This window comes from Leucoraja erinacea, unplaced genomic scaffold, assembly GCF_028641065.1.
Source record: "Leucoraja erinacea ecotype New England unplaced genomic scaffold, Leri_hhj_1 Leri_529S, whole genome shotgun sequence".
NCBI classification, from domain to species: domain Eukaryota; kingdom Metazoa; phylum Chordata; class Chondrichthyes; order Rajiformes; family Rajidae; genus Leucoraja; species Leucoraja erinaceus.
Genome location: NW_026576431.1, coordinates 11,079 through 83,167, shown reverse-complemented (window position 1 = coordinate 83,167; position 72,089 = coordinate 11,079). Strand labels below are relative to the sequence as shown.

At 44.4% G+C, this 72,089-nt stretch overlaps 1 protein-coding gene and 1 long non-coding RNA gene across 2 annotated transcripts; one reads left to right on the top strand and one right to left on the bottom strand.

Annotated features, from left to right (window-relative positions):
• Nucleotides 1–38,940: 38,940 nt before the first annotated feature.
• Nucleotides 38,941–42,075, bottom strand: LOC129694045 (interleukin-8-like). The gene is made up of 4 exons (XM_055630772.1): nucleotides 41,789–42,075; nucleotides 40,947–41,082; nucleotides 40,759–40,842; nucleotides 38,941–39,906 (listed from the first exon to the last, which is right to left on the bottom strand). Exons 1-4 carry the CDS (start codon nucleotides 41,850–41,852, stop codon nucleotides 39,879–39,881), a joined length of 312 nt encoding a protein of 103 aa, XP_055486747.1. The 5' UTR covers nucleotides 41,853–42,075; the 3' UTR covers nucleotides 38,941–39,878.
• A 7,614-nt stretch (nucleotides 42,076–49,689) lies between these two features.
• On the top strand, nucleotides 49,690–59,657 carry LOC129694047 (uncharacterized). Its single transcript, XR_008722946.1, has 3 exons — nucleotides 49,690–51,314; nucleotides 58,526–59,380; nucleotides 59,427–59,657. It is a non-coding gene; the product is annotated as an uncharacterized LOC129694047 (long non-coding RNA).
• Nucleotides 59,658–72,089: the final 12,432 nt, after the last annotated feature.

The window sequence follows — 72,089 nt, the reverse complement described above, 5'->3', positions numbered from 1 at the left end:
GCCTATAACTTCCTGCATTAACTCTACTTTCCTTCTTAAACAAAGAAACAATAGTGACTACTTTCCAGAGATCTAGGACCTATCCTGTGGCTAGAAAAGATAGATAGATAGATCTTCGTCAAGGCCCCTGTAATCTCCTCTTGTAGCAATGTTACAAAATTTTTAGATTTCAAAAATCAAGTCTGTAATTTATCCCATCAGATAAAGCATAAAAATAAGTTTAATTTGACACCTAATTCACTTACATATCTCAAGTATTTAGAAAGTTATTGCCATTTTCATACTCGGAAATTAGCATCTTGTTCCCTATTGATTTTCTATGGACATAACAAAAAAGCTGTGATCATGGACAATCAAAAGGCCATAACCTTCTTAAAAATAAAGAGAACTGAATGAAATTTTCAGTTATTGTAGATTGAACCATTCTGAAACAAACATAAAATAATCTAACTTGGAGGACCTGAAATTAAAGCATATAATTAGTTAGTTACCCAAGTGCAACAAATTTCAAACTTCAATTACTAGATCTAAACATCTATCCATTTCTTAATAAATGATTAACGTTTTTAAATAGCCCGTGTCCAAATAATATTCATAAATAATTCACAATAAAACGTGATTTTAAAATCTCATTTGCATTAATTTATAGGCCAAATGGAAGGAATTTAGTGTTCAATTGCAGTAAATTAAAGTCAATTTTAAATTGGCTTTCTAGTGGGTTCCTGTGAACGCGCTGGTTTAGAACGTTCACATTGCGCTGGATTTGTGCCCTCAAATGCCCAGAAAAATACTGCGGGATATAAAGAGCCCAAAATGAGCTACTCGCTATAGAAAACTTTATATGACAGGGTTCTTAAGAAGCCCTTTTTAATGTAAAAATAAGGTACGTACCTTTAATTGTTTGCTTTATAAAACCCTGGGGCTGCGAGAGGTTGTGGGTTGAGAGAGTGATTTTTAAACTACTATAACTATTATACAAGGCCATAAAAACTAATAATACCTTTTGCGACGGGGTCTTTCAGCGATTTTTCGTTAATAATTTACTAGGCTGAACATTTTCGATTGCAACAGCCTAGTAAAAATCGCGTTTTAAACCCGCCCCCTCTAAACATCGCCACATGGGGTGGGGCAGATTCTCAGACACGATTCAGGTAGGTTTTGTAACATACCTACCTCTTGCATCGCAATAATCTGGGAGAGAGCCATCAGGCACCTTAATGCTCCTCAAGATCCCACAAACTCCTTGATCTATATCTGCTCTAGCATATCAGTATTCCCCACACTGATCTCATCTGAGATCCATGTCCATCTCCTTGGTGAATACAAATGCAAAATACTCATTTAGTACCTCACCTCCTCCAAACATAAATGCCCTCCTTTATTCTTTGGTCACCTTTATCTTTCCTCCTTGGAGGAACACACACGTCCTTAACTCTAATCAGCTTATCTACAAAAAGGATTCCCACACGTCAGATGTGGACTTACTCCATAACAACAGCTTCCAATGTGCTCTCCTGGGCTCCTGCCTCATAACACAACCAATGTGCCTTAGTCCAATTTAGTACCTACCCCACAAGATCCAGATTTATCTTTCTTCATAACTATATTAAAGTTTGTGGAATTATGATCATCGCTCATGAAATGCTCTTCTACTGTAACACCAACCACAATGCAGAAGGTTTGCATTCTGCCCTGTTACCTAGCTCTGCATCTGATGGATGAGAATTTCATAGGAGACAAACTATAGTGATTTCCTTTGTACTTATCCGGCACAGAAATAGAAACTTACCTGCTAATTATCCTGCTAATAATTTTCTGTACCCAGAAGGATTCTGGATCTAGACAGACTCGATTAGTATTTTGAAGAGTGGCACTAAAAGATATGAAGAAATATTCGGAGTTTGCATCTATTGTCTGTATGGGAACAAATGTCGAAGCAATGAAACTATCAACAAACTTATCTAACCTGGTTTTGTGATCTTGACAAGGGTTAGGAGAGATATCTTTGTCTTATGGATGACAGGTATTTCATATCTACGAGTGAGCTTGTGATAAAATGAGGAAACTATGACATGAATGGAAGGGTCCTGCTCACCTCATATTCCATGGCCTGGATGAGCAGAGCACCCCTATATTTGCTTTGGTCCCTGATCAGCTATTTGACAACAGATAAGCATGCACACTGCAAACCACAGGAAAGGCGAATCTAGTTCAACTGCAGAAAGCTGCAAACTGGTGCTCTGTTACCGTGTATGAGATGTCCAACACATTTAAACAACTCTTCAGTCATGTTCCTCCTGCTGCTGCTGTCCTTTTATCGGTGCTCCATTGAGAGCATACTAACATACTGTGTATGCGTGTGGTACACCAGCTGCACAGCGGCTCAGAGGAAAGCGCTCCAGAGGGCCATTGACAATGCCCAGAGGATTGTCGGCTGCCCTCTCCTTACCTTGGAGGACTTGCACAGTTCCCGCTGCATCAAAAAATCCCAGAGTATCATAAAGGACATTTCCCACCCCGGACACTCCCTGTTTGAACTGTTGCCGTGAGGCAGACGGTACAGATCTACAAGGACAAGGACAAACAGACTTAAAAACAGTTTTTACCCCACTGCTATAAAGGCACTAAATGTAGCCGCCAAGGAACGCAGGGGCGATACAGACTAAGGGACTGTGGTACACTGTGAAATCGACAGAAGGATGGAGGGTTGGGTGTTTATGCGTGCTATTTTCATGATATTTATTTTCGTTGTTTATCTTTTAATATTTTATCTTGTATGTATCGTTAGCTTTTAGAAATGTTTGAATGGTGCACTGACTGGCTGACATTTTTAAATTTTGTTGTACATGGTTCATGTTACAATGACAATAAAGAAACTATTCTATTCTATTCTATTCTCCTGATTCCCTAGGCCAGACACTGCAGGATGTGTCTGAATGCAGTGAAATCTATTTTGGTCAGATGAAATCCTTGTACATAAGGTTTATCATGTTTGTTTCTGAAACAATTAAATATCAACCCGCCTGATGAATGCCTTACATACGTGAAACATTCCCCGGTCAAGTAGTGTGTGCCACAATGGTATGAAATATATTTTGGTCAGAAGGTGGAGCAGCGGTAGAGATGCTGCCTTACAGCGCCAGAGAACCAGGTTCGACCCTGACTGATCCATGCTGTGTCTCCAATCTAAACCAAATCTATTTTGTTCAAATGAAAACTTAATAGATAATGTTATTGACGTTTGTTTATTAAAGTTATTAAATGCAGCGGGTATTTTGGATGGAAGTAAAAGATCTAGCTGAAATAAAATATAATTCTAAACTGTTTAAAGGTTTCTACCCTTACTTCAAGAATTAGCTTCTTGAACAATATCTTATTCAATTTCCACACGAAACACGGCTCAAAGATACTTTATCATTAACCCTTACATGATCTCTACATTCCCACAATGAAGACCGTTAGGAATAATTTCGATATTCTCCATGAACTTTGGATAGATTAATGTTGCGGATGTTTTTATACACTGGCAGCGAAGGTTCATTCCTGGTGTCCCAATTGATGCTGCTGTCAAATCAAAAAACTATGTTTTAGACAATAGGCAATAGGTGCAGGAGTAGGCCATTTGGCCCTTCGAGCCAACACCGCCATTCAATGTGATCATGGCTGATCATCCCCAATCAGTACCCCGTTCCTGCCTTCTTCCTGTATCCCCTGACTCCGCTATTTTTAAGAGCCCTATCTAGCTCTTTCTTGAAAGCACCCAGAGAACCGGCCTCCACCGCCCTCTGAGGCAGAGAATTCCACAGACTCACCACTCTCTGTGAGAAAAAGTGTTTCCTCGTCTCCGTTCTAAATGGTTTACTCCTTATTCTTAAACTGTGGCCCCTGGTTCTGGACTCCCCCAACATCGGGAACATATTTCCTGCTTCAAGCGTGTCCAAGCCCTTAACAATCTTATATGTTTCAATGAGATCCCCTCTCATCCTTCTAAACTCCAGAGTGTACAAGCCCAGCTGCTCCATTCTCTCAGCATATGACAGTCCCGCCATCCCGGGAATTAACCTTGTAAACATTCGCTGAACTCCCTCAATAGCAAGAATGTCCTTCCTCAAATTAGGTGACTAAAACTGCACGCAATACTCCAGGTGTGGTCTCACTAGGGCTCTGTACAACTGCAGAAGGACCTCTTTGCTTCTATATTCGATTCCTCTTGTTACAAAGGCCAACTCGCTTTCTTCACTGCCTGCTGTACCTGCATGCTTACTTTCATAGACTGATGTACAAGGACCCCCATATCCCGTTGTACTTCCCCTTTTCCCAACTTGACATTGTACATGGCATCTGTATTTATTGTTTTATTGTTGTGTCATGAATAAAAGATGGTGTAATCCAGGAGTTCTCGTTTCCAGAAAGTTATGGTTAATCACGCAGGATTCATCACTGACCAAGCGGTGAAAGATTCCTCAATTATCACACAAATCAGTTATTATGGGCGTAAAACCACATTCGCCCTTCTAATCCAAGTGTGTCCAAAATTCTCTAAGGTATGTATTGCAAATTTCAGCAACTGTTTAGAGCAAGAAAATAATTCTGTCCAAAATGTTTGAAGAAAATATATTTTATTGAAAGTCCACAATTCCTTTTTTAAATTTCATTTAGTTGCTCAGTAACAAGGGATTAAACTGTTCAAAGTAAATAATGAATTACGGGACAAAAACATGCAAGTCCAGATGGAGTTCAGTCTGCATGCTGATATTGACATCAGTTTAAGATAATTCACTGCTTCATGTGCCACATGGTGAGATCAACTAGAAGGGACAATAATCCTCAAATACAAAGTTGAACATAATGCTGATTGCATTATATAACAGGTATGTAATAACATGGAATCTGTTTACTACAGTCCAATCAAAATGCAATCATAAACTTTTATAAAAAATTTTAAAGAACTAGTATTTAATTATCAAATGTAAACCATTTCTGAAATTCCAACCTTTGTGATCATCTACAATGATCCAATTTGCCCACATTAAGTCTGTATCCTTCTACACGCTATCTATTTGTGTCTGTCTAAAGCTCTCCAAAGGCTAGTGTTTGTCTCTGATTTCCCCAACTTCTCTAGCAACTTGTTCCAGGTATCAACCGCTCTCTGTGTGCATAACTTCCACATAGGAGCCCTTTTAAAACTCCATCCTCCCACCTAAGATCTATGCCCTCTTGTTCTTGATACCCCATCCATGGGAATGCCCTCTTATTCTTGATACCCCAACCATTCGAAGGGCCGAATGACCTACTTCTGCAACTATTGTCTATTGTCTACTAGAAATCTAACTTTTTCCACCCCTATCTATGCCACATCATTTTACATACCTCAATTAGATCTCTATTTCGTATAATCTTATCTACCTCAATGGACCTCACTCCTTTGTTCAAGGGAGAATAAGTTCATAACTACACTCCACCAATCCAAAATAAATCTGGGCAAATTTCCTTGTGCTCCCTCCTTAGAAATCATATCCCTGCTTTTATATCTTCTTCATTCACATTTCAGGCTTGAAACTACTCATAACAGCAGAGACTGGAGGTCAGAATTGAGCGTGCAATGAAATAAGGAAATATTTATGCAATTAAGCAAAATGGGGAAAAGTGAGGCGTGCATGAGCATTTGAATGAGTGAAGGAATGATCGATTGTAATCAGATTGTCTCCTCAAAGTGCAAGATTGACTTTATTCACTCATTGACTGACACCCACCAGCAAGCCACTAGTCAGCGCTATACGACAGCTACAGAATAATTCCAGTTGCTCCAGACCAAACTTGGCAGGAGCCACTAACTTCAGTTCTGCTCTCAACCTGGATTTGCCTTCTCTGCACCAAAACACACGGGTCCATGGGTGAATCATCTTATTGTGATTTCCTGCTTGGTGCAGCCTGTAGCTGTCATTCTCCCACCTCAGAGGTTTATCTCATTGCTGCATTCCTCAAGGGGTTAGATTCACCCGTACAGCTCGTCATGGTCAAATAGCATTTTAAAACATCACAGGAAGTGCAATAACTCTGACACAGGAATATTTTTCAAACTGTCACGCGACATTAACATCAAACTCACCACTTCCGTTTATTCACTCAGAGGAATTTCAGATGAATGTGGCAACACAATATTCCAACAGGGGTCACTGAAAGCACATTCCTTGTTTTGTTAATTGTATATAGGTCAACTAAATGTATATTTCTTATCTAAATGTAGTGAAAGATGCATCTTTTCCAAAATGTTCCTGTTAATGGTTTAATTTACATAATTATAGAATAATCTAACGAGCTTCATAGATGCAATGATATTAATTTGCATTCTTATAGTAACTTTAAAGCAGTAAAACATCAAAAGAAGGTTTGTATGAAGCAAATTTTGACAGATAGTGTCATAAATATATATTAGGACGGTGAACAAGTTGTTGGTCAAAGGAATAGGTTTTAGAAGACTATCTTAAACAAATAGGGAAGTAAAGATTTGGTATTTGCCCAGAAGGTGCTCGTATATTTCTCCAGGATCTTTTACCTGAGTATATGTTATTATTACCTTCAAAGATATAAAAAGGCCCCATAAGAACATGTGAAATAGGAGCAGGTATAGGCAACACATGCCTGTTCTGCTATTCCATAAGATCATGGAGCAGAATTAGGCCATTCGGCCCATCGAGTCTGCTCCCCACTCAATCATGATTCTATGAGATCATGAGGGAACCTTTAGCTCAAACATAATATTCCTGCCCTAACCATATTCCATGATCCCACGAAGGTCCAGAAACCTATCAATCAATGGCCGAGCCTCCACAATCCTCTGAAGTAAAGAATTTCAAAGATTTATTGCCTTCTAAATGAAGAGCATTCTCCTCATTTTAGTCCTAAATGACCAAGCGCTCATTTTGTACTGTGATCTCTAACTATGGATTGTTGACAAGAACTAAACAGCCAGTATTAGTTTTATTATTACTCATAGTGAACCAAGATTCATAACATATGTCTAAAATATAAATCTCTGAAGAGTCTCCACCAGGCCCCTGAGTTAAAGGTCTCCTGTTCTAACATCTGTAGATCCAGATTGGGATTTCTGTAACCAACATTTGTACCCAGAGCAGACAACTAACTCAGGGAAACATGCAAAATTCTTATAGAACTTGACAGGGTAGATGTGAGGAATATGTTTCCCCTGGCAAAGGAATTCAGGTTAAAACTTGTTCGTGCAGCCAAAATGAGAGATGTCCTACGGGGCTTCAAGAGGAAAATGCTGCCAATCCAAAACGTCTTAAATTGAGGTCAGGAAAATTGTTGCGTTCAATGGAACTGCAGATGCTGGTATATACTGAAGATAGACACAAAGTGCAGGGGTAACTCAGCGGGTCAGGCAACATCTCTGGAGAAAAAGAATGGGCGACGTTACAGGTCAGGACCTTAATTCAGACTGAAAGTGAAAAATGTGAAGACTTTCAGTCTGAAGAAGGGTCTCGACCCACAAAGTCACCCGTTCTTTGTCTCCCGCAATGCTGTCTGACCTGCTGAGTTACTCGAGCACTTTGTGTTTGTCTTCAGGAAAATTGCTACTTCGGCACTGTTTTATTTTTTAGTTTTGCAAAACAGGAGAATCAATTCTAATATTAAAGGCAGTCGGACAGTTTTAACTCCCAAATCTGATGATCCAATTGAACTAAGGAATTTTGATGAATGGAGACTGATCATGCTAAGAGATTGTCACAGGCAGTAGTTTAAAAAGCAGTTGCAGGTGGAGTACCATGTGTTTATGCAGCACAGAAGCCAATTAACCTACAAACCTGCATGTCTTTGGAATGTGGGAGGAAATGGGAGCTCCCGGAGAAAATCGGAGCACCTGGAAAAAAACCCATGCGGTCACAGGGAGAACGTACAAACTCCGCACAGACAGCACTCATAGTCAGGATCAAAGCCGGGTCTCTGCCGCTGTGAGGCTGTTCTAATGCTGCGCCACCGTGCACAAGCTCACAGTAAAGTATTGTATTGACCTTGTGATGGATTTGTATTCTAACACAAATACTATGATAGCCAAAAAGGAAGGGAAATCTAAATGCATATCTGTAAAAACTAAAGGGGGAGGTTAAGCAGGGAGACCCACTTTCCCTCATCTTATAGTTCTGGATATTCTACTGAGAACTCTGGAAAAGAAACTCATCTCTTGGTCATTCTCTCTTAGAGTCATAGAGTGATACAGTGTGGAAACAGGCCCTTCAACCCTACTTTCCCACACAGGCCAACATGTCCAGGCTACACTAGTCCCACCTGCCTAAGTTTGGTCCATATACCTTCCAAACCTGTCCTATCCATGTACATGTATAACTGTTTCTTAAACACTGGCATAGTCCCAGCCTCAACTACCTCCTCTGGAAGCTTGTTCTATATACCCACCGCTCTTTGTGTGAAAAATGTACCCCTCAGATTCCTATTAAATCTTTTCTCCTTCACCCTAGACCTATGTCCTCTGGTCCTCGATTCCCCTACTCTGGGCAAGAAACTCTGTGCATCTGCCCGATCTATTCCTCTTATAGTTTTATACACCTCTACAAGATCACCCATCATCCTCCTGTGCTCCAGGGAATAGAGTCCCAGCCTCCTCAACCTCTCCCTGTAGCTCGGACACTCTAGTCCTGGCAATATCCTTGTAAATCTTCTCTATATCCTTTCCAGCTTGACAACATCTTTCCTATAACACGGTGCCCAGAACTGAACACAATATTCTAAATGCGGTTTCACCATCGTCTTATACAACTGCAACAGGACCTCCCAACCTCCATTCTCAACACTCTGGCTGATGAAGGTCAATGTGCCAAAAGCCTTTTTGACCACCTTAAATACATGTGACTCCACCTTCAAGGAACCGTGCACCTGTACTAGATTCCTCTGCTCGACAACACTCCCCAGAGCCCTATCATTCACTGTGTAGGTCCTGCCCATGTTAGACTTCCTTAAATGCAACATCTCACATTTCTCTTTATTAAATTCCATCAACCACCTGGCCAATCGATCCAGATCCTGCTGCAATCGTTCACAACCATCTTCACTATCTGCAAAACCACCCACGTTTGTATCATCAGCAAACTTGCTAATCTTGCCCTGTATGTTCTCATCCAAATCATTGATGTAGATGACAATCACTATCTGGCCCAGCACCGAACCCCGAGGCACACCACTAGTCACAGGCATCCAGTCCGAGAAGCAACCTTCCACCATCACCCTCTGCTTCCTTCCATGAAGCCAATTTTCTATCCATTCAGCTATCTCTCCTTGGATCCCATGCGATCTAACCTTCCAGAGCAGCCTACCATGCGGAACCTTGTCGAATGCTTTGCTGAAGTCCATGTACACAACATCTACAGCTCTGGTCTCATCAATCTCTTTGGTCACGTCTTCAAAAATCTCAATCAGATATGTGAGACACGACCTCCCACGTACAAAACCATGGTGACTGTCCCTAATCAGCCCTTGTCCGTCCAAATGCCTGTATATCCTATCCCTCAGAACACTCTCCAGTAACTTTCCAACTACAGATGTTAAGATCGCTGGCCTATAGTTCTCAGCATTTTCCCTGCAGCCCATCTTGAATAGAGGCCCAACATTTGCCACCCTCCAGTCCTCCAGCACCTCACCTGTACTTAGCGATGACTTGTAAATTTCAACCAGGGCTCCCGCAATTTCCTCTCTAATTTTCCACAATACCCTCGGATATATCTGATCATTGACTCTTTGACGGTAACACAGGCTGCTCTCAAGACAATTCCATTGACTGCCCCAAGTTCCTCCGTCCTCCTGTCATTCTCCTCGATAAATACGTGCGACTCAACCTTCAAGGAACCATGCACCTGTACTCCTGCATCCTTCTGCTCGACAACACACCCCAGAGCCCGACCATTCTCGATAAATACAGAGGGGAAATAAGCATAGAGGACCTTGCCCATCTCCTGTGGCTCCACACAGAGGTGACCGCTTTGATTCCTGTATGGCTCCACTCTCTCTCTAGTTAACCTTTTCCCCCTTATGTATTTATCGGGCATATGATTCAGGAGCTTGAAAGTACCTACCCCCAGATTTTGGAACAGCTTCTTCCCTGCTGTTATAAGACTAACAATTGCACCTCTCATAAGCTAAGGGTGTAGTCCTGATCTTTCAACCTATCATTGTGGTTTTGCATTTCTTTTTCATCTGCATTTTATAACCATATAACCATATAACAGTTACAGCACGGAAACAGGCCATCTCGGCCCTACAAGTCCGTGCCGAACATGGTCGCAGCTTTCTCTATAGTTCAAGATGGCGGCGCTGGTTTAACAGCTGCGGCCCACCTGCAGTCCGTCTGGTTTTTTTTCTTTCGTTTTGTTCCTTGTCATTTAGCTAATTGTCGTTTTAGTTAATTTTGTTTTATTAAGTCATGTATGTGTGTGGGTGGGGTGGGAGAAACATGCTTTGGTCTCTTCCTTTGGGGGATGCGACTTTTTCTTTGGTCGTATTCCCCGTCCCCGTCTCCGTCTGCGCCGAGGCCTAATGGCGGAGCTGGCGGCATCGGAGCTGTAGCAGCAGCAGCGGCAGCGGCGGAGACCTGACTCGGCCGCTGAGCTGTGGCGAGGCAGCGGCCACCTGCGGAGTTTGAACCGTCGCCTCGGCGCAGAGGGAGAACAAAGAGGGAAGAGACAGAGACTTTAAGATTTTGCCTTCCACCACAGTGAGGAGGTGTTTGGTGAACTCACTGTGGTGGATGTTAAATTTGTGTTGATTGTGTGTTTTTGTCATTTTTTTAATTATATGTATGACTGCAGGGAAACAACATTTCGTTCAGACCAAAAGGTCTGAATGACAATAACCTAATCTAATCTATAGTTGCCACATTATATTCCACGTGCTGGCATTTTTGTGTAGCGCTACCTGTTGTTTTGTACAAGGCTTGATTACAGTCTTGTACGGATTTGACTGGATACATAACAGTTCCTCACTCTGTCTTGGCACATGTGGTACTAATAAAGTCAATCCAAAGGCTGTGGTTTTCACACAAAGGAATGTCTTTGGCTGCACCGCCCCGGTCTTAGATAACAATGTCGCTTTTGTGAGCAACTCACGCACGGAGATGAGCAACACTTTAAAAACTGTCCAGCGGTTTTGTGCAAAGATTGCTTTGAGGAATAGACGTGAAGAATATGGCCTGATGTTTTATGACTTCTATGAGTAAGACAGCAAATGAGGGCCTCAGAGTTAATGCCTGTATTAAGCAACTGGATTTTCTGAATGACATTCTGCCACAGATGAATACAGACCTGGTTGTGTGTCATCAAATCAGTAGAGCCTGGCTTAGACAGAGAAGAAATATGCACAATAAGGAGAAGAGGAGATAAATATGATGCCAGTAGAAGGGATCTAGGTGGGAAGGGAAGAGAAAGGGAGGGGGGGGGGGGGGGGGGAGTGGAGGGGAAAGGAGGGCAGGATAGTGGGATAAATGGGTGAGCACCTGAGTGGGGAACGTGGGGGGGGGTGAAAGAATGAGGTCTGTTGCCTACAATTGGTGAATTCATCGTTAAAAGGTAGATTTAGGCAAATATTCTGTCCGTTTTATTGACAGGGTTATTTATTTTCATGTTATTAATATTGCCAGTTGTTTTCATGTGTTTTAAAATACATTTTGCATGTTTTATTTTTCAAGTATATTTCTTGTTTCCATTGGTTTATGATCATTAGATCACGTTTGGAGAATTATTGAATTATTGAAAGACCATGGACAGCAAGCGATGTCAGTGATCATCAGGGCGGCCTGTAGATGGGGCCTAACCTCCTGCCACTCACTACCTGCTTGTCTCTGGTGGTCTAGTGTGTTCGTGGAATGATCGAGACAGCAATCCGGGCAGGATGTTAGAAGCCAGGCTGCTGTCAGAAGATTCAAGAGTCATTTATTGTCACGTGTCCCAGATGGAACAATGAAATTCCTACTTGCAGCAGCTCAACAGATTATGTAAAGAAGGGAGTAATTTCCTGGGAATCTATTCTCCCTGAGCTGACAACAAAGGCCAAACTAATCCAGCCCGACAAGTGTCAGGTCACTGCCATCATGGCCTCCAGGTGGATGTACTTATTTCATTCCTCATCATACACTTTTCCCAGGGGTCCATTGTTGACATCATTCCTAATGGTTACATCCATTGACACAACAGCATTCCTTCCCGAGGTGCCGGGTGGCAGCTTTTCCGATGTGCCGAGTGGTGACAGAGGCTTTCCCGACGTGCCTCAGTCACGGAAGGGGGAGCGTGCTGGATGACACAAAGACTCATTTGGCTGCGGAATGGGTGACTCACCCCGAGGGCTCGGTGGAGCCGCTGGAGACGTCAGACCCGAGGAGCAAGGGCTGTAGGAGGGTGAACCGGGGTAATGCCTCCAGCACCTTCAAGGTCGGTTGCAGGAGGCACATAGATGGCCGAGCGAGGAGAAGGACCCGTCGGTTCGTGGGTCGATGCTGTTGAAGATGACGGAGTAGGCCTTGCAGGAGCCTGGGGTTTTCCTGGATCGGGACCTGCTCTAGAAGTCCGAGAGCAGGGGAGGACCAGACTATTGACCGGAAATGGCACAAATAAATATGCAAAAAGAATGTCAGCGTGCAGTTACACATGTGACAATAAAGCTTCATTGAACCATTGAACTATTGAATATTATCCTTTCTAGTAACTCCATCCAGAATCCATGTTGTTCCATGAGATGTCCGGGTTCTTTGAATACAATCCAAATGTAAGGACCTGTCTGTTTACATAATAATTCTGACTTTAAAAAGTTCAACCAAGGCATTCTGTATCACCTTCCATAGATGGAATGAATAATAATCATCAAAAACTTTAAAAGCCTTCATTTTTGACTGGGTTTGAGTTTTTCCTTAAACACATTCTAGCTCCACATTTCCAATTGCTTTAACCATTTCTCTGTACATCAGCATCACAGCAGTTTCAGGAAGCCACCTTCTCCTCAATACTCCTCAAAAGATCCGAATGCCATCAAATCCAACGGGTTTGATGTTGGAATTAATATTGGTCTATATTGTCCTGTGTACTACGATACAATGAAAAGCCTGCGCTCTGTCCAATCAAATCATATTTGAGTCTGAAGAAGGGCCTCGACCCGAAACGCCACCCATTCCTTCTCTCCAGAGATGCTGCCTGTCCCGCTGAGTTACTCCAACATTTGCGGCTATCTTCGGTTTAAACAGTTCACAATACACAAATCATATTATACACAAGTACAAACCATTACTCAAGTACAACAGGTAGTGTCAGGAGAAAAATACCAGAGTGTAGAATTTAATGTTACAGCATTAGAGCGTTATAGCTATTGAGGAAGTGCAGATAAAACAAGGATCGCAACGAGGTAGATGGGGAGATTAGTGTTACTTATGAGCGGTCTGTTCAACTTGCTTTGTCCCGCTGCCTGTGCTTGGCCCATATCCCTCCAAACCTTTCTTACCCATGTACCTCTTCAAGTGAATTCTTAAAGTCATCATTGTATCCTGCCTCGACCACTACTGCTGCCAGTTGTTCCATATACTGCAGGCACCATCATTGATATGACAGAATTTTCCCTCAGGTCCTTTTAAATCTCCCCTCTCACCTTAAATCTATGCACTCTAGTTTTAGACTCCCCTACAATGGGAATAGATTGTGCTCATTCACCTTATCTATGTTCCTCTCTAACTCATTATAAACGGTCATTGTGTTCCTAGAAGTCACAAACCATCAGGGAATGTTCTTCACATTTATTCCTGTGCAACAAAGAATAAAACCACAGAACAAATTTTAAACCATTGCTCACGCCCTTGTGTGAGTTTCCCACAAATGCCACATCTACTCCTCATATAAAAACCACAACCTTTTGTATTCATACTCAGTGGAATATCCAGAACAATATAATGTGAGATGGGGGAATGTTGGTTCCTGCCCAATCCCTTTTTTAATAGATTTCTGTTTAGATTTTCCTTCCGTGTTGACCATCAAAGTGACACAATGGGAGATGCAATACCTGTCCTTCTCTCTCACATCCACCAGCCCTTCCAGGTGAGACATAGATTTACCTGCATCTATTCGAACATTGTCTATTACCTTTGGGGCAGCACAGTGGCGCAGCGGTAGAGTGGCTGCCTCATAGTGACAGAGACCCAGGTTCAATCCTGACATGGGTGCTGTCTGTACGCAGTTTGTATTTTCTCCCTGTGACCATGTGGGTTTTCTCCAGGTGTTCCGGTTTCCTTACACACTCCAAAGACATACGGGTTTGTAGGTTAATTGGCTTTTGTAAATAGTCCCCAGTGTGTAGGATAGTGCTTGTGTATGGGGCGCTTGCTGGTCGGCACAGACTCGGTGGGCCAAAGGACCTGTTTCCATCCTGTATCTCTAAAGTGTAAAGTCTAAGGTTGGCTCATAAGGTCATAAGGTCATAAGTGATAGGAGCAGAATGAGGCCATTCGGAACATCTAGTCTACTCCACCATTCATTCATGGCTGATCTATCTGTTCCTCCTAACCCCATTCTCCTGCCCTCTCCCCATAACCTCTGACACCTGTACTAATGAAGAATCTATCTCTGCCTTCAACATATCCACTGATTTGGCCTCCACTGCCTTCTGTGGCAAAGAATTCCACAGATTCACCACCTTCTGACTAAAGACATTTCTACTCATCTCCTTCCTAAAAGAACGTCCTTTAATTCTGAGGCTATGACCTCTCGTCCGAGACTCTCCCACTAGTGGAAACATCCTCTCCGAATCCACTCTATCCAAGCCTTTCACTATTCTGTTTGTTTCAATGTCTCCCCTAATCCTTCTAAACTCCAGCGAGTACAGGCCCAGGGCTGACAAAAGCTCATCATAGGTTAACCTACTCATTCCTGGGAACATTCTTGTAAAGATGTGGCCTCCTTGATATCGATGAGACCAAGTGTAGACTAGGCAGCTGTTTTGCTGATGATCACTTGTGCTCTGTCCATTCGACTGCCAGAATTATCACTTACTGGTCATTTTAACTCACCTTCTGATTCCCATACCCACCTCCTCTAACTGCATCTACAGCAACTGGTGTTCCAGAATTGGCCTCCAGTGCATTGGTATAGGTGACATTTCAGGTCAAGATCCTTCTTGAGACACTATCAAGAAGGGTGTCGATCCGAAACGTCACCCCTTCCTTTCCTCCAGAGATGCTGCCTGCCCCGCAGAGTTATTCCAGCAATTTGTGACCATCTTCGGTGTAAAGCAGCATCTGCAGTTCCTACACAGTTTCTTGCGTAGGTTGACCAGCTTGTTGGCTACCATTAATAGATGATCTCAACATTTGTTTCCCCAGAGGACAGCAGGTGCTAAAAAATGTGTGGAAACCTCAGACTTGCAATAGGCACAACGTCCTCTCTTGAACCATGATTGATGACTGATTCATGCAAGAAAATGTATCTATACTTGCCCAATATCACACACAGTGCATTTCCCCACAGCCATCAGGCTATTAAACCCGGCTCGGACAAAACTCTGATTATTATGAACCCATTTTCTGTTATTTGTACTTTATCAGTTTATTTATTCATGTGTGTGTATAGTTATATTAAGGTATATGGACACACTGATCTGTTTTGTAGTAAATGCCTACTATGTTCTGTGTGCTTAAGCAAAGCAAGAATTTCATTGTCCTATACAGTTACACATGACAATAAACTCACTTGAACTTGAACTTGGGGTTGATGCTGGCACATGTAGCTGGGTCCTGAACTTCCTGTCGCAGCGGCAGCAGACAGTCAGGGTGGGCAGTAGGACATCAAAAACCATAGCCGTGAGCACTGGCTCACCCCAAGGCTGTGTCCTAAGCCCCCTTCTGTTTAGTCTGCTGACACACGACTGTACTGCCAGACTCAATAACAACTTCATCAGCAAGTTCGCTGATGACACAACAGTAGTGGGTCTCATCAGTGACAACGATGAATCGGCGTACAGGATGGAGGTGGAGCTGCTCACAGGTTGGTGCAAATCCCACAACCTCATTCTTAACGTGGGAAAAACTAAGGAGATGGTGGTTGACTTCAGGAGGGCGGGGAAACATCACCATGCACCTCTGCACATCGACGGAGCTGATGTGGAAAGGGTCAGCAGCATGAAGTTCTTAGGACTACACCTGTCTGATGACCTGACGTCCACGGCCAACACCACAGCTCTGGTCAAGAGAGCCCAGCAGCGACTTCACCCCCTCCGAAGACTACGGAAAGCAGGCCTCCCCACCACACATCTACGGACTTTTTACAGGGGGACTGTCGAGAGCACACTGACATACGGCATCACTTCCTGGTTCGGGAGCTGCAAGGCGTACGAACGGCACCAACTGGACAGGATAGTGAAGACCGCAAGCAGGATTATTGGTGCTCCACTCCCCTTCCTGCTGGACATATACAAGAAGAGATGCATCAACAGAGCCATCTCCATCATCAAAGACCCTTACCACCCATCGCATGACATTTTCTCCATCCTCCCATCTGGGAAGAGGTACAGGAGCATCAGCTGCAAAACCAGCAGGATGCTCCTCAGCTTCTTCCCACAGGCTATAAGACTGTTAAATGAACTTTCCCCCCTGCCAAGTATCACGCACAAACCCCCACACTGCAGCAGAGCCACTGTTGTGCCGCTGCCGGTCGGAACGGCTGTTGAATGTTATTGAATGTTATTAGAGGGTTAAATTGTTCATGACATGTATTTTAATTTTAATTGCTATTTATTTTGTAACGAAAACTGAATGGACACTGGTTGAGAAACGTTTTTTTGTTTCCTCTGAGTATGCGAATACTCAGGAAATGACAATAAAGATTTACAATTACAATTACAATTACAACTCCTTCAGAAAAGTACCAAAGAATGCCACAAACCACAGAATTGGAATGACAGGATGATTGCTGCAAACAACAAGGTCATTGGGTCTGCTGAGTCAGTGCCATTTTATGTAGGAATCAACAATTTCAACCCCATTCCTTCAGTTGATATCCCTGAGTAATTGCATCTATCTCCATCACCTATACTGGAATCAATTCCAGCCCCTCATCACTAGATGTGCAAGGTCATGTTTTGGTGGGTGGGGGTGGGGTTGCCAATCAACCTTTCCTATGTCACTTGGTGCTTGCCCCCCTTTGTCAGTGGGAACCGTTCCTCCCTCTCTATCCTGAGAATACATTCACGATTTCAAATTCCTCTGCCAGATCGCTTCAAGTTAGTTTAGTTTATTGTCACGTGTACCGAGGTACAGTGGAAAGCTTTTTGTTGCGTGCTATCTGAGAGAGACAATACATGATTACAATCGAGCCATTTACAGTGAAGAGACACATGACCTCCTTCGTAAGCTCCTACGCTTGAAAAAGGACAACGCCTAGTTTCATCAGTCTATCCAGAAAACGAAATATCCTCTTCATAGAGACAAAGGGTGATACAGTGTGGAAAGAGGCCCCATCTACCCAACCTGCCTACACCAACCAACATGTCCCATCCGCACCAGTCACACCTGTCCGTGTTCGATCGATATCACTCAAACCCTGTCCTATCCACGTAGCTGTCTAACTGCTTCTTAAATGTTGGGAACGTCCCAGCCTCAACACCCTCCTCTGGCAGCTTGTTCCATACATCCACAACCCTTTCAGGTACCCCTCAGATTCCTATTGAATCTTTTCCCCTTCACATTAAACCTATGTCCTCTGGTCCTCGATTCACCAACTCTGGGCAAGAGACTCTGTGCAACTACCCGATCTATTCCCCTCATGATTTTATACATCTCAATAAGATCACCCCCTCATCCTCCTGTGCTTCAAGGAATAGGGTTAGATATAGCTCTTCGGGCTAACAGAATCAAGGAATATGGGGAGGAAGCAGGAACGGGGTACTGATTTTGGATGATCAGCCATGATCATATTGAATGGCGGTGCTGGCTTGAAGGGCCGAATGGCCTACTCCTGCACCTATTTTCTATGTTTCTATGTAATAGAGTCCCAGCCTACTCAACCTCACCCATAGGTAAGACTCTTGAATCCTGTATCATCCTTGCAACTCCCTCCTAACTGTAGGTATAAAGTAGATGAGCCCTGGAGACAGGTTTGAGGAGTCAAAACAATTTAAGTAGGGGCATAGATTCACATAACAGGGAAACAGGCCCTTCAGCTCAACACATCCTTGTTGACCAAAGTGTCCCATATAAGGTCATCCCATTTGCCAGTGTTTTGCTCATATCCCTCCAACCCTTTCCTGTCCGTAAACATGCCCAAATGTGTTGTGTTGTTCCTGCCTCACCTACTTCCTCTTGCAGCTTATTCCATATACCCACCACCCTCTGTGTGAAAAGGTTACCCTTCAGGATCCTACTAAATCTTTCTCTCTCACCTTAAATCATGCCCTCTAGTTCGTGAGTCCACTATCCTTGAAAGAAGACCCAATGCATTCATCCTATCTGTTCACCATGATGTAAAGCCACTCTGTAAGACCCCCCATCAGTTCAAATACATTCTCACTTAAACAAAATGGTGGGATTGGCAGATCTAAATATTAGAAGCCTCGGCTCACGGCCGTTACGGTCCGGATCCGCCCCCACTTCTACTCCCAGAGCGGGGCCAAGAAAATTGAAGATAGACACAAAGCTGGAGTAACTCAGCGGGACCGGCAGCATCTCTGGAGAGAAGCAATGGATGACGTTTCAGGTCGAGACCCTTCTTTTCAGACTGAAGAAGAGTCTCGACACGAAACGTCACCCATTGCTTCTCTCCAGAGATGCTGCCGGTCCCGCTGAGTTACTCCAGCTTTGTGTCTATCTTCAAATGACGTCACGCGCTCCAGACGGCTGTGCGTACGCATGTAATCGCGCGCGACCTTCGCGGGACCGTCGCTCCTCAACACGGCCACGAGGTCACGTAATTTGCGTGCCAAAGACACGTACGTGGGACAGGGGCTTTAATGTCCACTCTATCTATGCCTCTAATAAATGTGTATATATTTTTCAAGTCTCCCCTGAACATCCAGCATTCCAGGGAAAACAATACAAGTCTATCCAACCTCTCCCAGTAGCTAGAACCTTCTAAATCAGGCAAACCTCTAAAGCCGCCACATCTTTCCTGTAATGGGGTGACCAGAACTACGAGCACCATTCTAAATGCAGCCTAACTAAAGTCCTATGGAGCTGCATCAAAGTCCAATTGCACTGGAGAATTAAGGTACAATGTGCATACGTATGCTGCCCTTTCAGTCAAGGGCTAATTTCCAGCTTTACTGACTTGAAAATAATTAGAAAGTCAGTTTAAGATGTTTAGCACCTTATCAACTGTACTGGGTTCAATGTCATAAATAGTCTCTCTCTCTGCCGTAAATTTCTATGACTCCAAAAATATTCATACACCAATAGACAATAGGTGCAGGAGTAGACCATTCGGCCCTTCGAGCCAGCACCGCCATTCAATGTGATCATGGCTCATCATCCACAATCAGTACCCCATTCCTGCCTTCTCCCAATATCCCTTGATTCCGCTATCTTTAAGATCCCTATCTAACTCTCTCTTAAAAGCATCCAGAGAACCTGCCTCCACTGTCTTCTGAGGCAGAGAATTCCACAGATTCACAACTCTCTGGGTGAAAACGTTTTCCTCATCTCTGTTCTATATGGCCCACACCTTATTCATAAACTGTGGCCCCTGGTTCTGGACTCCCGCAACATCGGGAACATGTTTCCTGCGTCTAGCATGTCCAATCCCTTAATAATCTTATATGTTTCAATAAGATCTCCTCTCATCCATCTAAACTCCAGTGTATACAAACCCAGTTGCTCCATTCTTTCAACATATGACAGTCCCGCCATCCCGGGAATCAACCTCGTGACCTAGGCTGCACTCCCTCAATAACAATAATGTCCTTCCTAAAAATTTGGAGACCAAAACTGCACACAATACTGTACTCCAGGTTTGGTCTCGCCAGGGGTCTGTAGAAGGACCTCTTTGCTCCTGTACTCAACTGCTCTTGTTATGAAGGCCAACATCCCATTAGCTTTTTTCATTGCCTGCTGTACCTGCATGCTTACTTTCATAGACTGATGTACAAGGACACCCAGATCTCGTTGTACTTCCCCTTTTCCCAACGACACCATATAGATAATAATCTGCCTTCCTGTTCTTGCCACCAAAGTGGATAACCTCACATTTATCCACATTAAACTGCATCTGCCCACTCCCCCAACCTGTCCAAGTCACCCTGCATTCTCATAGCATCCTCCTCACAGTTCACACTGCCACCCAGCTTTATGTCATCTGCAAATTTACTAATGTTACTTTTAATCCCTTCATCTAAATCATTGATGTATATTGTAAACTCGGCGCTCCAGTGAGGGCGGACGGCGCGGGGCTGAGACACTCCCGTGTGGGCGGCCTGGGTCCCGGCTGGAATGCGTTCCCGTGTGGGTGGCCTGGGTTCCGGCTGGAATGCGCTCTCGTGTGGGCGGCCCGGTGCGGGGCTGAGACGCTCTCGTGTGGGCGGCCCGGTGCGGGGCGGAGACGGTGCTCCGGTGACTGAGGCGGCATTCTGGTGGCGGCGACCTGAATCCGGGGCCGGCCGCGGGCCAGTGGACGACATCGTCGGGAGCTCGCAGGTCACAGGCTGGTGCCTGTTTTCCGGAGCTCCCATGGCAACAGCTGCGTCCGCTGGACTGGAGGGCGGCAGCTTCGACCACCCCCGGGCCGCGGAGCTTGAACCGCGGGACTGACTTACCATCGCCCAGTGGGGTATCGCCTCAGCGCAGAGGGAGAAGAGGAGGGAAGAGACAGCAACTCTAAGACGTTTGCCTCCATCACAGTGAGGAGGTGCTTGGTGAACTCACTGTGGTGGATGTTAATTTGTGTTTATTGTGTGGTGTTGTTATTATTACATGTATGGCTGCAGGCAACAACATTTCGTTCAGACCGAATGGTCTGAATGACAAATAAAGGATTCAATTCAATTCAATTCAAATAGCTGCGGTCCCAGCACTGAGCCTTGCGGTACCCCACTAGTCACTGCCTGCCATTCTGAAAGGGACCCGTTAATCCCTACTCTTTGTTTCCTGTCTGCCAACCACTTCTCTATCCATGTCAGTACCCTACCCCCAATACCATGTGTTCTAATTTTCCCCACTAATGTCCTATGTGGGACCTTATCAAATGCTTTCTGAAATGCGTCAGCAAAAATTAACCAAAGTCTGATCATCACCACAAATGGAATACTCTCTGAGATAATTCGCCCAAATCTTTTGAATATACAGACCAGTTAAAAAATTCCATTCTGTGTCAATGACACACTGATTGATGCCATTTGTTTCCTCCGTACAGGTCCACACGTGATCAACACCCTCGAGAGAGAGAGACAAAGTCAAATCCTGTAGGACATGCAGCACGTACACTCACAGCACAGCCAATGCAACGGACAATATGGGCTGTGTATTTGATTGCGTTCATTACTTCATTTCGCAATATAATACAATTTAGTATTGCAATAAAGACATTATTTTTTGCAATTAGTGGCAATAGTTTATCCAAGTATAACAGGTTGAACGGCATTACAGTGGAAATAATGATTATTAGTCACCTATATTTACATGATTCATAACAATTAATGGTGACACAAGGAAGCACTAGCTTGTGTAAGGTGGACAAAACGCTGGAGAAACTCAGCAGGTGGAGTGAAGGAAACAGGCAACATTTCAGGTCGAGATCCTTCTTCAGGCTTGTGTGCCGTGTCTTTATTGTATAGGCCATCGTAATATATTGGATTTGGATTCAATTTTATTGTCATTGCACTATCCAGTGCAACGGAATGGTTTAGCCTGCAGTCATAACATAGAATAAATAACAAAACAAACACTCAACACAGTTTAAAGTCCCAAAGTCATTGTTTCTTCCGTCCTTGCTCTCCGTCTGCGCTGAGGCAATCCAGGCCTCCGATGTTGTGACCCCGCTGGGTGATGGTGAGCAAGTCCCGCGGCTGAATCCGAGCTCCTTAAACGGGCCGGTTGGAACTCCGCGGCCCGGGGCGGTTGAAGCTCCTGAAGCTGCCGCCCTCCAGTCCAGCGGATGCGGCTGGATATTTAAATACAAAGTAATGATCTCTTTCTACTTTTATACCGAGCTGAATTATTTTCAAACTTTCCTGCTTGTGATTGCATCCATGAAGGGCACAAGCCACTATTTTTAAAAACTTTTTTTTCTCACTTCATGGAACAATAATGAAAAACAGACAATTTTGTCCAGCTGGAATTGTGCAGTTGACTGTGAAATGCCTATTGGTTGAGTGGTGATTGTGTCGTATTTGGCATGTAATGGATGACTGTACATCTGTAACAACATCCTCATCTGCTATTAAGTACATTTGTGACATCACGTAACGCACAATCCCTACTTAATGACCACTATCACAAATTACTCAACACACACAAATAATCAAGAATTTAGCAGCAGGAAGGATCCGCCACTATCTGATTCACAGCTTGATTGCTAATTGATTTTCATTGTAAGTTGTTGTGGAGTGTTTGACATATCCAGCACTTGTAACTGAAACAACAAGGTTTCAAGACTCCCTTCCTTGGCTTTCTTCTGGCAAATGTCCAAGCTATTGAAAAACAAACTGGATGAACTTTAAACTAGATTGTCCTACCTTAGGGAAGTGAACGAGTGCAGGGTGCTCTCTGTTTTAAGAGATACAAGTGGGACCTGTTGCGGGTGGGGGGGGGGGGGGGGGGGAGGGGTGTGGGGGGGGGGGGGGGGGGGGGGAGGGGGGGGGAGTGCAGCCTGCGGCATCACACACTATCCACCCCCCCCCCCCACACACACACACACAGACACAACACCACCCCCCCCCCCCACACACACACACACACACACACACACAGACACCACCCCCCCCCCCCCCCACACACACACACACACACACACACACACACACACACACACAACACACACACACAGACACACACACACCCCCCCCACACACACACACACACACACACACCACCCCCCACACACACTAACCAACCCCCTTGATATTATATCATTATTATTCATTCGTTCCTTTTACCCCATCCCCCGCCCTATCCACTCACGCATAGCCCCCAACTCGCAGATGTGTCTAGAGAGGGAGAGGGAAGTGGGGTAGAGAGAGAGGGCAGAGAGAGAGGGGGCAGAGGCAAAGAGATGGGCAGAGACAGAGAGGCAGAGAGAGAGGGGGAGAGAGGAGGGGGAGAGAGGGGGGAGGGAGGGAGAGGGGGTGGGTGGGAGGGAGGGGAGAAGAGATAGGGGGAGAGGGAGAGAGAGAGAGAGAGATAGGGGGAGGGGGAGAGAGAGAGAGGGGGAGAGAGAGAGGGGGAGAGAGGGGGGAGAGAGAGAGAGGGGGGGGAGAGAGAGAGAGGGGGGGAGAGAGAGAGGGGGGGGGAGAGAGAAAGGGGGAGAGAGAGAGAGGGGGGGAGAAAGATGGAGAGGAGAGAGTGAGGGCGAGAGAGGGGGAGAGAGAGGGGGAGAGAAAGGGGGGGAGAGAAATAGGCGGGGGGGAGAGGGGGAGGGGGTGGAGGGAGTGGAGAGGGGGGAGGAGGAGGAGGGGGGAGGAGGAGAGGAGGGGGGTGAGGAAAGGGGGGGAGAGGAGGGGAAGGAGGAAGAGGCGGTGGGGGGGGGGGGATAGAGGGCTGCATCTTTTGAACAACGGGGGGGCCAAAGGGGGGGGGAGGGAGAGGTGGGCGTGATGTCACTTGCAGTGCGCAGATCCAAAATGGCAGCATGCAGAGCCATTGTGGCGTCATCAGCCAAAGCCAGCCAGTTTCTTCAGATTGTGAACATTTTGATTATTAACTCGAGAAATTAAGCATGAATTTTTCAGATGACAAGTTCGGAGTCCATGGGATAAATCTCTACCGGAATATGTAAAATTTTTACCGTTAGCGCGTTGTTTATTTCGAGAAGATGTGATTATACACACACGTGCAACAGTGCTGTCAATAAATAGGAAACCTATTCCCATTTGCACACAACAGCTCCTGTGTTACCTAACATCTACTGCTGATCATCACGAGTATGTGCCTGGCCTCAGCACAAAAATGAAAACCAACACATAAATATTTTTAACTAAAGCAATGCCAATACAGGAGAAATGCCAGCCTTTTAGCATGTGCACCATGCCTCTCCTCAGTTTGCCTGTGATAGTCCTGGCGTTTAGTTTAGTTTAGTTTAGTTTAGTTTACTTTACTTTATGGACACAGCACGGAAACAGGCCCTTTGGCCACTGAGTCAGTGCCGACCAGCGATCCCCAGACACTACCACTATCCTACACATGAGGGACAATTTACAATATCTACCGAAGCCAATTAACCTACAAACCTGTACGTCTTTGGAGTGTGGGAGGAATCTGGAGCACCCGGGGAAAGTTCACGAGGTCACATGGAGAACATGCAAACTCCATACAGAGAGCACCCATAGTCAGGACGCTGTAAGGCAGCAACTCTACCACAGCGCCACCCTGCCACTGCCCCAACAAAGTTGTTTCTTACTTGAAGTGGCAGAGATTGCTGAGGGGCCTCCAGGATGACCGTGCAATGTTCTGGCCTGGTGTCACATCTGCACGAGAGTAAGGACTGGCTGGCTGACAGCAAAAGCAGTTGGACAATGTGGGCAAGTGGAACAGAAATGGTCTTGTTGAGAGTGAACTGCAGACTGTGCTCTACAGTGCCACTCCCACCATGCAAGGCCCCATCCTAAACCAGAGCGGCACCTCACCAGTCCTCGCTGCCTATTGTGTAGGAACAAAACTGCAGATGCTGGTTTAAAGTGAAGGTAGACAAAAAATGCTGGTGTAACTGAACGGGACAGGCAGCATTTCTGGATGGAAGAAGGGCCTTGACCTGAAACGTCACCCCTTCCTTACACACACACACACACACACACACCCACACACACACACACACACACACACACACACACACACACACACACACAATGTGAAAAATCTACTAAACTATGTGCTGAGACAAACGTGGCCTTGTTGGATTGCAGAAGAATTTATTGCAATGACTTGTGTGAACAAGCACCTAGTGTTTTTTTTTGCATTTGTACATGACGTCAGAGTCTCTAATCACCTTCTGAAGGAAATCTGTGCTAAGTAATGTAACAAGTGTAATTCTCAAAGGAAAATAAACCCGCAGTCACAGCTTGAGGCCATTGTGTAGGGTGGGGACTGTGGGAGAATGGTGAGAGAGGCCCAGCAAAGTGAACTCATATTTCACACGCTGACCTGTAGAATGCATAATGAGAGAAACCTTTCATTCACCTTTCTGAATGAACAGTTGGGAACTAGGTTACACAGAAAAGCTGGAGAAACTCAGCGGGTGCAGCAGCATCTATGGAGCGAAGGAAATAGGCAACGTTTCGGGCCGAAACCCTTCTTCAGACTGGGGTTGGGAACTAGGGTTCATTAAAATGAGTATCATGAACAGAATATACACACACTTCCTTGCATTCATGAAATGGAATGGGGTGGAAGATTGCAACCTTCACGTGGTCCACCCTGTTTCGACTAATGCAATCAACTTAACGTGCACAAACAGAAGATCAAATAGACCAAGTTGTCCGACAACTTTAGGCTGTGCACGCCACACAAAAGAAGAAGAAGGTGAAATGGAAACATGGCCTTCATCTGAAAAGAATCTATGCTGATTAAAGTCATGATCACAACTTTTAAAGGGGACTACCTACAATCATTGCTGGAAGTCATAGCCTGGGAACTGTGGGAGGATGTTGAGATGGGTAAACAAGGAACTGCAGATGCTGGTTCACACATAAGGTCACAAAGTGCTGGAGTAATTCAGCAGGTCAGGCAGCATCTTTGAAAGAACATGGATAGGTGACGACCCAAAACGTCACCCATCCATGTTCTCCAGCCAAACTGCCTGACCCGCTGAGTTAGTCCAGCACTTTGTGTCCTAGAATGTTGAGATGTTGGACAGCGGCCTGTCCAAGAAGAATATTCACGGGTCTAGGCAGCGTTCAGTCGCATCTACTGCCGGCCCCTCATCTGGGCGACGTCCCTGCCCACGTGACCTTGGGGAGGGAACACACAGTGTTCACATGAACCTTGGAGGCCTCTGAGAGTGGTGAGAACCTCGAGGCCTCGAGTATATCATGGGTACGGCTGACAAAGTAGTAATTAGATGGTCGTTGTTTGCAAATCACTTGAATAGCAGTTTTGATTAATGTAAAAAAAACCTCCTTATTCAGGAAACAAAAGAGATGATGGCCAGCAGTGATTGCTGAGGTGAATTAATATTCAAAGGACTACGTTTCCCATGGTCCTTCTGAACAAACAAGACCCTGGATCATTCACTCCTTTTAAATTCACTGCCCCCTTTAAATTTACTGGGTCTTATTTTCATGATTTTCTAAATCAGATTCAGATTAGTTTGTTGTTCAGACGCTATGGAATTCCTTATTCACGTGAAGCTCACAGAGTAAAGAGTAAACTTATAGTTAATACAACAATAATAATAATAATAATAATAATAATAATAATAATAATAATAATTTTATTTATAGAGCACTTTAAAAACAATCATAGCTGCAACAAAGTGCTGTACTTCACTAATCATTGACAAAAAAATTAATACACACCAATAATAGCAATCAAAAGAAATAGTAGGAAAAGACATGTAAAATAAAGAAACATCAAAAACACCAAAAACAGAAGCAAAGTCTCGGGCATGGTCAAAAGCCAGGGAGTACAAATGTGTTTTAACACTGGATTTGAAGATGGACAGTGAGGGGGCCTGTCTGATGTGCAACGGCAGGGTGTTCCAGAGTGCCGGAGCAGCAACAGAGAAGGCTCTATCCCCTCTGAGCCTCCGACTAGACCTCGGTACCTCCAGGAGCAGCTGACCAGCTGACCTGAGGGACCGGGCAGGAGCGTATGGGTGGAGCAGCTCAGAGAGGTAAGGCGGGGCGAGCCCATTCAGAGATTTAAAAACAAATAACAGTATCTTAAAATGAACCCGAAAGTGCACCGGGAGCCAGTGTAGGGAGGCCAGAATTGGCGATATGTGCTCCCTCTTTCGAGTCCCTGTTAAAAGGCGAGCAGCAGCATTCTGAACCAACTGGAGACGAGCCAATAATGACGGGCGCGAATCAGCAGAATGGTGCAAGATTGTAATGCACTCCGAAGCTGTGTAAAAATGATTAAAAGTGCAATAACGGAATAACTGTATGAGGTAGAGTTTGGCGTCAAGATATGTGGCAGCAACTCTGGGAAGGGGAGCGTGAAATAAGCAGTTGGTTCAGGAATTGATAGCAATGAGCTTTTTCTCCTGAAGGATTCAAGATCCTTCACTATATTAGGGGCTGCCGTCACAAAGGCCAGGAGGTCATCCTGACTGAAAGGCTTACTGTGAGGAGCAAGAGATTCACCCCCTGACCCATGATGATAGAAATTGGACATTGTTGCCTCTTTTCTCATTTGCCATTGTTTCCTCTCCACTCTCTCTGCTCGCAGACTTGAACGCGATCTCGCCCGCAAGTGGATCCAATTTCCCTCTCTCCAACCTGACACCCCTTCACTCACCCTGACACTCGCTCTTCAGCTATGTATCCAAGATAGACACAGATATATCCATGTCTGTTATCCCCAGCTCAGCCATCTATAATTCTCTATCTGTAATTCCATCTCCAGGTCCAGCCCTGATCTTAATTTCCTCCTCTATCCGAGGTTCCAGCTGTAAATCCAAACATGAACACATTCCGTTCCTCCTATTGCCATGTCCAGAAGCTATTCCAGGACTGGTGCTGTGAAACAGTTACTACATGGCTGCTGAAATATTTGCACCTCTTCGATCCCACCATGTCTAAATTCCAACACATTATGAACCTCAGACCTAACTGTTCAAGCCCAGTATGTCCCTCATACAGACACCCATCTCTGTTTCAGTAAAATACACCTTTGCATAAAACACATTCTGATTCATTAACCCTGAGGGATAATTGTACTGCACTGTTTTATATTAATAATTGAGCATTAATATTAGAGGGTTTTCATCTTGAATAATCTTTACCATGGATTGTACCAGGCATTCTGTCAACATGCTGATTTTTATTTTAGCTCTATGACGATTTTCTGATGTAATTTCGTTGTATTGTTGTCCTTTTTAATTCTTCTTCTTTTATTTATTTTATTTGAATAATTTATTGTTGCTATATTGTGGCGTCAGCTAATACACAGACCACTTATGGTCGAACCCTCGTCAGTAGGTATGAGGGCTGGCACGTGACGTCATGGGCTAGAGGGAGTGTCCTGCTACTTAAGGTTATCTCACCTCGAGACCTAGGCAGTCAACAGGTAGCTGAGCCCGAGAGAACAACCTCGCTCAGCTACAGCAGCAATGTTAATACAGATAGCGCACCAACCTAGAAACATAGAAACATAGAAAATAGGTGCAGGAGGAGGCCATTCGGCCCTTCGAGCCTGCACCGCCATTCAATATGATCATGGCTGATCATCCAACTCAGTATCCTGTACCTGCCTTCTCTCCATACCCCCTGATCCTTTTAGCCACAGGGGCCACATCTAACTCCCTCTTAAATATAGCCAATGAACTGTGGCCTCAACTACCTTTTGTGGCAGAGAATTCCACAGGTTCACCACTCTCTGGGTGAAAAATGTTTTTTCTCATCTCGGTCCTAAAAGATTTGCCCCTTATCCTTAAACTGTGACCCCTTGTTCTGGACTTCTCCAACATTGGGAACAATCTTCCTGCATGTAACCTAACGTGTAACATCTGAATAAACTACTGTTTGAACCTGCCTAACGTCTCACCTTTATTCACCACAGTTTGTCGTAGCGCCACCAAATGTAGTGGCACCCAACATGGTGAATGAGACCAGACATCAGGCAGGTTCCATAAGTGGTCTATGTATTAGCTGACGCCACAATATCACACTTAATTGCTGTTTTCTTCGTTTCCTTTTGTGTTCGATCCATAACAGGTTATTTTTTAATTATCTTGTGGTTTTCTTCATGAACAAAACCACAGAAAACGACGAGAAAGTTTTGTAACATCATGACTCAGAGCCTGAACTAATGCTGCCCTCATTTTTACTGACGTGGAAATTTCTAAACAAAACCTTAATTTTTGTTGTCTATCTATCTCCTGATTTAGTTTAGGTTAAAGTTTACGTTTAGCTTTATTTGTGTCCCATGTACCGAGGTATAGTGAAAAGGTTTTAAGAAGGAACTGCAGATGCTGGAAAATCGAAGGTAGACAAAAATGCTGGAGAAACTCAGCGAGTGCAACAGCATCTATGGAGCGAAGGGAATAGGCAACGTTTCGGGCCGAAACCCTTCTTCAGACTGATGGGGGGTGGCGGGGGGAGTCCTCGCCCACTGAGTTTCTCCAGCATTTTTGTGTACCATAGTGAAAAGCTTTGTTTTCATAGCTATCCAAAAGGATCAGATAGTACTATACATACTGTGAATACAATCGTCAAACTCAAGTAAAACAGATGGAGTAAAGGGGAAGATACAGAGTGCAGAATATTATTCTGAATTACAGAATAGAATGCCGCATTGTAGCGCATCAGTTCCATTCACCAAATGGAAATCCAATGTCCAATATGGGGAGCAGGTGAATCGGACCGTACCCTAGTTTATCAAAGCTGTTCCTGAGTCCGGTGGTGTGCACTTTCAAGCTTCTGTGCCTTCTGTACCTTCTGCTGGATGGGAGCAGTGAGGAGAAGGAATGACCAGAATTGGACAAGTCCCTGATTATGTTTGCTGCTTTACTGAGGCAGGATACTGAAGGTATGACTGGGATATAAAGGCCATTGATTAATTGGGTTGCTTTGCTAAGGCAGAATGAAGTGTAGATGGAGTCAACAGTGTGAAGTTTGGTCGGTGTGATGGACTGGGCTACATCTACAACTCTCTGCAATTTCTTGTGGTCTTGGCCAAACTGTTCCCAAACCAAGCTGTGATGCAACACAACAGTATGCTTTCCATGGGGCATCCATAGAGGTTTGCAAGAGTCACTGGAGCTACGCCGTATTTCCTCAAGCCCCTGTCCCACTGTACAAGGTAATTCATGAGTTCTCCCAAGTTTTCAATAGACAATAGACAATAGGTGCAGGAGTAGGCCATTTGGCCCTTCGAGCCAGCACCGCCATTCAATGTGATTATGGCTGATCATCCCCAATCAGTACCCCGTTCCTGCCTTCTCCCCATATCCCCTGACTCTGCTATTTTTAAGAGCCCTATCTAGCTCTCTCTCGAAAGCATCCAGAGAACCTGCCTCCACCGCCCTCTGAGGCAGAGAACTCCACAGACTCACCACTCTCTGTGAGAAAAAAATGCTTCCTCAGCTCCATTCTAAATGGCTTACTCCTTATTCTTAAACTGTGACCCCTGGTTCTGGACTCCCCCAACATCGGGAACATGTTTCCTGCCTCTAGCGTGTCCAAGCCCTTAACAATCTTACAAGTTTCAATGAGATCCCCTCTCGTCCTTCTAAACTGTCTGCAGAGTGTACAAGCCCAGCTGTTCCATTCTCTCAGCATATGACAGTCCCCTGAGTCGAACTCGGAGAATGTCCTAGCGGCTCGTAATGCTAACGGTAGGCACTCGGTACATCCGGTAAATTCGTGACGTTTTTTCATCCCTGTGAGTAAAAAAAATACTCGTGATGAAAAAAATTGTTACTCGTAGTTGACCATTTTACGAGCCGCTACGAGACATCCACGCATTCCTACGGACCCGCTACGGACATTCTCCGAGTTTGAATCAGGGGAAAACTTGGGAGAACTCTTGAATTACCTCGTACAGTGGGACAGGGGCTTAAGTCTCTTCAAGAAGTAAAGATATTGAGTAAAGGCCTTCTTGGCTGTCACATCAATGTGATTGGGTCACGATAGATTGGTGGTAACTTAATGTCAAGGAACGTGAGGTTTTTAACCATTTCCAATTCAGCACCATGATGCATGTACTATACTTCACCATGCTTCCTAATGTCAATAACTAGCTCAATTGTCTTGCTGACATTAAGGGAAAGGTTATTGTCCTGATACCATGTTACAAAGTTCTCTATCTTCTACCATCCCATTATTGTTCTTGAGCTGGTACACCACATTGGTGGCATCTGCAAACTTGTATCTGATGTTCGTGGTGAATGTGGCTGTACAGTCATGAGTATAATTAAAGTATAGTGGGGGACTGAGAATGCAACCTTGTAGGGTATTCTGTGGAATTCTCTGCCTCAGAGGGCAGTGGAGGCAGGTTCTCTGGATGCTTTCAAGAGAGAGCTAGATAGGGCTCTTAAAAATAGTGGAGTCAGGGGATATGGGGAGAAGGCAGGAACGGGGCACTGATTGGGGATGATCAGCCATGATCACATTGAATGGCGGTGCTGGCTCGAAGGGCCGAATGGCCTACTCCTGCACCTATTGTCTATTGTCCTATTGGTATCAGTGTTGAAGATTACTGTGGAGGGGATGGTGTCACCTGCCCTGAATGACTGAGGTCTGTGGGTCAGCAAGTTGAGGATCAAGTGGCAGTGGTACAGTGGTAGAGTTACTGCCTTATAGAGCCAGGGACCTGGGTTCGATCCTGACCACGGGTGCTGTCTGTATGGAGTTTCTACGTTCTCCCTGTGACTGCATGGGTTTTCTCCGGGTGCTCTGGTTTCCATCCACATTTCGAAGACGTGCATGTTTGTAGGTTAATTGGTTTTGAAAAGTTATAAATTGTACCTAGCGTGTGGGACAGTGTCGGTGTATGGGTGATCGCTGGTTGGCACCAACTTGATGGTCCGAAGGCCCAGTCTCTGCGCTGTATCTCTATAAAGTCTGAAAGGCAAGATTGGAAATACAAATATATCTCAAAGGTGATGGGGCTGAAAGAGATTAGAGAGATAGAGAGGACAAAACCACACAGAAAGTATAGAGGATTTTAAAATTCAGACTTTGTTTAACTCCAAATCAGTTTTGCTCAGCAAATGCAGGCTGATCATTGAATAGGACTTCATATCTGATGAAGTCCTATTCAGCTGATTTACATCGGGGAGACTAAGCGTAGGTTGGGCGATCGTTTCGCCGAACACCTCCGCTCAGTCCGCAATAACCAACCTGACCTCCCGGTGGCTCAGCACTTCAACTCCCCCTCCCATTCCCAAACCGACCTCTCTGTCCTGGGTCTCCTCCATTGCCAGAGTGAGCAACAGCGGAAATTGGAGGAACAGCACCTCATATTCCACCTGGGGACCTTGCGTCCGGATGGCATTAACATTGAATTCTCCCAATTTTGCTAGCCCCTGCTGTCTCCTCCCCTTCCTTAACCCTCCAGCTGTCTCCCCCCACCCTCCTATCCGCACGCCCTCGGGCTCCTCCTCCTCCCCTTTTCCTTCCTTCTCTCCCCCCCCATCCCCCATCAGTCTGAAGAAGGGTTTCGGCCCGAAACATCGCCTATTTCCTTCGCTCCATAGATGCTGCTGCACCCGCTGAGTTTCTCCAGCAATTTTGTGTACCTTAGGACTTCATATCACTTCAGACAGCAGAGTTTTGATGTGATTTCCAGGTCAAAATAGATTGAGTGATGTTGGGAAAGTCTGGAGCAAATAAAAATGAAAAAGAAACCTTCACTTTCAGCAGCCAAGGTTAGGCAGTGGTGGAGTTAGGCAAAGAGAAGGCCCAAAACTCATTGATATTGAGGTCAACATCTTCTCAGAATCATACAGGATTTCAAGATGGCTACCTGAATGTCCAGGAGCAGAAAAGGCTGCAAAAAGTCGTAACCACTGCCCAGTCCATCATCGGTTCTTTCCTCCCTACCATCGAGGGGATCTATCGCAGTCGCTGCCTCGAAAAGGCTGCCAGCATCATCAAGGACCCACACCATCCTAGCCACACACTCATCTCTCCACTGCCATCAGGTAGAAGGTACAAGAGCCTGAAATCTGCAATATCCAGGTTCAGGAATAGCTGCTTCCCCACAGCCATCAGACTATTAAACATAACTTCAAACAAACTATGAACTATAACAACATATTGCACTTTATCTATTTACTGGATGTGTGTATATATATATTTTGGGGGTATATGGACACACTGATATGACCTGTATTTATGACTACAATATCCTGTTGTGCTGTTGTAAATGCAATAACTCATTGTTCTATCTGGGACACATGACAATAAACTCTCTTGACTCTTGGCTTGGGTTAATTAGTTAATTAGTTAATTAATTGATGACTTTGTCCCAGAATGATGGCTTCCCAACGTTTAATATTGCAGGCATTTCTGCTGACAATTTAGAAACAGTGAAAGGTGGAGAGGAATGGAATTGAGATGGAACTTATTGTCATCAGCGTATGTGTGAAAAATGACAAAGTGCCCTGCGTGACGTTACTGAGGATTAGCATGCACTATCCTCTCCTGTCCAATATTGAATTAGTGCCCGGGCTGCCTACCAGTGTAGGATTTAAACAAACAACTTGAGGAACATTTTTTCCAGATCATTTTGGAAAGTCTTGACCTCTTTCAACCTTAAAGGCAAGGTGGGCTCAGAGCAGCCATGGAAAAAGTGATTTCCTTCCAAAATGCTGCATCTAAGCCTATGTTTATCCAGCCTGTAGATGGGCTCCTGAACATCTCATATAAAGTTGCTACAATCTCTACAGGATCTCTTATTCACAAAAAAACAAGTTATGAGGTGAAAATGAGTAAAGGAAATCCCCCTGGCATGCTCTCTTCAATATGAAGGGGCAGGATTTAAGTGAATTTCACAGAAACACTTTCTTCAATACTTTGTAGGTTTTGACAGAACTACAGAATAAAAACATAGAAACATAGAAATTAGGTGCAGGAGTAGGCCATTCGGCCCCTCGAGCCTGCACCGCCATTCAATATGATCATGGCTGATCATCCAACTCAGTATCCTGTACCTGCCTTCTCTCCATACCCCCTGATCCCTTTAGCCACAAGGGCCACATCTAACTCCCTCTTAAATATAGCCAATGAACTGGCCTCAACTACCTTCTGCGGCAGAGAATTCCAGAGATTCACCACTCTCTGTGTGAAAAAGGTTTTCCTCATCTCGGTCCTAAAAGATTTCCCCCTTATCCTTAAACTGTGACCCTTTGTTCTGGACTTCCCCAACATCGGGAACAATCTTCCTGCATCCAGCCTGTCCAACCCCTTAAGAATTTTGTAAGTTTCTATAAGATCCTCTCTCAATCTCCTAAATTCTAGAGAGTATAAACCAAGTCTATCCAGTCTTTCTTCATAAGACAGTCCTGACATCCCAGGAATCAGTCTGGTGAACCTTCTCTGCACTCCCTCTATGGCAATAATGTCTTTCCTCAAATTTGGAGACCAAAACTGTACGCAATACTCCAGGTGTGGTTTCACCAAGACCCTGTACAACTGCAGTAGAACCTCCCTGCTCCTATACTCAAATCCTTTTGCTATGAAAGCTAACATACCATTGGCTTTCTTCACTGCCTGCTGCACCTGCATGCCTACTTTCAATGGCTGGTGTACCATGACACCCAGGTCTCGCTGCATCTCCCCTTTTCCTAGTCGGCCACCATTTAGATAATAGTCTGCTTATTGTCACATTGAACAACATAAGCTTTGCAATTGCTTTTGTGCAATCCTGAGATATGCCGTCAGATAGTCAACGTCTACCCGTATGTCACAAACCCAAGTAAATCATACGAGCAAATGCAGAAAAATCTATGTAATTTAGATCTCCCTCATTACAATCTGCATATGTCGTTCCAGTGAAGTGCAGTAACTACTGTACAGAAATATAAAGTTCCATATTTAACACAGCCGTGAATTTACCATCACTATCGTTCCATGATCACCACATCACATGCTTCATGTAACATGTGCCCTTCTTCAAAACAGTTTTCACAATCAGAGAATCCAAAGTAGATAACTTCAAGAGTGTAGAATCTTCAAGTGTGTAAGCGCTCAGCGAACACCTCCCATTTTCTCAAAGATGAGAAACATGAATCATCTGCCGTTAACAAAAAGCATCAAGGAAAATATTAACGCAAAGCTTGGAGCTTACAAAGTGTTAAGGTTAGTGATTGATCAGAAGGCAGGTGATTTTACAAAACCAGTAGCGAAAGATTAAAAAGTTAATAGGGATGGAGGAAATTAATATGAGATGATTGCCAATAATGTCAAAACGGGTGGCAAGGATTTCTATGGCTATATAAAAAGAAGGAAAGTAAATATGGAACTCCCATAGAGTAAGGCTAGGAAATTAATCGTGGGAAACGAGGAAATGGCAAATAAATTACATAAAGTGAAGATGTGAATCACAGAAATGACCGAGACATTACATTTAGAAAAAATAAGGCTTGTTTTGGCTGATAAATTGGACCAATTTTCCAAAATATGGTCTCCTTTCATTGAATTTCTTCAACAACAGAATGGTTGAACACAAATTCAAAACGGAGGCTAGTGTTGGGTGAGCGGGTGTAGGGTGTGGGACATGTCTCTGCTTTTTCTCTTTTTGTTTTCTCACTTCACTCAATTGTTAGTTCAGGGGTTTTTTCTTCTTTCTTTTCTTCCTTCTTTTGTCTCCCTCTTCATTCCTTTTTACTTATTTCCGATTCACTTATCAGTTTATAAAATATTAAAACTGAAGCTGTACGAGAATTGTATCATTGTTATGTCGATTTCTTTCTTCTTGTACAATTGCATCTAATAAAATGAACATTAAAAAAAAAATTAAATCAGCACTTTCATCAATCTTCACAGTGGAGGACGCTGGAAATATGCCAAAGATTTTGGATGGGCTGGTTTTGTACATTGTGGAAGAATGTGTAGCAATCATTATCGTGAGGGACAAGTTACTGGTGAAACTAATGGGACTAATGGTAGACAAATCATCAGGGCCCAATGACTTTACTCTGAGGATTTTAACAGAAGTGGCAGTGGAGCCATTGATTGAAGTTTCCCAAAACTCACTGGTGTCTGGAAAGTTACTAATGGATCAGTAGACTGCACATGTATCACTATTGTTCAAGATGGGTGGATGGCAAAAGCAGAACATTATAGGATTGTTAGTTTAATCCCCGCTGTTGGCAAGATACTGGCATTTATAGTAAAGGGAGAAATAACCAATCATTTGAGGTAACTTAATGTAATCAAACAAAGTTGACATTTGTTTTATGAAAGGTAAATCATGTTTGGCAAATTTGCTTGTGCTTTTTGAAGAGGCAACAACACGTGGACAATAGAGCGGAGGCTGGATTTTGGATTTTCAGGGGAGCATTTGGCAAAGTGCCACATTGAAGGTTGGTGCGTCAGATTTCATAGTGTTAGAGGAAGTAAGTTATTATGAGTTGAAGATCACAGTGAACACTAATATTTGTCATGAACTGGTCAATTTCAGTCTTGAAGGATATATAACTAGTGGAGTGGCCCAAGGATAACTTCTTGCCCCTTTCATTTATTTACAATTCGGATTAATAACCCAGAATGCAAGGTATTTAAGTTTATTAAAGATATGAAAATAGATGGGCTGGCATGTTGCAATTAGGATGTTTGGAGTCTGCAGTAGATATGGTGATAGTTTAAGAGAGTGGGTGAAAAGCTGGTAAATGGGGTTTAATGTGAGAGGGTGTGGGGTCATGCATTTTGGTAAGGGGAATTTAAAGACAGGCTATTGACTAAATAGATTGTGCATGAGTGAAACACAGAGGAATCGTGATGTTCTTGAGCATGATTGCCTAAAGTGAGCAGCTCCAGCAAGCAGAAAAAGTCATCTTACTTATTATTTCAAGAGTATGTGCAGGAAGGAAGTGCAAATGCTGGTTTAAACCGAAGATAGACACAAATAGCTGGAGAAACTCAGCGGGTCAGACAGGATCTCTGGGGAAAAGAATAGGTGACATTTCGGCTTGAGATCCTTCTTCAGGTTGAAGAAAGGTCTCAATCCAAAACGTCATCTATTCCTTTTCTCCAGAGATGCTGTCTGACCCGTTGATTTAATCCAGCTTTTTGTGTCTACTGTTTCAAGTGGTGAGTGTAGATATTGAGAAGTATTGTTACAATTCTGGTGAGGCCACACCTTGCATGCCTTGCATAGTTTTAATCCCCTTATTTAAGAAAGGATAAACTAGCTTTGGAAATGGTTCAAAAAATCACTAGGCTAGTTCTTGAGAATGAGAAGGTTATGCTTTCACCAGCTAAAGAAATCAGATTTATATTCTTTGGAGTCCAGAAGAACTGAGGTGATTTCAATCAAACCTATTATGCCCCTGTCCCACTTAGGAAACCAGAACGGAAACCTCTGGAGACTTTGCGCCCCACCCAAGGTTTCCGTGCAGTTCACGGAGGTTGCAGGTGGTTGCCGGAGGTTGCAGGTAGTGGAAGCAGGTAGGGAGACTGACAAAAACCTCCGTGAACCGCACGGAAACTTTGGGTGGGGCACAAAGTCTCCAGAGTTTTCCGTTCAGGTTTCCTAAGTGGGGAAGGGGCATAAAATCCCAAGGGGCCATGAGAGTGCGGACGTCAAGATGTTTCACTAGTGGGACAGTCACAAACGACACAACATCGTTACACGATTAGGGAGAAGTAATTTAAAATTGGGGATATTTAAATATGTTTAAGTTATTATGGTATTAACTGCTGCATTTTTAGCTGAAGGAGTTTACACAAGCTAAACTATAGAGGCTGGGCCAATGGAGAACCCCATGTACATCTTGACAAATGTAGCTCTTAGGGCTAAAGGAATCAAGGGATTTGGGGTAAAAGCAGGAATGGGTTATTGATTTTAGAGCAAGGGGTCCCAACCTTGGGTACATTTCACCTACCCATGGGGTAACGTTGTTGATTCTGGATTTGTACATATTATTTCTCATTGACTGACTGTGTTTGGTTCTGGTATACCGGTATCTGTTCATCATTAGTTGTTCATAAGTGAAATAATATAGTTATGTGCTATTAAAGTTGCCAGGGTAAACGGGATGAAAAAGGTTGGGATCCCCTGTTTTAGATGATCAGCCATGATATTGAATGGTGGTGCTGGCTCGACGGGCCGAGTGGCCTACTCCTGCACCTATTTTTTTGTTTCTATGTTTCTATTCAAACTTCTCATTGAGCTCCCTCCTTCCTCTTGGATCTACTGAAATATGTTTAAATATTTGACCAATCGTGGAACTATGGGCTTTGACAAATTGCCACCAAAGAGGAAATGAGGCCTGAGGCAGATCAGCCATGGAAGGGCAAGGCAGGTCTGAGGGGCCGAATGCCTGCACTGTGCTGCTATTCTCATATGTTCCGATGTTCTTATCTGGAAATCACAAGACAAGATGAATTGTCCCATTGAAAACATATTTAATGCCTGAGAGATTTTGTTACAAGGTGAAATGAATACTTAAAGGATTAGATTAGATAGTTTCATGAAAATATTGATGAATGAATTATTGCTAAGTTATGTTTGTTTTTTTAAAGAATGTTGTGCCTGATTTAATGTTGTGAGCATGCCCAGTATTTTGAGTGTAGTAATGAAGAAAGCATCCATTGTTCTGCCACATGCCCCAGTGAGTGAGTTTGCCTAATCCCACCTGCCAAAGGTTTACTGGACACCTTATCTGGGTGTAGTTTCACTTCTGCTTGTGGCATGTGACGGTGTGATCATTGGATTTTACACTAATACATTCCAACTGTGAGTTTACTACAAAACATGTTTCAGTGGCTATGAAGTATTTTATGATTCTCTGAGATTCTGAACCTTACGACATGAATTCAATTCCTTTTTCTGGATGTTGAATATTAACAGAAGCAAACTGTGCTGTGTGTTGAACAAATGTATAAGTGATTGATGTGCAATCAAGTCTCAAACAACAGAAATATATTTTAAAACTTTGCTTTAATGCTCTTTTGAACTGGATTAACATTTTAAACAGAAAATGAAACAACAAAACGATCTTTTTTTACAAATGTAGAAAAAGTAGTCGTGTGCAACTAATTGAACAGTACATTTATGTTCAGGCAGAGACCAGATAGCCCAAATAAACATTTTTGTGAACTGTTTCTAACAGTTGCACATTTATGTAAACCATCTATATGAAGATAAGTCTAGTTTGTAGCAATATGCCATACAATTTTAAATTAGTTCAAAAAAACTATACAAGTTGTTATCCCTATAAATCATTCAGCATTTTCGTTGTAGAACATTTTTCAATACTGATAAAAATGTATAAATAGAAAACAATTATATAAATATTAAATAATTACAGGAAAACGAATCATAATACAAATAATCAAACAATAAATACACACATTAGGTTCTGAAACCTTGTCCACTCTCCCATTCGCTAGTGAGAAAGCAGTTAAGAGTTAATGTAAAAAGGTTTGTTTTACAAATGCTGAAGAGATTTCTACCAATTATGCCAAATCCCTCAATGTTTCAGGTTGTTTGACAGAATAAGCACTAACAGTGTAAGATCAGTAACCACAGGATTGCAGTAATCGGGGTGGATAACACAGGCAACTTCATCAAAGAATGATCACAGATCCCGACCTCTGATTATTTTACATTCAGTCTTTAAACCACTGTCAATTATTTATATCATTAATGCACACAAAATAAGTTAATTAAAACTCAATTGAACAAAATACATTAAAAAAATCCAACAAAAATCTTTGTAACAAAACAATGCAGCAGATATAATACCATAATAATTTAAATTAGTTGCAATTTCATTGACTGAAGAAGTTCACAATGAGCTCAACTACAGAGGCTGAGCCAATGGAGATTCCCATGTACATCTTCACATTCAAACTTCTCATTGAGCTTTCTCCTTCTTCTTGCGCCTATAGAAATGTCAACCATGAATAAACATTACACTGTGTAATTTCAGAAGACAATTTACATTGCTACTAAACTAAATTATTACTTGTTCTTACCGATATGATGCTAAATATTTTCACAGGCTAAATATTACTGGGACACAATATTATTATTCCCAGACTATGAAATCATTGGAATAGTTCAAATGACTTAAGGAAGGATCTCTCTGTAGTCTGAATGTTTTTAATTTACCCGATTATAACATATGAATGACATACATGCGCTGTGCTAGCTGAAGATACCTGAGAGGATTTTACAGTGGGGATTGTAGTAGGATTTCCCTGCATAGTTACATGGGGCAGTGGGACAGAACAATTTAAAGTTGGGTGACAATTCATGCTGCCTCTGCATCTTAATTAATCTACCACCTCCATTATCCACTCAGCATGTTGCAGCAATGGCAAGTGGGATATTGGGCGAGCTCGTGACCAGTTTCCTCCTCTCCAACCCCCTTACAGCCAATCTTTATTCCCATCTGTGGGCAGTATTAGTTTGCCTGAAGTAATGCTGATAATGTCCCTGGATATTGGTGGGCGAGGCCTTGGTGAGACCTCCTTTTCCCAGCCAAGTGAATCTTAGTCAGGCCATCAACTAAACCAAATGGTTTCAGCGCCTTTGTCCCAAAAGGTTGGCTTTTGGATCAAAGTTTAAGTTAGGGTTCAACAGTGGAGAAAAGTTTGTCAAATCTTTTCTCGCTTGGTTCCAGCTGCATTTTCAGATAAAACGGTGGCTAATTGACTCGGTACTTTGGTGAAGCAGCTTTGCTGCTCCATCACTGAGATCATGGTAGCTCAGGTAATAGAAGTGAAACTTACTCATTGATCATCCTGTTAATCACTCTCTGCACCCAGTTTGCTGTAGGTTCCAGACAGATCATGTTGCCATTTTTAAGGGTGGCACTGTGAAGAAAAAAGATTGAAAAAAAACAGTTAGCTAAAACGACCCTATTATCATTGAAATGAGCATTAAAATAACGAGAGGACCATTTCATACAACAACTTACATGATGTTTACTGTCTCGCAGTGGGGGCCTGGTGGAATAATATCGATATTGTCCATGAACTTTGGGTGGATGAACATTGCGGATGTTTTGATACACCGGCAACGCAGGTTCATCCCCGAGCTTCCCATCGATGCTGCTGTAGACGGGATGGACAACAGAATGTGAGACTTTCAGATTCAGATTCAGATTCAATTTTAATTGTCATTGTCAGTGTACAGTACAGAGACAACGAAATGCATTGGAATCATCCGAAATGCATTCCTGGAATCATCCGTTATGCAAACTTCAAAACAACTACTAAGATCTCATGTTTGCTCACTATTTGTCATGTGTAGGTACATCTGTAATCAGGTATTTCAGAAAGAAATATATTCTGTTTGAAAGCAGATCTGGCTCATGCTGTGTCAGAGTTGCAGAGGGCTGCATAAAGTGTTTCTTGCACAAAATGAGAACATCTTTGATTTAATTCTGATTTTCCAATTTTTTTTAAATTATTCATTCTCCCTGCAAACATACCTTGTGTGATTTATTAGAAATGTTTTAACATTATTCCATGTTGATGGAACAGAAGCCATTCAATTGAAGCTTTGATATAGAGTTCAGCGTTGTGACTGGGTTAGTTAGTGAAAGCACATTCCTTGTCTTAATGTGCGTTCACCTGGGCAATATTTTCCTGGCAATCCTTTACTATGTGTTAAGGAGACATTCACACAATTCACATCACTGTTCTTTACTTTCTTATTTGGATTATTGTAAACTCGCTACATTTAGTACTATGTTCTTTAAGTAACAATAGATTCTAGAAGTAACAATATGCATTGGATGGTTGAATAATTTCTTACCTTGTATGGAAGTTGCAGACAACATGAAGAGGGCAAGGATGGAGAACATAACTCTGCTGTTCATTGTGCTGTGTTGTATGTTGTTCTTTAACTTTGTGCTGCTGCTGCTGCTGCTGCTGCTGTCTCTGGCTGATCCTTGGACTTCAGCTGCTGTATTTATTTGGCAAATGTTATGAATCAGCAGCTGACTTCATTGCCTGGAGTTTCCCAGGAAGCTGAGGTAATTCTACAATGCAACAATAGACAGAGTGACACAAAAACAAGTGGCAGGAAATAATCCATCTGGGCTCTAAACAGATAAGAACGTCTAACTCAAAGGAATTTTTATTTCACAATCTTGCAACCACTTCGCCTGTCTTTAATTTGCAGCAGCTGGGAATTGCTGCTGAAGAGCTGGCGAGGGGAAAACACCGCAAGGGTTAAGGGGCATTGAGCTAAGGGTCGCTGTGTGATTGAAACAGTGAAAAGCAAACCTACAATTGTCAGTAAATATGATGGAGTTGTGAATATGAGCAAAGTGCAAAGTGATGGATGAAAAAAAGTAGGGCAGTAATAGCTTCAGTATGATTGTAGATACTTCAGTGTGACTGTAACTGCTTGAGTGTTTCAGTAGCTACAGTGTGACTGTAACTACCTCAATATGACCACAGGTACTTCAGTGTGATTGTAGTTACTTCAGTGTAACTGTAGCTACTTGGGTGTTTCTGTAGCTCAGTGCTCTTCAACCTTTTAATACTTAGCGCCCACTTTTGTAACTTTCGTGAGGGTAAAATTTCCTTACCGCCCACTAATATTTCAATTGAAAAAAAAAGTTACCTACCTAGCAGAAAACAATAAAATTAATTGAAATTACCTTTATGCATTTAATGGGATCCTTGAGCCTGATGCTGAGAAACTACATGTTGGATATCTGGTTCGATTGTGGGACGACAGATGGCACAATGGGCTAAGTGTTCAGCTGGCGACCGGAAGGTAGCCGGTTTGAATCCCGCTTGGAGTGCATACTGTCGTTGTGTCCTTGGGGCAAGACACTTCACCCACCTTTGCCTGTGTGTAATGTAATGTAATTATGTGAAGCACTTTGGGGTCAATGCAAGTTGACTGAAAATGTGCTATATAAATAAGATTATTATTATTAAGAAACAAGCGAAGGTCTCCTGTTTCAGTGATTTTCAGACAGTTTCTCTGTGTGGTGACAATACAGGGGGGAGGGCAACCCCTACAAACCCAATCACCGATACCGGAGAGAAGATACATGCACCAATGCAATGATTCTCCCAATCATTTAACAGTGCCTGCAAACATCTTCATACATAGCACAAAGTAGAAAACAGCTTAGTACATAGAGAAGCATATCATTGAAGGCAACCAATCACAGGTGGTGATGGGGAGACACAGAAACATTTTTAGAGCAATAAGAAACGTCCTGGTGCAGGCCACCCTTCTGGACCAATCACAAGCATGCATTAAGCGTCAGTGTTCTGGAGCTCCTGCAAAAGCCCAGACTTTGTGGCAACCAGTGGGTCACAGGTGCAGAAGCTTCCTGAAACTTCTGCAAAGTTCCAGACTTAGTGGAGCAGGTCCAGCACCTTGCGAAGTTATGCCATCAGCCCATTCTCACAGACACCCACTTGCCATTTCCCAAGAACCCAAATCCCTGCATATCTACATGTGCACCGGTGAACCAATATGGTGGCGCGTTGAATGGCACTAACACACTTAACATTTTGGAAAGATATCAAGGAAAAAGAAACGCTGTGGTGAAACCCATCAAGGCAAAAGAGTCTTTGCTCCTGCTGTCTTTGTTCTTCCCATGAATTTCTGCAGAAGATTTGATTCTCATCTTTTCTCTGATCTGCAATAAACGTTTTGGACAAGGACCTCGATCCACTACAGTTCGCCTACCGCCACAACAGGTCAACGGAGGATGCGCTCTCCACTCTGCATTGGACCACTTGGACAATAAAAACATTTACATCAGGCTGCTGTTTATAGGCTACAGCTCGGCGATCAATACCATCATGCCCTTGAAGCTGGTTACCAAGCTCACGGAATTGGGTCTCTGCGGATCCCTCTGCAATTGGATCCTCGACTTCCTCATCCACAGACCACAGTCAGTTCGAATTGGCAGAAATACTTCATCCTCAGTAACAATCAGCACGGGAGCACCTCAAGGCAGCGTGCTCAGCCTCCTGCTGTACTCACTCTTTACCCATGACTGCGTAGCCAACCACAGCGCGAACTCCATCATCAAGTTCGCTGACGACACCACTGTTGTTGGATGAATCACAGATGGTGATCAGTCAGTGTATAGAAGTGAGATCGACCGATTGACCAAATGGTGCCAGCACAATAACCTGGCTCTCATCACTAGAAAAATCAAGGAACTGATTGTGGACTTTGGTAGGGGAAGGATGAGGACTCACAATCCTGTTTACATCAATGGGACAATGGTGGAGAGGATCAAGAACTTCTAATTCCTGGGCGTGCATATTTCCGAAGACCTTTCCTGGACCCAGCACACTGATGCAATTACTAAGAAGGCACATAAGCGACTCTACTTCCTGAGAAGATTTCAGAGAATCAGCATTTCAAAGAGGATTCTCCTGAACTTCTACAGGATAGAGCACGGTAGAAAGCAAACTGACTGGCTGCATCTTGGCTTGGTTCGGCAACTTGAACGTCCAGGAGCGGAAAAGACTGCAAAAAAGTTGTGACCACTGCCCAGTCCATCACCAGCTTTGACCTCCCCACCATCGAAGGGATCTATTGAAGTCGCTGCCTCAAAAAGGCAGCCAACATCATCAAAGACCCACAACATCCTGGCCTAACTATCTTGTGGGTCACCATTGATTAAAACCTCGACTGGATATAAATGCTGTGGCTACCAAATCTTGTCCGCGGCAGGATATTCTGGAGCAAGAGATTCACCTCCTAATATCCCATGGCCGTAATCATCTACAAAGCACGTCAGGAGGGTGATGGAATGAATACTCTTCACTTGCCTGAATGAGTGCAATGCAGCAACTTCCAAGAAACTGAATAACATGCTGGATAGTTCATTTAAGCTTTCTTGGCTGTGGCTCCAGCACAAATCTTTAGTGACATTTCACTTCTGGTAATGGCATGTAAAAGCACTAACACACTTGACATTTTGGAAAGATATCAAGGAAAAAAAAACTCTGTGGTGAAACCCATCAAGGCAAAAGAGTCTTTGCTCCTGCTGTCTTTGTTCTTCCCATGAATTTCTGCAGAAGATTTGATTCTCATCTTTTCTCTGATCTGCAATAATTGGTTATTGAAGGTTTAAAGAAAAAAGTATTAATCATAGTTCAGGTGCTTAGAGCTCATTGGGTCTTGATATGTCTTCATCTCCGTGAGAATTGCACAACACCAGGTTACACTTGCAATATCAGATGCAAGAATTAATGTCCTGAAATTGAGATTATTTTACAGAGGCAATACATTTTCCAACTGTTTTTCAATGAGTAGGTTTGGAAAGGGAGTTAAAGACATGGCTTGAACAATAAGAAGAGTTAAAGAATGATTTAAACACTGGCGATGAAGATAGAGACTGGGTTATATCTAAAGGACATCTGGAATTGTTGGATTGGATCAACGTCGAGGAGCTATAGAGCATGGAGCCAGGACCTTCAGCCCAACATGTCCATGCCGGCCAAGTTTCCTGCTTGAGCTGGTCCTACTTACCTGTGCCTGGTCCATATCCCCCCAAATATAGAATAGGATAGCACAGGAACAGTCCCTTCGTCCCTCAATGCCTATGCTGAACATGATGACAAGTTCAACTATTCAATTATGCCTGCATGTGATCCATAACCCTCCATTTCCCACATATCCAAGTGCCTATCTAAAATCCTTTTAAATGTCACCATCAGATTGGCTTCCACCACCACCCTGGCAATAAGTTCCAGACAACCAACGGTCTCTTTCTGAATACCACTGGCCACAGAGCTTCATCCACAATAACACTCTTCCACCACTATCTTCACTCTTCTATGGCTAAGCCAGTTCTGAATCCAAACTAACAAGCCACCCTTGGTGCCATGCATCTTAATTTTCTGGATCAGATGTGTTAATTGTATGTGACACTGCCCTTTCCTCTGGCAGCTCGTTCCATACATGCACCATCTTTGTATGGAAAAAGCTGCCCCGAAAAGTTCCATAAAGGTTTTGGAAAAGTTGGGTCTCTTTTAAAACTTTCCCCTCTCACCTTAAATCTAAGCCCTCTAATTTTGGACTCCCCCACCCTGGGGAAAAGGCTGTAACTATCCACTTTACTTACTTCCCTCATGGTGTTTTAAACCTCTGTATGGCCATTCCACAGCACACCAGGGATAAAGACAAGCCTTCTCAGCCTTTCATTATAACTTAAACCGGTCAGACAAGGTAACATCCTTGTAGCCCCATTCTGTCTCCTTTCCAACTAGATGACGTCTTTCCTATAGTTGGGCAATGAGACTTCATGTGTGGTCTCACCAATGACTTCACATTTGCAACATAATGCCTGAACGCCTGAGCTCAGTGCCTTGACCAATGAAGGTAAGTGCGGCAAATGCCTCATTCACCACCGTCCACCTGTGTTGCTGCTTTTGTATAAATATATGTACGTGCCCCCCCCCCCCCCCCCAGGTCTCTCTGTTCTGCCCCACTCCCCAGAGTCCAACGTTTTGTTTTCCCTGAAGTGAAAGAGATAAAAATCAGAGGCGAAGACAGATGAGATTTAGTAAAACCCAAGCCTGAGGCACGACAAAAGGCACATCCGCTCCATTGCGAAACCTCCTCAAGGTAGGTCTACTTTGAAGAAGTTCTCCTCCTCTCACCGACGAGAGTTCTGCAACATCCTCTCTCGCTGCTCCGCCTCTGTGATGTGCCTCTTGCTGTTTGACCCTACGACCACATTTTAACCCAAACTGGCTACCACAGCCACGTTTCTCGATGTTTGCCTGCGCCTCCATCTTCTACCTCGGGGGATTCCATATAACCATATAACCATATAACAATTACAGCACGGAAACTGGCCATCTCGGCCCTACAAGTCCGTGCCGAACAAATTTTTTTTTTTTTTTTCCCCTTAGTCCCACCTGCCTGCACTCACACCATAACCCTCCATTCCCTTCTCATCCATATGCCTATCCAATTTATTTTTAAATGATACCAATGAACCTGCCTCCACCACTTCCACTGGAAGCTCATTCCACACCGCTACCACTCTCTGAGTAAAGAAGTTCCCCCTCATATTACCCCTAAACTTCTGTCCCTTAATTCTGAAGTCATGTCCTCTTGTTTTAATCTTCCCTATTCTCAAAGGGAAAAGCTTATCCACATCAACTCTGTCTATCCCTCTCATCATTTTAAAGACCTCTATCAAGTCCCCTCTTAACCTTCTGCGCTCCAGAGAATAAAGACCTAACTTATTCAACCTCAATGGTTCCAGTTCTGGTTCCGGTCGAACTGCCGCTTTTCGCAAAGGTTCTCCTTCCGTGCCACCGTTCTACACTGACTGCGATGCGCCAGCACCAGCAGACTCGCGCTCTGACTCTCCCGTAGCTCCGGGCCTCACTCACTCACACCTGCAAAGGACCGCAACTGTACTTCATTCAACGCCAGATCCACGCCTTCAACAAACGCTTCCTCGCCTACCTGGAGTCTACTAAGTATCACAAGCTTGCCCGCCCCCAGACCGGTCCCCGAACTCTATCTCCGTTACATTGATGACTACATCAGTGTTACCTCCTGCACCCATGTGGAATGCAGAAAGGGGTGGAGATGGGAAGATGTGACTAGTGGTGGGATCCCCTTGGTGGCGAGGAAAATGTTGTATGCAACGGCTGATGGGGTGAAAGGGAGGGCTAGGAAGACTATGTCTCTGTTGCAACTAGAGGATAGGAGAGCATAGGGAGAACTGCGAGGTGTCGAGGAGACATGAGTGAGGGCCTCATCTATGATGGGAGAGGGGAACCCCTGTTCCCTAAAGAATGAGGACATCTCGGATGTCCTGGTATGGAACACCTCATCTTGGGCGCAGACGGAGGAATTGGGAGTAGGAGATAGAGTCTTTGCAGGAAGCAGGGTGGGTAGAAGTGTGGTCGAGATAATTGTGGGAGTCAGTGAGTTTGTAATAGACGTCAGTCGATATTCTATTTTATATGATGGAGACTGTGAGATCATGAAAGGGGGGGGAAGTGTCAGAGATGGTCCACGTAAATTTGAGTGCAGGATGGAAATTGGTGGTGAAATTGATGAGGTGCGCCCGAGATGAGGTGTTCCATATCAGGACATCCGAGATGTCCGCATACGTAGAAACATAGAAATTAGGTGCAGGAGGAGACCATTCGGCCCTTCGAGCCTGCACCGCCATTCAATATGATCATGGCTGATCATCCAACTCAGTATCCCGTACCTGCCTTCTCTCCATACCCCCTGATCCCCTTAGCCACAAGGGCCACATCTAACTCCCTCTTAAATATAGCCAATGAACTGGCCTCAACTACTCTCTGTGGCAGAGAGTTCCAGAGATTCACCACTCTCTGTGTGAAAAAAGTTCTTCTCATCTTGGTTTTAAAGGATTTCCCCCCTCATCCTTAAGCTGTGACCCCTTGTCCTGGACTTCCCTAACATCGGGAACAATCTTCCTGCATCTAGCCTGTCCAACCCCTTAAGAATTTTGTAAGTTTCTATAAGATCCCCTCTCAATTGCCATAGAGGGAGTGCAGAGACGGTTCACCAGACTGATTCCTGGGATGTCAGGACTGTCTTATGAAGAAAGACTGGATAGACTTGGTTTATACTCTCTAGAATTTAGAAGATTGAGAGGGGATCTTATAGAAACTTACAAAATTCTTAAGGGGTTGGACAGGCTAGATGCAGGAAGATTGTTCCCGATGTTAGGGAAGTCCAGGACAAGGGCTCACAGCTTAAGGATAAAGGGGAAATCCTTTAAAACCGAGGTGAGAAGAAACTTTTTCACGCAGAGAGTGGTGAATCTCTGGAACTCTCTGCCACAGAGGGTAGTTGAGGCCAGTTCATTGGCTATATTTAAGAGGGAGTTAGATGTGGCCCTTGTGGCTAAGGGGATCAGGGGGTATGGAGAGAAGGCAGGTACGGGATACTGAGTTGGATGATCAGCCATGATCATATTGAATGGCGGTGCAGGCTCGAAGGGCCGAATGGCCTACTCCTGCACCTAATTTCTATGTTTCTATGTTTCAATCTCCTAAATTCTAGAGAGTATAAATCAAGTCTATCCAGTCTTTCTTCATAAGACAGTCCCGACATACCAGGAATCAGTCTGGTGAACCGTCTCTGCACTCCCTCTATGGCAATAATGTCCTTCCTCAAATTTGGAGACCAAAACTGTACGCAATACTCCAGGTGTGGTCTCACCAAGACCCTGTACAACTGCAGTAGAACCTCCCTGCTCCTATACTCAAATCCTTTTGCAATGAAAGCTAACATACCATTCACTTTCTTTACTGCCTGCTGCACCTGCATGCCTACTTTCAATGACTGGTGTACCATGACACCCAGGTCTCGCTGCATCTCCCCCTTTCCCAATCGGCCACCATTTAGATAATAGTCTGCTTTCCCATTTTTGCCACCAAATACAACACATAACCATCCAAAATTTTCACCACCTCCAACGGGATCCCACCACTAGTCACATCTTCCCATCTCCACCCCTTTCTGCCTTCCACAGAGACCATTCCCTCCGCATCTCCCTGGTTAACTAATCCCTGCCCACACAAAACCACCCCCTCTCCAGGTAACTGCAGAAGATGCAACACCTGTCGCTATCCCTCCTCCCTCGACTCTGTCCAGGGACCCCGACAGTCCTTTCAAGTTCGGCATAGCTTCACTTGCATCTCCTCCAACCTCATCTACTGTTTCCGCTGTTCAAGATGTGGACCCTTATACATCGGCGATACCAAACGCAGACTGGGCGATCATTTCGCTGACAACCTTCGCACAGTCCGCCTGAAACTATCTGATCTCCCGGTTGCTGGACACTTTAATTCTCCTTCCCATTCCCACGCAGACCTTCCTGTCCCAGGTCTCCTCCATTGTCAGATCGAGACTAAACTCAAATTGGAGGACCAGCAACTCATATTTCGCTTGGGCAGATTACAGACCAAAGGTATGAATATTGAGTTCTCTAACTTCAAGTAACCCCGACATTCCCTCTCTCTCCATCCCTCCCCCACCCAAGTCACAGCAGCTTCTCATTTACACCCAACAAAGCTAACAACGGCCTATTTCCTTTATAACCATATAACAATTACAGCACGGAAACAGGCCATCTCGGCCCTACAAGTCCGTGCCGAACAACTTTTTTCCCTTAGTCCCACCTGCCTGCACTCATACCATAACCTTCCATTCCCTTCTCATCCATATGCCTATCCAATTTATTTTTAAATGATACCAACGAACCTGCCGACACCACTTCCACTGGAAGCTCATTCCACACCGCTACCACTCTGTGAGTAAAGAAGTTCCCCCTCATGTTACCCCTAAACTTCTGTCCCTTAATTCTGAAGTCATGTCCTCTTGTTTGAATCTTCCCTATTCTCAAAGGGAAAAGCTTGTCCACATCAACTCTGTCTATCCCTCTCATCATTTTAAAGACCTCTATCAAGTCCCCCCTTAACCTTCTGCGCTCCAGAGAACAAAGACCTAACTTATTCAACCTATCTCTGTAACTTAGTTGTTGAAACCCAGGCAACATTCTAGTAAATCTCCTCTGTACTCTCTCTATTTTGTTGACATCCTTCCTATAATTGGGCGACCAAAATTGTACACCATACTCCAGATTTGGTCTTACCAATGCCTTGTACAATTTTAACATTACATCCCAGCTTCTATACTCAATGCTCTGATTTATAAAGGCTAGCATACCAAAAGCTTTCTTTGCCACCCTATCTATATGAGATTCCACCTTCAAGGAACTATGCACGGTTATACCCAGATCCCTCTGTTCAACTGTATTCTTCAATTCCCTAACAATTATCATCGTTACTTTTTAGCATATCTATCGTTCATTGTTGTTTATCTCTCTACATCATCGTCTATATCTCTCGTTTCCCTTATCCCTAACCAGTCTGAAGAAGGGTCTCGACCCAAAATGTCACCCATTCCTTCTCTCCACAGATGATGGCTGACCCCCCTGAGTTACTCCAGCTTTTTGTGTCTATCTGCGGTTTAAACCAGCATCTGCAGTTCCTTCATATACGCTTGTAAATTTAGTTCCCAGATTGTCTGGAACACAAGGATATTTGATCCAAAGTCCAGTGTTTCTTATCACAGGCTTTAAGATTACACAATTTCCTGTTGTTCACATCAAGAATTTCCAACTGTATTTCTAACTGAAGAGCAAAGAATGAGACATCCCACAGCAGCACAACAGTGAACATTTATACAGAGAAGAATTTGCGCAGTTAAAGCAGAATGAATAGCAAAGTTACTTTCACCATCCTTGCCCTCCTTGTACGTTATTCACCTTCTGCACAAGGTAAGAAATATTCAGGGTAACATCTTAATCATCATAGGGACACAAAAAAGGTGGAGAAACTCAGCGGGTGCAGCAGCATCTATGGAGCGAAGGAAATAGGCAACGTTTCGGGCCGAAACCCTTCTTCAGACTGAAGGGTTTGAAGAAATAGGCAACGTTTCTATGTGGAATGAGCTTCCAGTGGAAGTGGTGGAGGCAGGTTCATTGGTATCATTTAAAAATAAATTGGATAGGCATATGGATGAGAAGGGAATGGAGGGTTATGGAATGAATGCAGGCACGTGGGACTAAGGGAAAAAAAGTTGTTCGGCACGGACTTGTAGGGCCGAGATGGCCTGTTTCCGTGCTGTAATTGTTATATGGTTATATGGTTTCGGTCCAAAACCCTTCTTCAGATTGAAGAAGGGTTTTGGTCCGAACCGTTGCCTATTTCCTTCGCTCCATAGATGCTGCTGCAACCGCTGAGTTTCTCCAGCTTTTTTGGGTACCTTCGATTTTCCAGCACCTGCAGTTCCTTCTTAAACATCTTAATCATCATGTAAGTTTATAAAATGCTGCATGTGTAATCAGCTCTCGGCAAGCTTGTGTTTACTGTTTGGCAATGGAACGTGACAGGAGGATCATGTTTTATGTGGACGTGTGTGTGCATGCTCGCTCAATATGTGGCATCCTGCTCTGGTTTGATTAATCAGTAGATGATCAATGTATGATTCACTCTGGTTGCGACTGGGAATATTAGAACAGGTACCGCTGGAGGGGGGAAGCTAAACTGAATTATTTCCCAGTGCCGATGGCAAGAGGTGTTCAGGCAGAATGTTTGGAAGCATGTGTTGGAAGAGCAGCTGTTGGAAGAATTCCATGTGTTATTGGGGATGAAATTGTTGAGACTTTTCATCTCATCTTGCCATCCTGATCCTTGCCGTCTGCCAACCCCAACCGGGACAATTACCGCCCCATTGGTCTACTCTCAGTCACCAGGAAAGTGAGAGAAGAGAGAATCGATAATGGTCACTCAGCTCCTGACCTCCTTTACAGCCTTGGTCCAACAATGCACAAACGAGCCAAACTCCAGAGATGTGAGATTGAGTCTGGCATGAAGGATCCCTGACTAATCTACATCAATGCCAACTGGAGGAAACCCCTCCACTGTTGAAATCACACCAAGCACACTCCAAAGAGGTACAGGTTTGTCGGTTAATTGGATTTGGTAAAAATTCTAAATTGTGGATGAGACTGCGTGGGATAGAGCTAATATATGGGGGTGATTGCTGGTCCACACGGACTTGGCCAAAGGGCCTGTTTCCATGCTGTATCTCTAAAGTCTACAATCTAAAGGACATCTTTGCATGAGTTCCTCAGGGTCCATAGCTGCTGACATCTTCAGCACATCATCAGCTGCTTCATTAATAACCTTCCTTCATTCATAGAGCTATACAGCATGGAAACAGGTCCTTTGGTCAACTGTCCATGCCAACTAACGACATTCTGGACTAGTCCCATTTGCCCAGTCCCTCTAAACGCTTCCGATCCATATATCTGTCCAAATGTCTTTTGAAAGTTGTTATTGTATTCTATTCTATAGCTTTATCTAATAGAAAGTTCCAGATACAAACTAACCTCTGAGTGACATGTTGCCCCTGTGGTTCCACTTCCATCTCTCCCCACTCACCTTATGCTGTGTCTGTGTAGTTTCCTCTACCCTGGAGAAAGTCTGTGAGCGTTCATTTTATTCCTGCACCCTACGATTCTGTCAATGATCTTACTTCCATTGGAATGTCAGAAATGGGGATGTTTGCTGATGATCATAAGTGTTAGCAGCAGATTTGGCCCATCAAGTCTACTCTGCCAATAGACAATAGACAATAGGTGCAGGAATAGGCCATTTGGTCCTTTGAGCCAGCACCGCCATTCACTGTGATCATGGCTGATCATCCACAATCAGTACTCGGTTCCTGCCTTCTCCCCATATCCCTTGACCTCTACCTTTAAGAGCTCTATCATGACTGATCTATCTCTCCCTCCTAACCCCATTCTCCTGCCTTCTCCCCATAACCCCTAACTGACTGTACAGAATGCAGCACCTTATGCGTCTCCTTATACATTCTTGATTAGAACGGGTGTCAAGGAGAAAGCAGGAAAATGGGGTTTGAAGGCCGAAATCACCCATGGTTGAATGGCGGAGTGGACCCGATGGTCCGAATGGCCTAATTCTACTCCTAGAACGTGAATAATGAAACAGTCAAACAATCACATGCACCACTCATGAATCCTTGGGCTATTCTACAACCCAGACCTGAAATTAGCACAATGGTGTATTTGAGATAACAGTGGCGTTGCATTCTCTTGACCCAGTGTGAGCAGGCAGGCATAATGCTGCAGTAATGCATTATCAAGACTTGAGGAAGTAGATAGAGACATCTTCAGCCTACAGATAGTACACAATGACTTTCATGTAACAGAGCAGACAGAGGTCAAGTCAAGTCAAGTGAGTTTATTGTCATGTGTCCCTGTATAGGACAATGAAATTCTTGCTTTGCTTAAGCACACAGATAATTGTAGGCATTTACTACAAAACAGATAAATGTGTCCATATACCATGATATAAATATATACACACATGAATAAATAAACTGATAAAGTGCAAATAGCAGAAAGTGGTTATTAATACTCAGAGTTTTGTCCGAGCCAGGTTTAATAGCCTGATGGCTGTGGGGAAGTAGCTATTCCTGAACCTGGCATCTAGCTTTAAGTGACAGATCTTATGCAGACACATGTTTGGATGAGTCTTTCTGATTATAAATATGATTCAGTGTTCACATATCAGGGCTGCATCCTTTGAGTCTACAGAAATAGTTATACCAAAGAACTGGAACCAAAACAATGGAGCAACTTCACTTGAGCATATGCTCTAGTGGAAGAGTCTAGGACCAGAGGGCACAGCCTAAGAATAAAAGGACATGTCATTTGAAAGGAAATGAAGAGGACTCTCCTTCATCAGACGGTGGTGAATCTGTGGAACTCATTGCCATAGATGCCTGTGGAGGTCAAGTCATTGGGCAATTTTAAAGCAAAGATTTACAGTAAAGGTTTCAAAGGTTACTAGACCAAGTGCAGACCCGTTGGGTCTGCTCCCCCAATGGTGTGATCCCCCAACCCAATATTCCACAATGCACCCGTCTCCTCCAACGGAACTGAACCCATTCCCAAATGTAAGATTCCAGCACTCCACTGCCTCCCTCAGCAGTGGATTAAAAAAAAATTCCAATTGCACCTCCCCTGGCTGCTGCAGCAGTGAAAAGTTCAGAGAGTTCCTGTCTTGCAACTTTGTATTGAAGTATGTTGGAAGCTGATAGGAAGGAGAAGCCGTCAACGAATCAAAAGGCAGAAAGGCATCCGGACGGCAGCCGGTCGGATGGCACGAGAGTTTTATATATTAATAGATGGGGAGAAGGCAGGAGAATGAGGTTGAGAGTGAAAGATAGTATCTATATCAGCCATTATTGAATGGCGGAGTAGAATCGACGGGTGGAATGGCCTCATTCTGATCCTATGTCTCATGAACCTATGAGCCTTGGTTCAATGAGGAGTGTCGGGCCCATGCTGGGAGCAGCACCAAGCTTGCTTAAATATGAGGTTCCACCTTGGTGAACTGCAACACAGGACTCCACCATGACAGACAGTAGAGCTGGCATCCAGTAGAGACGGCTGCGTGACCCCTCAACCAAATAGGTGTGAACAGTTCTCTGTGACCCTGCCTCATTGTAAATGGTGGCGAACTGTGTAACCACTAATGGGAGGAGGACAACGGCAGAGCCCAGCATGTGTGTGTGTGTCTGCTGATGACGAGGCTTAATCTGTGGTTATTTCTCAGTGGAATTGTGAGATTTCTGGGAGACCAGACCTCAGACTTCAGAAAAAGGAACTTAGCGTTACATTTCGCCAAACACATGGCAGAGTGTGGTCCAGACACTTGCGTTCAGCTTGTGGATCCAAATGAGTAAATCCTGCATTTCCCTCAGTGACGTTGATTTGATGATGTAGTCACTGATGTTGACCACATGTATGAGATTATTGACAATCTTGTGATGCTACACCATATCCTGCGGGCTTAACTCTTACAGTTGAGCTTTGTTACTATTGACCGGGGTAAGTATGTTAAAGCTTTTAGTTTGTCTGGCATGATAAACATTCCATATTCGGTGATGCACTGCAAATTGAGAGATATTACCTTAGATTTCCATCAGAAACCTGGATGCAGCCATGTACATATCACCATGACTGGTTGGTTGTCCTTGTGGTGCTTGCTCTCCATAGAAGATGCCACTAATTTTAATGCTGTTGACATATCCCAGTCAGAATTGGCTTAGCAACTAATTACTTTTTAAGCATTAGAAACATAGAAACATAGAAATTAGGTGCAGGAGTAGGCCATTCGGCCCTTCGAGCCTGCACCGCCATTTAATATGATCATGGCTGATCATCCAACTCAGTATCCCGTACCTGCCTTTTCTCCATACCCTCTGATCCCCTTGGCCACAAGGGCCACATCTAACTCCCTCTTAAATATAGCCAATGAACTGGCCTCAACTACCCTCTGTGGCAGAGAGTTCCAGAGATTCACCACTCTCTGTGTGAAAAAAGTTCTCCTCATCCCGGTTTTAAAGGATTTCCCCCTTATCCTTAAGCTGTGACCCCTTGTCCTGGACTTCCCCAACATCGGAAACAATCTTCCTGCATCTAGCCTGTCCAACCCCTTAAGAATTTTGTAAGTTTCTATAAGAAACATTGCTGAAGGTTGGATTATCAAATTACACTCTCAAGGCCTTGTGTAGATATGGCCTTTGGAGAAGAGAATTCTCCCTTTCTCCTTTTCACTCTCTTTTCACTTTCTTCTGTGTAAGCTTGCTTCATTTTTTTAATGTAAGATTTTTGTTGAACTGAAAAGACCTAAACCATACCCTGTGGATTTGTGTAACTTCATACAGGAATGGTGAAGATGGAAAAATGCAGTTGTACAGGGTCTTGGTGAGACCACACCTGGAGTATCGCATACAGTTTTGGTCTCCAAATCTGAGGAAGGACATTATTGCCATAGAGGGAGTGCAGAGAAGGTTCACCAGACTGATTCCTGGGATTTCAGGACTGTCTTATGAATAAAGACTGGATAGACTTGGTTTATACTCTCTAGGATTTAGGAGATTGAGAGGGGATCTTATAGAAACTTACAAAATTCTTAAGGGGTTGGACAGGCTAGATGCTGGAAGATTGTTCCCGATGTTGGGGAAGTCCAGGACAAGGGGTCACAGCTTAAGGATAAGGGGGAAATCCTTTAAAACCGAGATGAGAAGAACTTTTTTCGCACAGAGAGTGGTGAATCTCTGGAACTCTCTGCCGCAGAGGGTAGTCAAGGCCAGTTCATTGGCTATATTTAAGAGGGAGTTAGATGTGGCCCTTGTGGCTAAGGGGATCAGAGGGTATGGAGAGAAGGCAGGTACGGGACACTGAGTTGGATGATCAGCCATGATCATATTGAATGGCGGTGCAGGCTCGAAGGGCCGAATGGCCTACTCCTGCACCTAATTTCTATGTTTCTATGTTTCTAAAAATACCTAGGAATTACAAAATGCTTATTGGAACGGAAGAGAAGCATGCAGAAGAAAGGCACTAAGGCAACATAGCAGGGTGATTAGTTGACGTTGATGGCATTTCCTTGTTTAGATGTATGAGCATGTTTTAGGATGTTGATTTTGTGTGAATTGTTACGAAGCCAATACTGAGATAATCAGAAGAAATAAACAAAAAGGGGAAATTCCATGGACTATATTTGTTCCCGAAATAATGCAAATATGATTTTCTAGGATGTTTACAGCTTTGAGATGATTCCCCTGTAAGATTAAGAAGGAACTGCAGATGCTGGAAAATCGTAGGTACACAGAAATGCTGGAGAAACTCAGCGGGTGCAGCAGCATCTATGGATGTCTATGGATCTATGGATGCTGCTGCACCCGCTGAGTTTCTCCAGCATTTCTGCGTACCCTCTGTAAGATTAGACTGACTTGTAATAGATTTGTTGGAGGTAATGAGTTCACGTAAGGTATAAGTTTGGTGGCAAAGTAAGCTCCTTTAGATGATGGTTCTAGGACCAGGGAACTTGATTTGCTTAAAACATATTGGAGAGATTTCACTTCCTCTAAAGCTGATGGAATTAGGGTCATCAGTGCTTTCAATGGGGAATTGGATAGGTGGGAGAGATTACAATGTTGCTCGGCCAGAAGAGCATGAGGATGGAAGTCAAAGGATAAGAATGGACTCAAATGATCCAAAAGGCCTCTCTCTGTACTAATTGATTCTACAATTTATCATAGCTCCTGGGGTATTTTCGAGTAAACCTTCTATGATTCAATATCTGATTATTTGGAAATCCTGGATTCACAGAATTCATTGGAAAATGTATTATGCTGATGTATATTATGTAAAAAATGGATATTAATGCAAATAACATCCAATAGTCCAAAACATTCTGTTAGCTTGGCACTGGCAAAGTCCAAGTAGTGCAGGAATATTAGTATTTTACAGTATTTTAGCTGGATGGGTAACTATATTAAAGTTCACAAGAATTAGCTTCAGAAATGCATGTTTTGTGATCCAATGTCTGAAATTGCCTTTCACACAGCTGTGGCCATTGTAACGTAATGGCCTGGAAGAAAGTGCCAGGATACAAGTTTGACATTACGTCCAGCTCTTCTACAAAGTTTCTTACATAATGATGGCTCAAAGTAGGTCTTGTAGCCAAGTAAGCAGTCCAAGATTATTGTCAGTAATATATATATATATGGATATGGATATATATATGTGTATGTACTTGTGGGTATGTGTGTATATATACACAATGAATATTTATTTTCTCTCTCGTTTATCATATTGTTTACAGTGTACTATGTTTCCATAGACTGTTGTGCTGCAGCAAGTAAGAATGTCATTGTTCTATCTGGGACACATGGCAATAAAACACTCTTGACTCTTGACTCTTGGCTCTTGTTCAGCTGAGTAAGACGGAAGCAGTTGTGTACTTTGTGTCTGCATTGACAAAGTGCTTGGCAATGGGATACTGTAATGACCCCAATGCATTTAGATATTTAATTAGAAAATGTACGCCACTGCAGATAGAACCACCTGAGTAATTGTTTGACCAATGGGTTTTGTTTCTGTAGGGCTGCTGCTGATTTGCTTCCAGTTTTGTACACAAGTAGCGATCCTGCATCTTCAGCACGACTTGTGTTCTGGTAGAACAGGCAACACCGTAGACTTGCAAGTAATGTATTTCCAGACATTTACAGGGTAATAGATTGTGACTGCAGTACTTGATTTGATATCAGCATGGCCCAACCCTATTACCACATCTTCATCACAAATGGAACAACCCAGCCACTGGCTCCTTCTTTGAAGGAATTCTCACTGCTTGCAGCTTTTGGTTGATTGAATAAAAGGCCCACTGAGTCCATGTTGATCATCACTCACATGTTTACACTAGTTCAATGTCGACCCACTTTCACATCCACTCCCTACAGACTCGGGGCAATTTACAGATGCCCGTTAAGCTACAAACCCCACCGGTCTTTGGGATGGGGGAGGAAACCAGATCACCCGGAGAAAAGGCTGGTGCTCACAGGGAGAATGGCACACGGACAACACCCAAGGTCAGGATCGAACCCAGGTCTCTGGCGCAGTGAGGCAGCAGCACCACCAGCTGCACCACTGTGCCATCCTATACTGGTACCCGATCGGAAGGAGACTTGATTATACATATCTGCTTGATTTTCAATGCTGCAGATCATCTGGTTTCACAGGGTGTGAGAGAATGGTTTAGCTGGCAGTAGAATTTTACTGAAGATACAACTACAGAGACATTTATAAACTATTCAAATTAATGCCAGCTTTCACATTGACAACGTTCCAAACAAAAGGCAAGACAAAATGTTTTGAGGGAAGGTGTCCATAACTCACAGCCTGAGCCCAGTCCCTGTTTGAACCTGAGGGAACAGAGGACCAGCAGAGGTCCAGCAGAGGTCCAGCAGAGGTCCAGCAGAGAGGTCCAGCAGAGGTCCAGCAGAGGTCCAGCCCTCTGAATGTGATCCTGGTACATGGTCCTCAGATGGTGAATTAGTCAGCGCTGGTCTGTGAACTTATACAGGAGCAGTATTGAAGCAGATTCTGCACTTTAATTGGCTTGGTATACTTGTAAATTGTCCCTAGTGTGTGCAGGGTAGTGTTAGTGTGCAGGGGTCGCTGGTAGGCACGGACCTGGTGGGCTGAAGGGCCTGTATCCATGCTGTATCTCTAAACTAAAGTAAACTAAACTAAACATCACAGCTCGGACTCCAGAGATGCACGCGCAACTGGAAGGAGAGGAGGTGGGATAGGCCCCTCCCTTGTAGCTGCATAGTCAAAGAAAACTGGATCATCCCACCACAACTAGAGAACAGTCCTGAACTAACAACTACCTCATTGGTGATCCTTGGACTATCTTTGATCAGACTTTACTGGCTTTACCTTGCACTAAACGTCATTCCCTTATCATGTATCTATCCACTGTAAATGGCTCGATTTTAATCATGTATTGTCTTTCCGCTGAATGGATAGCATGCAACAAAAGCTTTTCACTGTACATATGACAATAAACTAAACTGAATGAATATATTATCACGACTACTTTGTACAACGTTCAAAATCATTGCTGCCAATTCTTGTAATTCTTCTTGATGATGTTGTCACTGAAAGGCCTGGATAGAGTGGATGTGGAGAGGATGTTTCCACTCATGGGAGAGTCTAGAACCAGAGGTCATAGACTCAGAATTAAAAAATGTTTCTTGAGGAAGACGATGAGGAGGAATTTCTCTAGCCAGAGGGTAGTGAATCTGTGGAATTCATTGCCATAGAAGGCTGTGGAGGCTGTCAATGGATATTTTTAAGGCAGAGATAGATAGATTTTACTTCGGAGTCACGTGAGTGATTCCGTGAAGATCCCAGCCCAGTGCGCAGGTGCGGCATTATCGCACAGCTGTGCAACGCGGCCAGCGGGAGTCGGGCGCTCCCGCATCCAAGGACGTGAGGTAAGTACTTACCTTAATCGGGCCTTGTGGTTTTTTGCTCCAGGGGGAGCAAAGTAGCAGAGGAAGCGGCCCCCGTTCGACTCCAGCGAAGGAGCCGACAGTGGAGGGGGAAAGGCGCAAACGGGACCGCACAGACTGCGGACCGCTGCAGGGAGCTGCGCTGATGCCGGTCCGCTGAACAGCTGTTTGGTTAACAGCAGCGGACCGGCGGGAAATTTAAAAACCCGACCGGCAGCCCTGCAGACTCCTGACAAGGAGAATCGCCGCCCGGGAACCGCTACAATGCCGCCTGAAAAACGGCAGGCAGCCTCTACATACAGGTAAGACAAAATCTTACCAATTTACAGGTTCTATAGGAATCAACTTCCTCCAACACTGGAACAGGTTGGAGAAGGCAAAAATAAGTATGTCTGTCTCCCCAAGCCAGAGGAGGTCATGGAGTTCAAAACCTCCAGGAAAAAAGGGGCACTGGCTGAATGCCAAGGGAGCTGACACTCCTACCCCAGTGCTATTGCACTAGCCATCTCCCTTGTCGAGGGATTGATGCAACAACGGAGTTTGAGCTATGCCTCCTCCAATGTATAGCACACCCTTTTTCTCCCTCTTTTGAGGCTAGCTAAGGAGGCCAGGGCTGGGCTGGCTTAAACGCTGGGCAGGCGGACGAGAACAGCAGTATGCCAGGGGAGCAGGATCAGGAAGAGCTACTGGGTGTCGTGGGCCACTTCATGGCTCCTCCACGCGACCATCTTCCCAACAAAGCCCTGCAGGAGTAGGCCTTTCTAGAGGCAAATCCGCAGGCAGCTGGGTCAGCAGACTCGCAGACAAGAGCTAAAAGCAGCGAATTCTGAAGCTCCTAACAGAAGGGGCAAGATGTCACCGCCTTTGCTTGTTTTCCACGGATCATACTCACCTGGCAGGCGAGACGCCATGATCACCAAGGTGGTTCTCCCAGGATGAGACTATCCCGTTGCACTACGAGGGTGCTGACGCCTAAGATGTTCCCAAATTTGGGATACTCGACTAACATTGGTGCATATAAGACCTGCCCGCAACCTCAAGTATACGGGGCTATGCAAACCGCTGCTGCGGGAAGAGAGGCAGCTAAACCTGTGCGCCTCATGAGGGCAGGCCATGGAACGAGCAGGACATCGCATCCAACACCCAGCTGGCAGCACCCCTCGGTATCCACCTGCAATATCGAACAAGGACTGGTGAAAGCCTGGCGACCGCTTCACATTACCCCCAAAGTTCTTTTTAGACAGGGGCCCAGAGCGGAGCCGTGGGAAAATGCACCGCCCCACCGACAGCACCAGCATACCAGCAAAACTAGGCCTTCATGAACAAACAATAAACATGGAGGTAGGTAGTCTGGTTCCTCCCAGTTTACACTAAATAAGGGTGTTCTACTAACTAACGGCGGGGGGGGGGGGGGGGGGCATTTACACTTGTTGATAAAGCATGGGATGCTGTCACAAATAACTAATATATACTCAACAGTATTAGTGGATATAAACTTGAATTCAAATTGGGCATATTACCGCCAGCTCAGCAATGCGCCCAAAGGGCATTTTCTCCCTCTAAAAAAGAGAAGTGAGAAGGTCAAGCTGAACTAGAAAGGCTCATTACTAAATGGATCATGGGAGTAAACATGAACCATTGAAATTGTATCGAATATATTCACTAAAACTACAAAAGATGGTGAATGTAACATCATCATTGATCTAATATCACTAAATAAATCTGTTGAGTATATACACTTTAAGATGGAGACGGGTTTTGTCACTGCCAGACATCTGATCTCCAAAGGATACCTTATGGCGAGCATTGATATGGAAGATGAAAACTATCTTATACCCATACACTAGGATCATTGTAGATACCTAAAAGATTTTACCTGGATAATGAGAGTATGGGAGTATAGAGCATTCCCAATGGTCTAACCTCAGCCCTAAACTATTATAACTATTAAAAATAGCCATGAAAATATTAAGAAAACAATTAAATTGAATTTGAATCTAATCATGGCATATATTGGATAATATCCTCATATTAGGGGAAACAAAGGGATTAGCTGTGGCAGCAGTTCTAGCTACGAAACAGCTCCCTAAAGCACTGAGGTTCATCCCACGCCCAGATAAACCAGTATTGAAGCCGTTAACTACCATGGATTATCTGGGCTTCAATATCAATTCCATCCATATGACTGTTACTCTGCCAAGGTGCTTGGGTCACTATAATCAAATCATGAATGTACCCACTGAAGCTATATCACAATTACAGTGGTGGGCAGACATATGTTGGCATAGTTTTCAGCCCTATTATTGTCACCAATCCCAACTTGGTTATTAAAAACCGATGCCAGTACTTTAGGCTGGGGAGCAACTAAACTCCATATCCAGCACAGGTAACAGATGGACCAAATCAGAATCATCGTTACTACACACACCGGGCATCAATAATTTGGGATTGGTGATCGCCTATTGGGCTAAAAAGCATATGCATTTCAAATGCAGCACGTACATATGCGGTTACGGATTGATAATACTATGGTGGTGGCTTATATCAACCATATGGGGAGCACACAATCACTATCGTGCAACAAATTGGAAACAGATCTGGCAATGGTGTGTCAAAAGACATTTTAACTATCAGCTGCCTATTTCCTAGGAAGCTAGAACAGTGGGAAACACCACGTCACGAGTAAAATTTATGATAACATTGAATAGATGTCAAACCCAAAATATCTGCTAAAGGTATTAAGCAGTTTGAAAGCCAGATATCAATTTGGTTGCACAAGACGGAATCACCAGTAACCTATGTATGTGACTTAGGAACCAGATTAGAGGCAGCAGCGATAGATGCCTACACGCTGGAAGGGGGAATTTCTTCATTGCCTTCCTCCCTTCTGCCTCATCAGTCGGGCACTTCGTAATACAGATGGAATCTGTCTCCGAGATATTGAACGTGCCCGACCGGCCTACACAGCCATGGTTCCCAGTTCATCACGACACGGTGGGCGAGTCACCTATGGATTTCCCTAGTGGACCATGGTTGCTGACTCAACCCAGTATCAGGCACAAGCCACCCATGCCAGGAAAACATCAAACTCCTGGGTGCAGGTTTTGAATAGACCTTACCAGGGACTGGGATTATCCAAAGGAACCATTACCACCATGTCGGCATCCCTGCAAACAGTCACCCAGAGCTAACATGGGTAAAATACTGCCACGACGCAGGGACAACATACCAAACTATTCAACCATTGTATAGTATTGGAGTTCCTGGAACATCTACACCATGACTAAAAGGTGAGTTACAGTGCCGCAAATACAGCATGGAGCGCCTTGTCTGCTTATCTAAAACAGCATGACAGCAGAGCTTGGGATCCCATCCACTGAAGATAAACTTATGAAGGGCAACTATAATAATAAGCCCCAAAAACCCAGGTATACCCATGTATGGGATATTGGTGTGATATTGACATATCTCAGAGAATGGCACCAGCCAGATCCCTCAGCTTGCTCAATCTATGTTAAAAACGCTCATGCTTATGGCTCTCGTATACGCTCACAGTCCAATCACTCCATAAAACTAGACTGAATAACATGGTGATTGCCCCAGACGCATCACGTTCATATTCTAGGTCTGGTAAAATCTAACTCGCAGGTATATGGGACTAGGCGAGATTATGAGTTCGGCACGGACTAGTTGGGTCGAGATCGCCTGTGTTTTTCCGTGCTGTAATCGTTATATGGCTATATGGACCAGGAACGCCCAATTCACTGGTGGGATTCCGGGCCTACCCACCAGAGTCCAGGTTGAGTGTGGTGACCCATCTACTACAATATATAGACACAACCCACAATCTTAGAGGGAGAGGAAAGCCTATGGGTCAACCACAGAAACCCCAAGACGGGGTACGAGCCAAACCACTCCAAGGTGGCTCAAACAGGTACTGAAAGCTGCCAGAATAGATAATAATACATTTTAATCCCATTCCACTAGGGCAGCATTGATATCAGCGGCTGAACGAATGGACATCCCGGTTGACCACATTCTCAATACGGCAGAATGGTCAAGGGAACGACGTTCAGAACATTTTTATTGTAAACCGTTGATAAACCTGATTTAATTGCAGAAAGAATATTACAAACTGCAATATTAATTTAAGCTCAGGGGAGCTCTTTATGTTGTTATTGCTAACAAATACCTTTCTGTTTCTTGTGAAATCAGATCCACTGGTTGATTACGATAACACTTCCTCCCTCAAAAACTTCGGCAGTGAGTGATATAAAAACTGTTACACGGTTTGAAATCACAGACCTTTGAAGTCTTCACGGAATCACTCACATGACTCCGAAGTAAAATAGTAAGATTAAACGAGTACTTACCAGTATGAAGTTTGATCTGTATTTTATGAGGAGTTACGGTGAGGTATTACATGCCCTCCGCTCCCACCCTCAATATATAGATCAAACTAATAAACTGATGTCTCATGATCTTTACTATCTTACTTCAAATATTGTGTCTATCCTGTGATTTCACACCGCTGCTTCGAAGTATGCCGCACCTGCGCACTGGGCTGGGATCTTCACGTAATACCTCACCATAACTCCTCATAAAATACAGATCAAACTTCATACTGGTAAGTACTCGTTTAATCTTACTATTCTTGATTAGTACAGGTGTCAGAGGCTATGGGGAGAAGGCAGGAGAATGGGGTTAGGAGGGAGAGATATATCAGCCATGATTGAATGGTGGACTAGACGAATGGCCTAATTCTGCACTTATCACATGAACTTATGAACTATTCTTGATGATCAGTGTGGGATCTTACAATGCACCATCAGAATTCTTGGGACTTTATCCTTTATACAGTACTTCTTCTATCTCTGCCTGGAGAACATTCTAGACTCATCTAGGTACAGGACCTCAACCCTTTTCTCCATTTGTCGACGTGCCAGGATCACTGCAGAATATGGGGATGTCCAACTTTGCCTCTAAACGGCCAAGACTTCCAGAAGTTCCGAAGACCCGGAGAACGACCTCCACCTGCAGTTGCAGCAACAAAGCACGTCGCCTCTCAACTCCAGGGGCATCTTTGTAATCCAGTGCCACTACCCTTGTGGAGATGCACCAAGGTGTGGTTAGAGTGGATGGTTACTGACGTCATGCTACTGATACTGCAGCTGAATTTCTATCTGCACCTTGCACTGTCAACCACACATCAATTAATTATATTTTGCAAACTTTTAGAACCATTTCCTTGACTCTCCAATGTAATCACTTGCCGGTCTGTGCAAGATTCGACAGGTCAGCTGGCAAGGGAACAATCAGTTAATATACACCATCCCCTTAACTAAATGATTCACCCTGTGTCACAGTTTATCCACGTCACTCGATAATCAACTTGATTGGAGCAACCGCATTGAAGCAACAGTTTATCCGTATTATCCTCTAAGATTAGAGGGTAAAGCTTGCGAAGTGAGTGGGAAGGTTAAAGGGGATGTGTGGGCCAAGTCTTGGACAGAGTATTGTGGGTGTCTGGAAGCTGCAGGCAGGGTGGTGTTAGAAACATAGACGGCAGTGGCGTTTAAGAGGCTTTTAACTGGCCACATGGATATGCAGGAAATGGAGGGATTTGGATCACTTGCTGCCAGAGGTGATTAGTTCAACTTGGCAACATATTCAACACTGACATAGTCGACCAAAGGACCTGTTCCTGTGCTGCATTGTTCCACGTTTCTCTTTGCCTTTGCCATAAACAAGCCAAGACAAACTTATTCACAGAAATAGTTTTCTAAATGCCCTTTCAAAATGAGACCCATCAAGACGGCTCTCAAACTGGTATGACTTGGGTGGGGGAGGGATGGAGAGAGAGGGGGGAATGAAAGGGTTACTTGACGTTCGAGAAATCAATTTCTTTCCACCGGGTTGTAAGCTGCCCAAGCTTGTCTTGTGTAGTCTCCTTGTCTGTAACTTGTTCTCAACTAACACACAGCTAGCAATGGCCTGCTTCCTTTATTAACATTACTCTTTTGTATATCTTTCATTCATTTCTTCTATATCTCTCTGCATCATCGTCTGTATCTCTCGTTTTCCAGTCTGAAGAAGGGTCTCCTATTCCTTTTCTCCAGAGATGCTGCCTGACCCGCTGAGTTGCTCCAGCTTTTTGTGTCAATCCCCAACTTCTGTGCTCAGTTCCCTTCATGTCCCTATCTGCCTGTGATGCCACTTTCAGTGAACTATGACCTTGTATTCCTAGATCCTGCTGCTCCACAAGGATCATAATGGCTCTGCTCTGTTACAATTTCCCAAAATGCAACAACCCACAATGATCTGAAGAAGATCCTCAGCCCACCTGCCCACCTGATCAAGATGCCACTGTAATTCCTGCTTGGTTCTTGGTTTCTTGGTCCTCCAAAATATTCCAAATGGAATTTAAACTGGAGGTGGTGAAGGGAGGGCTTAAGCCAGAAAGGGTTATTGGGAAGAAAGAGCTACTTTAAATTTAGTTGCATCTGGTTGGGTAACTATAGTTGGGTGGAGATTATTCCATGCTTTAATTGTGCGGGGGAAGAACAAATTGCTGTCCACATCTGTCTTGGTAGCTGGGATCACAAATTGGATCGAATGCCCTCGTCTGCTCCTAATTGATTTGGGTTTGGTGTAGGTCTTGTAGTCTATGTCGAGCTGACCATTTAACATTTTGTAAAAACAGGTCAAACGGTGAGCTTCACGTCTGTCTTGGAGAGGGTTCCACCCCAGAGAATTCAGTAGTTTGGTGACACTCGCTTCTCTCTCATAGGTGTTAGTAACAAATCGAGCTGATAAGTTTCTTCACTCTCTACCATAGCACCTGTCACCTGCAAGCTTACTAATCTTGCCTTCTACATTCTGATCAATACCGTTGATATAAATGAAAACGGAATCTGCCCCAGCACTGATCCCTGAGGCACATCACATGCCTCCACCCATGTCTAATGATGATTCATGTATCTCAGCCAAGCCACCCGCAATTGTATTCTGTAGTTTCCCACAGTGTCTCCGGATGTAGCTGATCAGGCTCGGGAGACTTATGCACCTTCAGGACATTTAGCAGACTGTAATACAGACTGTCCTCGAGACATCGTCATTAACTTTTCCTAAGTTCCTTAGTCTTCATATCTTTTTCCATAGAGGAGAAATATTCATTGATCTGGCCTATCTTCTGCAGCTTCACACATGTACTGAGCGGCCCCAATTCCCTCTATAGTCACCCTTTTTCATAGCAATGGAATCAAACCACACGGAAACTGGATCTAAGCTCCAATTTGCCCATGCCAACCAAAATGCCCTATCTACGCTAGTCCCACCAGTCTGCATTTTGGCCCATATCCCTCTAACTCTTTCCTATCCATGTACCTGTCCAAATGTCTTTTGAATGGTGTCATTGAATCTGCCTCAACTACCCCCTCTGGCTGCTCATTCCGTATTCCCACCGCACTCTGTGTGAAAAAGTTGTCCCTTAGTTTCCTTTTAAATCTTTCCCCTCTCACCTTAAACCGATGCCCTCTGGTTCTTGATCCCCTGCTCTGGGTAAAAGACTATTTGCATTCACTTTACCTGTTCCCCTCATGATTTTATACATCCCCATAAGATCACTCCTCAGCCTCCTGAGCTCCAAGGAATAAGGTTCTAGCCTGCCCAACCTCTTCCTATATCCCAGCCAGTCAAGTCCTGGAAATAAGATTTCCTTAACGTACGAGCTATCTCTTGCCACTGTTTTGCCTTCCTGATCTTCTATACACACCCAGAGGTGGAACGTGTTTCCAGCTTCAGGTTTCTGGGGGTCAACATCTCCGATGACCTCTCTTGGACCCACAATACCTCAACTCTGGTCAAGAAGGCTCACCAGTGTCTCTTCTTCCTGAGGAGATTGAAGAAGGTCCATCTGTCTCCTCAGATCCTGGTGAACTTCTACCGCTGCACCATCGAGAGCATCCTTACCAACTGTATCACTGTATGGTATGGCAACTGCTCTGTCTCCGACCGGAAGGCCTTGCAGAGGGTGGTGAAAATTGCCCAACGCATCACCGGTTCCTCGCTCCCCTCCATTGAGTCTGTCCAAAGCAAGCGTTGTCTGCGAAGGGCGCTCAGCATCGCCAAGGACTGCTCTCACCACAACCACAGACTGTTTACCCTCCTCCCATCCAGGAGGCGCTACAGGTCTCTCCGTTGCCGGATCAGCAGGTCCAGGAACAGCTTCTTCCCTGCGGCTGTTACACTACTCAACACTGTACCTCGATGACTGCCAATCACCCCCCCACGGACACTCCTTCCACCAGGAAAAAAGTAATTGCACTACTATGTCTGTATGCACGTAAATATGTTTATTTATTGCTCATATTCTATGTCGCTCTTCTAGGGAGATGCTAACTGCATTTTGTTGTCTCTGTACTGTACACTGCACAATGACAATGAAGTTAGAATCTGAATCTGAATCTGGGATGCTCTTTATCCCAGCTGCTGATACCTTACCATGCCCTCTTCTTTTTCCTGACCAGAGCTTCAATTTCTCTCATCACCCAGGATTGCCTTGTCCTTTTACACTTTGGAACACGTCCTACTTTCCAGGTGTCCCTTTGCCCGTAAACAACCTGCTCCGATCAACTTTAGCAGTACCTGTGTAATTCCATTCAAATTGGCCTTGTCGTGTTTAAGAACTTTAACTTGTGGACCAGACCTACCCTTATTTTAAAGCTAATAAAACTGTGGTTGCTGGTCCCAAAGGGCTTGGCTGGCCCATTGATAGTTAGGTCACTTGCCCAGCCCAACTCTTCAAACTTAGTTCATGCTTTGCTCTCTCACTTGAAGGCCCCTCTACATATTGCCTGAGGAAACTTTCCTGAGCATGCTTGACAAATTCCATCCCATCTGAGGCCTTGGCACAATAGCAATCCCAGATTAAATTGGGAATTTTTTAAATCCCCTACCATGACAAATCCTATTAGTCTTGCAGTGTCAACAATCTCCCAGCACATTTGTTCTTCTAATTTCTGTTGAATATTTGGGGCATTATAGTACAATTACAGCCAAGTCATCATCTGCTGTTTATTTCTCAGCCCCACCCATATTGTTGAACAATCCTTCAGTAACGTCAGCAGGGCCGACTGTCACAATGTTCTCCTGAATCAATGAAGCAACTCCACTCCTTTTACCCCCCCCCATCGTTAACTCACCTGTAGCATCAGTACTCAGGAAAGACCAAACATCTTTTTGTGAGGTGCACATAATAGATTACTGCACTGAAACCTTGAACTGTGCATTCACTTCAAAATTACTGGTTTAAAATTAATTACAATCACTGCCAAAACAAAGAATCTGTCCTGAATCGTCACCTATTCATGTCCTCCACAGATGCTGACTGACCCATTGAGTTACTCCAGCACTTTGTGTCAGAGTGTCATAGAGTGTTACAGTGTGGAAACAGGCCCTTTGGCTTCACTTCACTTCACTTCACTTCACTTCACTTCACTTCACTTCACTTCACTTCACTTCACTTCACTTCAATTCAATTCAATTTATTTGTCATTTGGACCCCTTGAGGTCCAAACGAAATGCCGTTTCTGCAGCCATACATTACAAACAAATAGACCCAATACACAACATAATTTACATAAACATCCATCACATCGCTATGATGGAAGGCCAAAAAAACTTATCTCTCCACTGCACTCTCCCCCCCCCGATGTCAGAGTCAAAGTCAAAGTCCCCGGCTGGCGATGACGATTGTCCCGCGGCCATTAAAGCCACGCCGGGTGGTGCGAGGTCGCACACCGGGTTCTTGGTGTTGGAGCCCCCGGCGTGCACTCACAGAGTCCTGCAGCCATTCCAAGCCACGCCGGGCGGTGCTGTAAGGCCCCGCTCCAGGAGCTCTTCGACCCCGCAACTCGGGCGGGAGAAGTCGCCGTTGCGGGAGCCCTGAAAAGCGGTCTCCCTCCAGTGACCCGCGGGCTCCCGGTGCCGCCGTCCGCCAGACCCGCAGTTGCAGCCTCCGAATCTCCGGAGGTCGGGCCGCAGCAGCAGCAGCGCTCCACCACCGCTCCACCCGCTCTGGACTCGGCCAGCTACCAAAACTTGCCCACACCAGCCAACAATGTCCCAGCTACACTAGTCCCACTTGCCTGCGCTTGGTTCATATCCAAACCTGTCCTATCCATGTACCTGTCTAATTGTTTCTTAAACGATGGGATAGCCCCATCCTCAACCACCTCCTCTGGCAGCTTGTTCCGTACACCCACCACCCTTTGTGTGAAAAAGTTATCTCTCGGATTCCTATTAAATCTTTTCCCCTTCACCTTGAACCTATGTCCTCTGGTCCTCGATTCCCCTACTCTGGGAAAGAGACTGTGCATCTGTCCGATCTATTCCTCTCATGATTTTGTCTACCTCTATAAGATTAGCCCTCATCCTCCTGCGCTCCATGGAATAGAGACCCAGCCTTCTCAACCTCTCCCTATAGCTCACACCCTCTAGTCCTGGCAACAGTCTTGTAAATCTTTTCTGAACCCATTCAAGCTTCACAACATGCTTGTTTTTTTAAAATCAGCATCTGCTCAATGTCTTAATTAGAAAGGCGAATGGAATGTTGGCTGAGGGTTGCAATGTGAAATGGGGGAGATTTTGTGCGGAATTCTGGGCAGGTCACAACTGTGTACAGTTTTGGTCTCTTTCATTAATGAAGATGTACTTGCTTTTGAAGCAATGCAGCAGAGACTGAACAGGTTGACTCCGGGGCTATGTGGATTGTCCCTTGAGGGCCAATGGAGCAGGGTAGGTCCATGCTCTCTGCAGTTTAGCAAATTGCGAGCTTCTTGCATTGAACCATATAAGATGTTGGGAGAGCCTCACATGGCAGATGGTGCCAATCATCTCCTGTGACGTACAGCCTGGGATCAGGGGTCACACTTGATGCAGGGGTTATGTGGATATAATAAGTATATCTTTATTATCATTTTCCCGAGTACTCACATACCCAGAGGAAACGAAAAAACGTTGCTCAACCAGTGTCCATTCAGTGTGCAGTAAAATTAAATAGAAATTCCGGAAGTGGCGGCGCGGCTCTGGCTGCAGCGGCTCATCAGCAGTCCTGTTTGTTTTGTGTTTTTTGTGTTGTTTATTTTGTTTGGTTAGTCTAGTTTTTGTTTTTTTAGTGGTGTTTTGTGTGGGGGGGGGGGGGGGGGGGGGGGGGGTGGAACGGGGTGTGCAGTCTCTCCCTGCGGGGGAATGCGACTTTTCTGTCGTATTCCCCTTCTCTGCCTCCGTCGGCGCTGAGGCCTAAATGGAGCTGGTGACCTCGAGGCTCCGGAGGCAGAGACCGTCTAGACTCGCCCTGAGTTCGCTCCCGTGAGGGCGGTCCGGAAACAGGAGAGGAGCGGCCAGCCCGAGATGGAACGAGGCTCCCGTCGGAGCGGCCGAGCTCGGGGAGGTGCGGCGCTCGTAGCCTGAGGGAGGTTCGGCGCCCATGTCGGGGCGGCCCGGCCGAAGGGAGGAGCAACGCCCATGTCGGGGCGGCCCGGCCCGAGGCTGAAGTCGACAGTTACTCACGTGAGGGTGGCTGGGACGGTGTTCTGGCGGCGGTGGCCTGAGTCCGGGGTTCGGCCGCGGGCCAGCGGCTGCGTCT

Excerpts from the sequence above, each read along its gene's own strand:
- LOC129694045 (XM_055630772.1), bottom strand. The coding sequence starts at position 41,852 with ATGAACAGCAGAGTTATGTTCTCCATCCTTGCCCTCTTCATGTTGTCT. Across the intron at positions 40,843-40,946 it reads TGCGAGACAGTAAACATCAT|TGCCACCCTTAAAAATGGCA; the intron begins GTAAGTTGTTGT and ends TTTTCTTCACAG. Across the intron at positions 39,907-40,758 it reads ATTAACAGGATGATCAATGA|GCGCAAGAAGAAGGAGAAAG; the intron begins GTAAGTTTCACT and ends ACATTTCTATAG.